This window comes from Phyllostomus hastatus, unplaced genomic scaffold (assembly GCF_019186645.2).
Source record: "Phyllostomus hastatus isolate PE091 unplaced genomic scaffold, TTU_PhHast_1.1 phas_contig_86, whole genome shotgun sequence".
NCBI classification, from domain to species: domain Eukaryota; kingdom Metazoa; phylum Chordata; class Mammalia; order Chiroptera; family Phyllostomidae; genus Phyllostomus; species Phyllostomus hastatus.
The window spans coordinates 21,913,279-21,985,367 of NW_025333977.1; the positions used below are offsets into that span (position 1 = coordinate 21,913,279).

Consider the following 72,089-nt stretch of genomic DNA (forward strand, 5'->3'; position numbering starts at 1 on the left):
GAGGATTTTCTTGTTTTTAACAGAAAAAAACAGAACACCAAATTGAACCTGGGTTTCAGTGTTCTATAAATAGAAATTTCCTATCATCCACACTTTGTCCCTAAGTATTTTCTTCTATCCAAGTCGCAAAGCACCTTCGCTTCCTGTAGCACTCCAGACTGTCAACTGGAGGGTGGTCTGCCAGCGGTAGGTTCACACCACACTTACAGAAGTAGGCAATAGTCACAGGGAGATCTGTCCCTAACAAATGATAGTGACTATCTGGACCAATCTGATTATTTTTCTTAGCAGTTTGAACCTGAGGCATGGGAAGGGGTGCAGAAGCAGGAAGTCATGTAGAATGAAAGCAGTAGCACAGGTCATGAGTTGATAGAAGATGTGCATAAGTAAAAGCCATAGAGGAAAGATATTAGAAGGCAGAAGCCATTAAAGAAGGAAGAGGAGGAGAAGGGGAAAGAGGAGCAAGGAGAAAGAACAACAACAAAAAAGCCTTGAGTAAACAGCAGCTAAAGGACATGTATTAGAGAGGAAGGTGGTCAGTTGGGATTGATTGAAGAGTAAAGGACAGAGTTAAAGAGCCGAGTCCCTATAACTGCAAAGCACCTCAGATGGGATTGACAAGTGCAGCTGCTAAGGGGACATCTGGGTGACTCAGCCTCTAGAACTTCAGTGGACCCCAAGACAACCTCCAAGTTCACATACCGGGCTCCCTCCTCTCCCTGTGAGGCCTGATTGAGCAACTACTCCTGGGTTCCCATGGGGTCTGGCCAATCTTACTTATTCCCAAAAGTATTCTCACAATAAATCTTCTATTGTTTGAAGTGAGTTGGGTAAGTGCCTATTTCTTCCTGCCAAAAAGACTAACTAACTAATGCAATGCTTGTAATGAAAAATCACAAGTATATTCTTTATAGACCAGATACAAGAAGAGGAAAACACAAATGCTCTTAAAAGTTTGGTTTATCTTTATAGGGCTCCATTGCATTGTGACAATACAGATTTAAGACAATATACATTTAAGAAGTAAATGTTAGACCTTCTCCTCATCTATCCTACTGATACTACTGATAATACAATATCCCAGATTAAGCCTCTATTCAACTCAGAGCTCAAGAGAGCATTCTGTATATAGGAAGTGTTCAATAAATATTAACTGTTGCAGATGATAGGAAATATTGAAGATACAATCTAACAGAAGTTATGAACCAGAGGCAGGACCACCCCCTCCAGAGGCCATCTCAAAACAAGTTGGGACATTTTTATTTGCCACTGAGGTCTGCTGATGGAATTTAATGGGGAAGGGTCGGGAAAGCTAAAATTTCTGCAGTGCTCATGAGAGTTCCACACAATGAAGAATTATTCTGACAAAAACACAAATGCAGCCATCTTTAAGGGCCACTAGACCTTCACACACGTGTGTGGTGACCAGACTAAAACTTCTGACTTGTGCCCTGATCCACAGTCAGACCACACCATAGCCCAACCCATGGTCAGACAAGAGAACAGTGTATTTTAAATCAGAATCAGCCCAGAAAAGTCATAGGGTGCTAATTTAGCTATAGGCCAGCCCCAGTGCTTGTGTTCTGGGCTCCACCTTGAAAGACAACAAACTCCTTCTCAGTAGCAATAAAGAAGACAATAGACAGCAAAGAAGAACATATATTTGTTAAGGTTAGGACATGTGTCATTTAACAGTTTGATAGCTTGACTTATTACCTGTAAATACTGAGACTCTTGGCCTGTGGGCCTGCATAAGTTAGGGGTAAACCTGCTCACACCCCACCTGGCCAATCTGGATGTACCTTAAAGAAAAAAGACAGGGCATATGGCTCAGAGATATAACCACTGCTCTTAATTTGTGTGATTTATCTACAATTTTAATTCTGTTCCCTTAGGAAAACTGTGGAGAGGATCCTTTTCCCAGACTACAAATGCCCTTACATTCACACTGGGGGAACTGTCATTTTTCGAAGGCATGTAGATTTCTGCAGGGGCTTCTTGGGAGTCAGCTATGCCTTTGCCCTTTAAGTCTCTGCCTCACATCACAATTGGAGAAAACTAGAGTCTTTTGTTCACGAGCAAACTACATGTTCCCTTATTTTTAATGAAACAGCTGCATGCCCATCACCCATACATTAAAGTACACGAGTTGAAAGTCTGATGACTGACTTGCCTTTTAATGGCATTAAGGAAAAATTCTCAGGTGAATAATCCAAAGCTTGCTAACATTTATATTAGAGGATGGGATGGGAAACAATTTTTTCCTTTCTCTTCAGAGCTTGCCTGGTGACCAGAAATGTCAATTTCAATTCAGTTTCAATCTTGGAGTGACTTTTTTTTATGTTTGGTTAAAGCTGCAGTTTCTATTTGCTTCTTCTGATCACCCTAAAGATTAATAAATAAATAAAACTGCATTTAAAATTTTTTCCTCTGAGCCTTAATGCACAAAGTATTTTTCCTACTTCAGCAAGCACCTAAAATAGCCTCTTTATCAACAGTCTAACCATAGCTTTGATGCAGGTAATTATCTTTTTCTTTTCACTATTTTTTTAAAACCATGTGTTGTTATGACAATTACCCACTTGATTTCAAACAGACTTTGCAGTGCAAAAGTGACTATTTCCTAAGCAACAATAAGACTGCAAAAAAGGCAACGTGCCTGTGGCCTACAGCTCATAGCCAGAGCAGTGGGTCAGGAGTCAGGAGACAGTCAGACTCCAGGTAGCTGTGGGATCCTCTGAACAGAAGGGAGCTAGACTTTTCAAGGTCACTTCTAAGCCCAAAAGTCTGTAATTGCACAGGTTATCTCTTCATTCTGAAGGAAATCTATGGAAAGTTCCAGAGAGGCTCAGTCCAGTGTTTATACCAGGGAAGTAGCTACTTTTTTCCCCCTTCTGCTGTTCAAAAGAGAAGTAAAGTTCAGAATGAGATGCATAAAGAACAAGGTCATGCCCTGGCCAGTCTGGCTCAGTTGGTTGGAGCATAGTCCCATAACTAAAAGGCTGCAGGTTCCATTCCCAGTCAGGCCCCATACTTGGGTTGCGGGTTGGATCCCCTGTCCAGGTGCATGTGGAAGGCAACCAGTCGATGCTCCTTTCTCGTATTGATGTTTTTCTCTCTCCCTTCCTCTCTCTGAAAAACAAACAAAAAACACAAAAAAGGAGGTCATTTTACCACAAGGGCTCTTAGGAGTAGAGATTTCTTAATAGTGTCAGATGCTCACATAATGTCCCACATGTGCCAGTAGCTGCTCCAAGAGTTTTACATACATTAACAGGGGTGGTGATGGGGCCCAGTGAGGAAACGATGACAGCAGCCACCCAGTGAAGACAGGACAAGTCCTGGGGCAGGTGTGGCCCCACACTTGATGCAGTCTGACACAACGGAGCTGGATGACACCTTCGCAATCATCTGAGCTATCCTCTCCATTTTCCCAGTGAAATAAGAGAAATGACTTGTCTGAGGTCTCAAATGGGCTGTGAAGGAAAATGTTACAGAACACCCCTCACCACTCAGCTTTAAAACAGGTGTGGTGTGTAATAAAAATGGACCAAGACAGAGTTGAAGGCAGCTCTGAAAGGTAGCTTTCAGGGACAGTCAGGAACTTGTGATTGTTCCCTAAATAGAAGAAGGTAATAGAAGGAAGGGGCCTGAAGAAAACTTTAACCCGCATGTTTGATCCAGGTTGGAGATAGGCGGTCCTGTACAAACTAGAACACTTGGCCTTGGAGTCAGACCACCTGCCTTCAAGTCTGTGGTCTGTTGCTGATCATCTGTGTGGCTTTAGGCAAGTTATTGAACTGCCCCAATCTTTATTTTATAAATAATACATTTGAAATTCTAATAACCTATCTCAATGGAGCTCTTGTGAAATTCTAAGAAAATCTGTGTTCAGAAGAGCCTTGTCATTCTCTGAAATATTGGAGAAACATCGACAGTGGTCCTTATTATTACCTATTAAAATAATGTCAATAAAATGTGTACTTCCAAAAGGGAATAATGTGATAACTTCAGAATAAAGAATGATAAAATAATCAAATGCCTTTGCCAAGTATTCTAAAGCACCCATATAAGTCAAGATCTCTTCTATAGGCAGTATCTCGTAGAGTGAAGAAGTTAGGTCAGTTGTTGCCAGAGTTTTCACATGAGCGATGGATATAGGAGAGAGTAAATTAACAGAAAGCTTTCAATATCTCCCTCCCAAGCAAACGCTCAGGGTGTTGACAGGATACATGGGAAGTCAGCAACAGCTTTCAAGTGTCACTCATTCCCAGTTCTATTTCTTTCTGGCTCTACAGGTGCTCCCGTGATTATGTCTTTTTACCAACACCCTCAGGAACAGCTCTGGGAGAGGCTCTATGTAGGAAGCCTATAGCATGAGCCTTAAGTCTTAAAACAGCTGAAACGCAGTTTGATGCTGGAGAAAAACTTTGTTGACTTGCTAAGAATCACTGGGGTAGCGTGCTCCTGGAGGCGGTACCATGAGTAATAAACTCTCATAGTCGTGAGATTAGCCTGTGCTTGTTTCTCTCCTGAGGAACAGAGGTAGATTGTGATTTAAATTCCTCAGGAATAAAAGCCTTTGTCTGCTCAGCAAGTCCTTCCTTTGGGGAAATTGAAGTCAATGGCCAGTGGCCAACTTGGCCCTGAGGTTGGATCTGGAGCACCTCTGAGATGCATAAATACTGAACAAAATATGCAGAAGCCATATTCCCTGACCACCGTGGCCCCAGACACACATCACATAAACACCTGTGTCTGCTCCCAGACTAGGGAGACAGGTTGGGGAGGAGAAGCAACCTAACTGGGATGCTGAGCTATTTTCCTGGTTCTGTAGGGAAAAGGAAGAGGAGAAGGCAGGTTACTGTGGCTGAAAAACCTTGGGCAAGGCAGGGCCTGGCAGAGTGAGGACCACCAGCAAATCTGTGCATGAGCTGCAAATTCGGGTAGGGGGCCAGGAGAGAATAGGGGATGGCTGGGGGCCTGGGACCTGGTTTTCCTGGTGATCTGTGTCCCCGGCTTTGTGACTCACATCCTCCTAACTTTTGGTGGGCTAGACTGAGGTATAACTAGTTGGTGAAATGTAAAAGCTTCCTGCAGTATAGGCAGCATTTTCTCCCCAGGTGTATTTTCAAAAGATGATGTGATTTGGACACAACATGTTTTCCAACCTGAAGCAATAGGTGCACAGTGTGTTAGTGTATTTCAGTCAGCAAGCGTGTTCGTTAGTGTGTGTGTGCGTGTGTGCATGGTTAGAGTGCCTTTCCACGTGATGGCCAACACGTTCACCTATGTAAGTCAGTTATCTTAAAGCAGACGGTGATTTGTTTGGGCTGTGACACCCAACAACTATTCACCAGCTAGTCTGTGGGGCCTGCTAGGTTTGCAGAGGTTAAGGTCAATACGCACTATATTACTGCTTAAATAACTAGGTCTTTGGCACAGCCCTTCCCCAAAACAAAACAAAAAACAAAATTATAACAGCTTCTAACCCCCACTCCCAATACCCCACTAAATGCTCCACTCTAAAGCCATTTGCCCAGGATGCTGGGCTTTGTGTTTCTTCTCTTCTGAGAGGGAAGCTGAGTGCGCCCCCTCGTGGCTCAAGGACCGTAGCAGCACTCCCAGGCCTTTTGTTCTTTGCCTGTTTACAAACAATTCTGCAAGCGAGGCAAATGTCCAGTTCAAGGACTTTGGGGCTGCAGTGCGGATGTTTAGTTGCAGCTACTGAAGCACTGAAAGGCCTGTGGGACTCTGGAGCATACAGCTTCCTGTGTTTGGTGTGCCTTCTTTGGCATTTCTTCCACACTGGTGATGTGTGAAGGGCTGGCAGCTTCCTCCTCTTGCCACAACCCCAACCCAAACTTTCTCACTCTGAAGACCTTGCTGCATCCTCCCTGCCAGGCTTCCTCTCTACTCTAACCTGTAGCTGTGGTCAAGAAAATGGTGTAGTGCAGTGACAAAGGTTATCAGCCCAGAAGCTCGGACCCTTGGGAACTCAGGAGAATTCTGTGTTTAAGTTTTGGTTTAATTGCCAAAGTTCATTCTTAGCTCTTTGAATTTCCCAGAAACTCATCTCATTGATATCTTTCAGGGCCTTAATGTACAACTTTGCCACACCAAAAATAGCTGCACCACCACTCATCTGGAATATTTGTGGTATTTGCTTGCTTAAGGCACAGCCATCGGAATTACTACCTAAGGTAAGATCTGTTTCCAGCGGCCCCCCACAGCTCACTGTCTGTCTTGCTACTCTAATGTCTATGGAGTCAATCCCTAGATGAAGAGCTCCGTGAGGCAGGACTGAAATTGTATTATTCCTGGCACCTAGCACAGGGCGCAATGCATGTTATGGACTGAATTGTGCCTCTCTCCATGTCCGTATGTTGAAGCCCTAACCCCCAAAGTGAGTGCATTTGGAGATAGGCCCTTTAAGAAGGTAATCAAGGCTAAATGAGATAAGTGTGGGGCTATAATCCAATAGAAGTGGTTTCTTACAGGAAGAGGAAGAGAACCAGAGGTCCCTCTCTGCTGAGGGACACAGGGGAGTGACCATGTGAGGACGCAGAGTGAAGGTGGCCATCCATGAGCCAGGAAGAGAGGCCTCCCTAGAACCAACCCTGCACACACCTTCATCTTGGACATGCAACCTCCAGAACTGTGAGAAAATGAACTTCTGTCCTTTAAGCCACACAGTCGGTGGTATTTTGTTACGGCAGCCTGAGTAAACTAGCACAGAAAGGAAAGTCCTTTCATGAAATTTCTACAACCAGACCATAACATTCCAAAGAAGGAGGAAGGACAGAAACCAGCCTGCATTGAGAGCTGATGATCGAGGCAGCTCTGTGCCAACTGCTCCTCAAAGACATCCATCCAGCAACTGTCTTCTTATCTAATACGCACTCCTGGGGAAACTTGTGCTCACCCATCCAAGCACCCAGGGCAACACAACTCCCCCTGGATTGTTTTCCACTAGCACTTACCCCAGCTTCTGGCTGCCAGTGATTTCACGGGTATGTGAGCTTAAAATCAACTTTCACGGGGTGGGATGAAACTCAGCAACACACAGCTCTCCTCCCCCAACCCCCACCAGGGGTTGCATCTTCTAAATGTCCCCATGAGCATCTGGGAGCGCCAAGGAGTGACTGCTGTGTCTCTCACACTGTGTTGGATTGTATGGCCTTTGTTTCATTTTCATCAACAAAATTTAGTGAGAAAACCCAGCTTCCTGTGAGGAATGAGCCAAAACCAGTGTCAGGTTTTCATCATGAACCTTGTCTTTTCCTTTAATAGCAGACATCAGACCACCTGCAAAAACATATCCACGATTACCAAGAACTTTTTAAAAAATAAATATGCACTACAGATTTCGTAAGGAAAGACAGGCTATTGCTTCTGGACTTCAAGTGGGACGATGAGAATCTTTTCATCTTTGATCATGGAAGCAAGGCACGTGGGTAAGAGCAGGGAGCAGGGAGGCCTCACGTCCCACGCAGGGCTCTTCCGGACCCGCCAGCAGCCTTGAATCCGGAGCTGCCGGCCTTGAACCCTGAGTGGGCTTCACCAGTCGCTGCTCGTGAGGCATAGTGCAAGTTTCTTAACCTCTTCATGTCTCGGTTTTCTCATCACAAAATTGGTGAGGGTAATATCGTAGCGAGGATTAAAAGAGTTAATAGATGCAAAGCACTTGCAATAGTAAATACCAAAGAATTAATGTTCAATAAATTATTGGGTTGGCCAAAAAAGTTTGTTTGTTTTTTTTCCCCATAAGATGGCTCTAGTAGCCCTTGGTTATCTTTAATTTCATTTGAAACAATTTTGTTACATTGTATTTTGATGGCTCTCCTATCAGCATGCATTTTTTTTAAATTGTCAAAATTGGTGCATTTTCATGTAGCCATTTTAATATTGGTGATGGGAGAAAAATATGCAACATTTTCAGTATATTATGCTTTATTATTTCAAGAAAGGTAAAATTGCAACTGAAACACAAAGATTTGTGCAGTGTATAGAGAAGGTGCTGCAACTGATTGAATGTGTCAAAAGTGGTTTGCGAAGTTTCATGCTAGAGATCCCTTGCTGGCCAATGCTCCATGGTTGGGTAGACCGGTTGAAGTTGACAGCGATCAAATCGAGACATTAATTGAGAACAATCAATGTTATATCATGCAGGAGATAGTCAACCTACTTAAATATCCAAATCAATAAAGTTATTGGTGAAAATGAAAAATGTGTTTTTTATTTTACAGAAAAAAACTAAATGGACTTTTTGGCCAACCCAACAGTAGCTATCTTTCCATCGGAAAGAGAATAAGAGGAGGGAAAGTGACTATTCAAAAACTCTAACCTTCTCTATGTAAAAAAATAATAATTCTTACAAGATTTTTTTCTACTGCTTTTTAATGTTGGTTTATGGTAAAAATAAGGAAAGAACATGTGCCAAGATAGTATTTTAAGATGCTAATCCACATTTTTCCCCTGTTTTCTTAAAAGAATTCCTCCCATTCTGTTGGAGGCTCTCCCTGAGCCAGGTAAGGGTGAAAGTGGAGAAAAGGAGAAGAAACCCTCTGGTGGGTGAAGTCAAAGTTTTGACTTGTAAATCTTAGATCAAGACAGGAAGTCCATGAATAAGCATTAGATTTGAGAGAATGCAAGGTGTTATAAGAGGCAGTTTGCCTGTCCCAGAGGAGCAAAAAATAAACATAAAAAACACTGGGGGATAGAAACTCCAAGAACAGCACAGAGAAGGGCTCTGCACTCTGCCCACTCGGGGCCCAGCCCCCCACCCCCACCAGTCCCAGGAAGCAGGAGACGACAGAACTCACAGGAGGCGGGGTCATTTGGGGGGAGCTCAGGGGGGCGGCAAGTGTTCTGCACCAACAGCAAATGCAATGGGGTACGGGGTAGCTGCAGGAATGTCCAGGCGGCTGGGGCTGAGGTGGCCTCACAGAATTCCGTTTCCCATGGAGCAACTGGATATTTCCCAGAAGAGCTTTTAAGTCCTCAGAGAGAACCTGGCCTGGAGAAGCTGTGAACCAGTTAGGAGGATCCAATACTGGTCTGATCAATCCACTGCCTTGGAGGTCAGATAGGAATCAGGGCACCTTAGCAAGGACAGTGACAGTGATGAAGGCTATGGGGACTCCATGCCTTCCTTGGCCCCCTGTTAATCCAGGGCCACAATGAAAGCTTCCTGGAATTTACATCAAACTTTGGATAAACAAATGGGGTCCTAAATTAGCTCAGCCCAGGACCACCAAACATAGAGCTGCTGGTTGTTCTTTGCACGCAGCCCAGAAAACAGGTGGAAAACACAATCTAGTCTGTGGTTTATCATCGCAGCACATGTGCTGGTGCGTGGCTGCATTGGCCTGGAGGGGCACCTCTCCCAGTTTGCACAATGATGCCCCCAACTCTTACACAAGCAGCTACTAGAGGAGAATGATGAATGGGAAGAAGCGCCCCAGTGTCACACAACTATCCCAGGCATGGAGTTCCCCTGCAGTGTGGCCAGTGTTTCGATGTGTCCTCAGGCAAGCTGAGCAATGTTTTCTCTGCCTTGGCTGTCTCTTTCAAAAAATTGGCTTTTTCTTTTCTCCCATCCTTAGCATAAAAGGAGTTCCTAACGTGACTTGCAACTCAGTACTTCCTTCTGTGGAGCCAGTGTTATGAAATATTTGTTACAGCTCAGGGACAATGACCGGCTGTGCCAACTGCAATCCCTGGGGTCGCCCTACCCCAAGGCCCACCGGGTACAGAATCACTGGTGTCGTCAGAACGAACAAACACTGGCATTTGGCCCACCCTCGGTTGTTTGAGTTTCAGTGCCAGGGGTAGGAGGTCTGAAACACATGAAAAGAAACAGCTGAATTCCAAGACACTCCTTCAGATAAAGTTTCCTTTCAAACATTTGTACCATTCTTCATCAATATTTATAAAGCAATGACTAGATACAGCTGCATTCCTCTTGGGCTATGTCTAGAACACGCCCGTGATGCCTGATCAAAACGTGGTTGTTTGTTTATAAGCAAGCTTCTTTGGAAATGAGGAACCAAGTCAACCCCACATAGCAGAAGAGATAAAATGTGAAAAATAAAAGAAAATCAGTTACATGAATGCGGTTTTCCAAGGGCATCGTGATGTGATAGAGAGACCGTGGGACTCAGAGTCCTGGCTCTGTCTGGGGCCCAGATTCTCGTGGCAGAGACTCCGAGTGAGGCAACCAACCAGGCTGAGCTCTAGTCTCTTCCTCACGAGGCACTGTGGAAGTTACGATAAATGCAGAGAAAAATAGAACTATTCTAGAAGTAGTTAGTTGATGTATCTGGCTTTTCAAGCAGGCTGAATGTCAGAAATCCCTGCCAACGTGTTGAAGATCGACACCTGTTAGGGTTTCATCTTGTGTTTTTGGTCTAATCTTTGAGAAACGCCAGAAATGCGTCCCTTGGTGCCACATGGTACATGGAATTCCCACACAACTCCTCTTTGGGGCCAGGACTCCCATCCCTTGCTTATGTAAGAACAGCTCGAGAAGGACTTTTTAATGCCAACGTCCAGGCCCCCCGCCTCGACTGATGAAGGCCACGCTCTGGAGTTGTTTACGAAGCTCTGACATGAGTCTATCGCCCAGTCTGCGCTCAGAGCCACTGAGTTAACAATCTTAAAAAACTATTGAAAATCCAGGGTGGGTAAAACTCAAAGTCATATTTCTTGCAACAATCCCAGTTTCAAGCAGTTTATCACATTAACTAGTCAGTCCCTCAGCAGTGCAGCGCAGGAGGGGGCATAAACAGGTGACTCTGAATGTCCAGATGACATACCATAGAGGCACCGGCACCTCTACAAAGTCAGGGGAGGAGGGAAGAGGCAACATGATAATGAATTTGTTCACCCCCAACACCATCAATTACCACTTCCTGAGTCACTACAATGTGCCAAGTACCATGCACCAGGCATTGCACACTTGACTCTTACAGGACTGGTAAGAAGGCTGGAGGCAGGGTCGGGGGAAAACATGTGGAGTAGTAATATTGTGTGGCTTTTCTGGAAAACAATTTGGCAATCTGTGCCCAGAGCCCTCGAGATGTTCACATTCTTTGGCCAAAGAATTACACTTGATGGTGGCTATCCCATAGAAAGGGTCACAAATGCCAAACGTGCTTTTGTTCCCAAAGGTGTTCATTGCAAAGGGGTTTATATTAGTAAGAAACCGGGAATCACCAACAAATAAATGATGGTGATTACATAAATGTTGCCTCATTATACACTGGAATATAACACAACCATTACAGATGTTTTCCTCTCTGAATAATTTTGTGATAAGGTATGTTTTCGGCTATAAAATATTTTTCTAAAGATTTTACTTATTTAGTGTTAGATATAGGGGAAGCGGGGAGAAAGGGAGGGAAACATTGATGGCTGGTCTCTCTCACCCACCCCCCACTGGGGTCTGGCCCACAGTCCAGGCATGTGCCCTGACTGGGAATCAAACCTTTCACTTTTCAGGACAATGCTCTACTATAAAATATTAATTAAAACCAAGGAAGATTTAAAATAGTAGCTACAGTCCAATGCGAAGTTCCATGAATAGCAAACAACCATAAAACTTGTTGCACTACAAAGTTGGTTGTGGTTGGCGGGCTCCTTTTGTCCCCACGGCCCCTTCGGAGAGCAAGCTTCGGTCAGGTCAGAAGTGTGTGACTGAGACGAAAGCCCTGTCCCAGCGAACCCTGCAGTCCATCGTGTTATGTGCCGTGCAACCTTCCTATTTCAGTCCATGTGCGTGTCCCCTCTGCGAGCACAGCCAGGCAGGGAGGCGGATGTTGATTGCCAGGAAATGGAAAACAAACGGCAACTGAGTTGTAATACAACCAAAATATTTGTTTCACAAGTTTTTCAGCACCTCTGGAATCGGGTTCTCTGTGGGTGTGAATAAAAGAGGAACTGAGAAAGAAAGGAAGATTTCAGAGGAGAAAACAAGAGGAAGTGGAGAGTAGGGAGGGGGAGCAGGGATTTGCTGAAGGAATTTCAAATCTCCCAGACTATTAGAGAATCTGGTTTTTCCTCCCACGGCCGGGTGCACTTTGAAGATGTTGCCATTTTCTGACATTTTGCATCCATTCTGGGGACAGCCTGAGCAAAACTGACCGCACTGCATTTTTCAGGGCCACGGTTCCCCTGCTGCGAGCTTCCTTCTCCCTCTCCAATCCCAAATCCCAGGTGGCTGCAGCCCTTGAGCTACCCACACCTTCCTGCCTCCCCAGCTCAGGACAAGACTCCAGTCCCAGATGGGGCAGGCCCAGCCTGTTCCAGTAAGAACTGCTGTTTAATTTTTATTTTTTTTAAAAGGACAGGTGTGAGGGGAAAGGAAGGCCCGCCCTTTATTAGAGTGGTTGTGCTTGTATCACACATTGATTGAGGACATCTAGAATGACCAAAGCTACCAGAAATTCAAAACCGATGAATAATGAAATTGCATTTTTAAGAATCATATAGCATGCACACCTTTTTTTGAAAAAAAAATGGATATGTGGGGCATTTGGTTTATGCAGTCCACAGACAGTGCTGGACATTTAAAAAGTTTCAAAGACAGGTGAACATTCTATTACTTGCTTAGTATTTTTGCCTCTGTCTGTCTTCTTCTCTCAAGGCCTGAAGAGGAGATGAACAGTTGTGCCCCTATCCTGCCCCTCTCCGGAGCTGGTTAGGAACCCTCCCAGGTAATTGCCCTTTTCACCAAAGGGAGGGGGACACTAACACGTATTCAGCCTGTGCTGACTTCCACACACTGTGTGAGATAGTTACTCTTATTAGCTCCATTTTACAGAGAGGAAAACTGAGGGTGGAGAGAGTAAGCTAGTAAACTATAAAACAGATTTTGTGACTCTGGAGCTCTTTCGCCCTGCAACCTACTTGAATTGTCTAATGCATTACCCTCTCGTACTGTGTACCAAAGGGGGATTTGGGCACCCAAGCAGAACTATTCTGCAAATCATACCACAGATGTGGGCCTCTGTCTTTGGGTCTGGTTGTTTTAGGCATCCTGGACTGCTGATTCAGGGTAGTTTTATGATGCATATGATATATCATCACAATAATACAGATGATAATTATATAATAAAGAATGTAATTATGCTATACCATAAAAAATAGAATAGCTCTTTCAGTTCTACAGCCTGGATTCAATGAGGGCAGCAACACTAGACTTGCAGAAAGCTGAGACTCGAAAAGAAAACACGGGAATCTGATCTTCCGCAGGGGTGCTGTGCCTTTGGATGTAAAACTGCTCTCCGAGTGTTGCAGGGCCAGGCAGATGATTTTTGACTCTACAACTAACTGGTTAAATTAAAGGAGGCTTTGAGAGCCTTTGAGAATAACAGTATTCTTTAAAGATTTCTTGTAATCCAGATGTTTAATTCCTTGTCCAAATTTCTTTGGTCAGGGTGAATCCACCCGGGGATGTATCAAAATGCTGCTTTCCTATGAGGTTGTTCTCTTTCTCCATCACCTCCTGGTTCCTATTAAGCGAGAGCCCTCCCAGTCAGCATAATGGTCCTCTTGTTTCAGGCAGGTCATATGTACATGCAAATTAGTTAGAAGGTTTTATGAAAATTGCACAAAGGGTTCAATTCTCTTCTCCAATGTAAAGAAGCAGGACTCTCTCCAGCTTTGAGGATTATCTTTGCTTTTAATGGCCAAATGAAAGAATTATAACTTTAGGAAATCCAGTGTTCTCCACAGTTTTCTGGAGAACTCACATCCCCCTGGGGCTCCCCCGTCGCCTCCCACTCCAAACTGCCACTCCTGGTCTTATTCTCGGCTCCTCTGCTTTCCTTGTCACTGCCCTTATCAGCTGCCGTCCTTTCCATTATCACTTTGTCCCCAGCGTGGACACACCACCCTTTTCCTCATTCTCCAAGGCAATGCTGTTTCAGGTAATAGACCCTACTAAATGTTTGGAGGCAACAAAAAGAATCACAGTGCAGATTGAGAACAACTCCAAGTGAGATAAGCAACGCCAGTGTTTTTGAACTTCCTTGGGCATTCTGATATTGCTTTCCCCGAGTGCTTTCTTGCCATCTGTTAGTAACAAGGATGGAACATGAGGTGTGGAAGAGTCAGAATAAAGCCATTATCACTTCTGCAAGACCAATTCTGTGTCCTAAGTAAACCCCAGGACCCACAGAACCCAGACTCACACATTACATTCAAAGAAACAGTTCAGGAGCAAAAAGATGCATCAATCTCTAGCTGCATCTGCTGAGGAAGATGAAAGACATTTGGTCACAGCCCACTGAGCCCTTCTCTCCTCTCCTCTCTTGCTCTCTCACCTCCTGCAGTCCTGCTGGAGCCTCTCCTTACTCCTGGTCCTCCTCTGTGACTCTTCCCATGCCTAGCCACAGAGGATTTTTATTCTATCTCCTCTTCTTTTAACACTTTACTGTGTACATCAATTTAGCCTCTCAGGCTTCCTTTAGTTTCTCTGTATGCCTGGTTCCAGAATTTGGTACTTTAGAAAAAGACCTGGGAGTTGACCATGAAGCAAGAATTTCCCTTCACTGAGAAGCTGGGAAGGGGAGGAGGAGCAGGGGTGGTAGAAGGGAGGAGAAATCTGAACAGTGCATACATTGATCATTCCTGTCTCTGTTATACTTCTGTGCTTCCTTTGCTGTAGTTCAGTAGACAAGCTTACCTTAAGGAGTTAGGAATGTGGCAATGACCTGTTAGGAAAGTCATGTCAGGACTGTCTGTCTAGTAGTGCTGCTCTGTTGGCTCCCCCATTGCTAGACAGTGGTCCCTGGACAAGCAGCATCCACGCTGCCTGGGCACTTGTTAGAAATGCAGTGCCTCAGGCTACTCCATACCTACAGAATCAGACACTCTGGGACCGATCCCAGAACTCTGCGCTTCAACAAGCCCGACAGATGATTCTGAAGCCTCTAAAGTTTCAGAAGCAAACTCTGTTTCCTAGCCTGGACTTTTCCAGGAAAAGGAACCCATTGAACTTGGTTCTGGTTTTGGTTCTGCCTCTGTCCAGCTCTATGACCTCCCAAATCACTGGGAGGAGACCACATGGGACTTTCTGCTATGGAGTCCCAGTGCTCCTTCTCATGTCAAAGTCTGGCCCTGAAAGGGTTATTTTTGCCTTCCACCCAAAGGGTCTTGATGTGCTTTCTTCCTCCCTCTCTCATTAGGGAACTTCCATCACCTGCTCTGTCCCTTGGGGCGGCTTTCTCCAAGTTTGGAGACCACTATAATAATAATAATAATAATAATAATAATAATAATAATAATAATAATAAATTCCCAACCCCTTTGTCATAGTGACGTTGAAACGGCAGCCCCAGAATCCACATGGTCAACTCGTTCTTGGCCAACAGTGGATCAATCTGCTTCCCCAAAGCAAGGATGTTCCCTGAAAAGCAGCACCCTTGGAACTGGGGCAAAACAGAGCACTTTGAACAAACACAGATATCCTGGAGGTCAATGGCTCACCTTTAAGTAGAACAGGATCCTGGCAAGGGGTTAAAGCAAGAAGTTGAAATGCTTCAACTTTAAAAACATATCTCTCTACCTATGACCTTCTAACCTCTCCTTTTCTCCAGCAAGTTCCTACTTATTGTGGGTTAGAGTCTTCAGTAGCCATTTCTTTCATTTTACGTCACTTGAAACTTGCTCCAGGAGTTCTGTCACTGGGGAGCGCAGTCTGAACACTGTCTTTCGGTGACCAACCAGGAGATTTCGGTGAAATGGAGGGTTGCTTCTGATTTCTGATTCTCTGGGTTTTTGCAGGAGAAAGTGGCGACCAACCCTGGTCAAATAGAAACCAATCCTCTGATGCACAGTGGGCCAGAAGCCACAAATGGAGAAGCAGATGCTGTTCCTGAGCGCCCAGAGGTACCCCTGGTACTGACTAGCCCGTGGGCTGGAAGGAAGCAAGGGAGGAAATAGGAAGTAATCTCCGCACCCTGGAAATGTGGTCACACTCTCCAGAAGAAAGTTTTTGGCTACCAAAACGAATCCTTCTCCAGTGTTACTGTGCCTATCAATCACCTGAGGATCTTATGAAAGTGTACATTTTGAATCAGCAGCTCCGAGGTGGGCCTGAGCATCTGCATTTCTAACAAGCTGATCCTGCTGGTGCACAGACCACATCGTGAGGAGCGAGAACCTAACTCCTCATTTGTGAGGTCCTTGGCTGAGAGAAGGAGCTGTAAAAACACAAGAGATTTGTTATCTGGGAGTAACAGTAAGCACTTCTGCTGAGTGTTACCTTTTTTCAGAAAAAAAATATTTTAAGTATCATGTATGTGCTGTCGTTTTGTGTGTGTGGGTATGTATTATATTTTCATTTTCTTAGCTAGGTTTTTGCTTAAAACTGATATCAGGGAGCATGATATAGGGGACCAGTGTTACTCCTCGCCAGGGCAGTGTCTCGTGAGTAAAGCACAAAGTGTAGAACCAGACGGGGTTCCCAGCCTCTGCCACACTATTTCCCAAAACACCACCGTGGCCAGTACTTCTCAGACTTGCCTGAGGTTGAGTGCTTGGAAATCATGGTGCTCCCTACCTGGTACAATAAATGAAATATTTCTATAGTTTATGTTATGATATGATACAATTTACTGGCAGAAAATATGGCTCTAATAAATAAGTGCAACATAAAATAACAACCTGCCCTAAGTTATTTTGGAAATCAGCTCAGTTTTATTAGCGGTAGAATGAAGGTAATAACCCTACCTCACAGAGGGAGAACTCTGGTCCTTCTGTTGGAATCCAAGACATGCCCAAGATCTTTGCTTTCGGAGATTACGTAGCAATCACCACGAGGTGCCGCACATGGCGACCACACCCCCCACTGCTATTGGCTACCATTAAATTAGCATCCACCATGTACTGGGTACTATGTTAAGGGCCTTGCAAAAGTCTCATTAAACTTGACAACATCCCAGCTAGGTAAATATTTTCATTTTCTCTGCATTATAGATGAGAGAGCTAAAGATGAGATAGTTTGAACCAGTGGGCCTCTGATAGAGTTCATTGGTAGAGTTCACTCCTCAGTCATCTTCCAAAGGGCCACTGACCTGCCCATGTTCCCAGCGCCTTCTCCCACACTGGGAATTTGCTTTCCTCCTCAAGAAATTAACATGTGGCTTTTGACCAAGTAAGTCTCCTTGGCAGTATTAATCCTTTCTGAGTCACAATCCCTTTGATTACCCAGTGAAGGCCATGGACCCTCTTCCCAGAAAAACGCACATAAGCAAACATACCGTCTTGCATTCGACCTCAGGGGTATGTGGGTCCCAGTGTAGAAATTCTATCCTAAGGAGCTTCGGAGCACAAAGAGGGCTTGTTACAGCTTCAAGCTGAACAGGACCCGCTATTCCAAGCACTGTTCTAAAATGTTTTCCTTAGCCATTTTCCTGACCATTTTATTTTTCAAATATTTATATTGATAAAAGATTAAACAAACCCTAAATGTCAAAAATATTCCCTGGCACCAGGGTGCCTGTAGAGTTTCCAATTCTTCTTCTTTTTTTTTTTTTTAGGTATCAGTCATCAAAAAGACTAGCTTTTTTTATTAGCAGGATAATATCAGTTCAGATTAGTGGACATCCAAAGAACGCTTGTTTCTCTTTCTCTTGGTATCTGAATGAAATAAGATACTTAAAGCAAAACAACATTATTGCTCCCTCCTCATTTTTTGATATAAGAAGAGACTTGAATTGTTGACAAAAAATACAGAGGTAAGAAATACAAAGTTTGGTGGTTTCTATAACATAAATATGTTAGCGGGGAGGGAGGGAAAGAGGGAAGGAGAAAAGACAATTAGATATACTTAGAATAATTAAAAATTAAACCTTTGTGTACCTTTTTATTAAAAAATATGTTTATTGATTTTAGAGAGAGGGAAGGGAGTGAGGTAGAAACATCAACTGGTTGCCTCCCATACACGCCCCCATTGGGGACCACAACCTAGGTATGTACCCTCACGGGGAATCGAACCCCCAACCTTTTGGTGTATGGGACAATGCTCCAACCAACTGAGCCACAGCAGCCAGGGCCCTTGGTGTATCTTGTGCTGTCTGGAAGCAGCAGCAGCAGCAGCACTGGGAACTTGTTAAAGATGAAAATTCTCAGACCCCACCACAGGCCCACTGAATCAGAAGCTTTGGAGCGGAGATCCAGCAAGCCCTCACAGTGACTGCGATGCACACTAAAATTTGAGAGGCACTGTTAAGGACAGATCTCAGACAGGAGCAGCCCTCCCTGCTGGTCCCAAAGCAAACCACTGACCCTGATGAAAGGGGAGTGCAAAGAAGAGCACAGTGGTGAGGAGGCGGGTGTTCACTAAGCAACAACTATGAGTCCACCACTGCATGTTTATGATCTCGTTTCAACTTCCATGCGCTCTAAGAAGGCTTACTCCTGCCTCCATTTTAAAGGTTGTTTTTTTTTTAAGAGAAAAATTCCAAGAAATAATGTAGCTATTCGAGCTTACAGACCTACTAAGTAGTGGGCTCCCAGTAGGAAATTGGAGAAGCACAAAGTTATAAAGAAGAATATGGGAATTACCCACAATCCCACTCAAAACAATCAGTATTAGCATTTAATATACCATAGTATTTTTTCCCGTGTATTATACCTCCTCTGGATTTAAAGGCTACTTTGCGCCCTCTAACAGAGTTTAGAGAACGTCCTAGAGAATTTGCCTTTCTCTGGGATCAGAAGACCCAGGAACTAATGCCTCAGCCCCCGCACCCCCACCCCCCTATTTCGTCCTGATCTCATTCTAAAAGCTGCTGTCTGGATCCTCAGGTTCTTCCTCCACTCCTGCATGTGATACTAAACAGAGATAAGAGCTTACTGAATTAAACAAGTGAGCAAAAGCGAATTCTGAAAGCTGCCCTAAAATGAAAAGGGAGCTCAGAGCCTACTCTCAGATTGAGCAGAAGTGGACTTTAAGCTAGACATAGAGCAAGTTACTTATGCTCTGTTTCCTAGAAAATGGATGGAGGCTTCTTCTGAGACGCTTGCATCTTGTGCTGGGGGCTGAAGAGACTGCTGTTTCTGGCACACATTGGAAGTATCTTTCCCGGGCCGGCCAACCCAGCCTCTGCACCAGGAGCCAGGCATTGCACACCAGAGTCAGGGAATGGAAACCATCAGCATTCTGGACGGTGTTTGTGATGTTTGGATGGTTCTCTCTTTAACCCCCTGTGGAGGCTGGTGTGTGTCTGTTTCATGCCAGACTCAGAGAAAATAGTAAAGATAAAAGACAGGAGGCTTTGGCTTATAGAGGTTGTTTTCATAAAGCATTTGTTTTCCTTGTTATTAAGACAACTTGTCCAAATGAATCATTTTAAGTTGCAGTTTATTAAAGCGTCTCCAAAATAAAAACAAAAAACAAAATGTTTTTAGAATATATAACTATTAGACCCTGAACATAATGAGCTTCCTCTTTTGAAAAAAAAAAATAAAGAAAAGAAAGAAAAATAGAAAAGAATGCTTAGTGCTTTCCCCCAGACTTGCCAGATTCTATAAACTCTGGAAGCCACTGCTGTCCCCTGAATCCCCAAACCCTTAGTTTTCACCTAACAAAAAATCAAAATGAAGATAACCTGTAAGGATTTTATATGACAGAGATGTGTCATATTTAGTCTGTGGATAATTGAAATGTACAATTAACAATTTTGTCAGAAGAATGCCTTTTAGTCTCAGGGGTTCTTTATTATGTGTGCTAATAGGACAATTTAAGATAAAGGCAGGAAATGGATTTGAAAAGGAAAAGCACCATTATGTAAGCTAGGAGTGATACAAGATACTCACTTATGAGACAAAAGTTTTAACATATTTAACTTACCTGACTTTCTAATCGACAGTGCATTCTGGAGTTCAGAAGTCAGACAAAAGGATGGAGAGTGAAATAAATTCTTCCCTTCACATCCTTGTTCTCCATGCCTGTGTTCCTCTCCAGGGTAACTAGAGCCGCCAGTCTTCTGTGCTCCTTCAGGTGTCTATTACACATAAACAAGCAATACACCTGCATGCTTAGACCTTGTTTTCTAATGCAAATAAGAACACACTGTTCAACACACCCTGTGCTATACCTTCTTTTACACTTAACAATGCCTTTTAAACATGTTTTCATTTCAGTAATACAAAGAGCATGGTCCCTACCTTAAAATTATGCTCCATAATAAAGGTTTCTTCCAATTGTCCTTGTTTGTGTCTATTTTGTCCCCTTATTTTATGTTTTTATTTGTCTCTGCTTTCACTGTAAGTCATCTTTTCTAATCCTCTTATATTTTATCTGGCTGAAATAAAGGTCAGTTTGTTGTGCTGCAGGGACCCTAAGCTTCTAACAACTCTGGTGAATGCAGGTTTGAAAAAATTTCTGAGGTTGGTAGCTTGTACTTTTCTGGAGAGACAGATATGCAACTGGATGTAAGGAGCAAAGAGTAGGGACAATGGGAAATGCAACTGACACTAGTAATCATGGGGAAAACACAAATTAAAACCACAATAAGATATTACTTTGCACCTGTCAGAATGACTATTTTCAAAAAGTTAACAAATAGCCTTGGCTGGTATGGCTTGATGGTTGGAGTGTCGTCACATAACCAAAGGTTTGTGGGTTTGATTCCCAGTCAGGGCACAAACCTAGGTTGTGTGTTCATCTCTGGTCTGGGCATGGTGCATCTGACCCCACCCAGAAGCATACAGTCCCTGCCATGGTGTGATCCTGGGTCTGGTGGGTCCAAAGGCAACTAATCGATGTTTCTAGTACATTGATGTTTCTCTCTCTCTCTTCCTCTCTCCTTTCTTCTCTTTCTCTCTAAAAAACCAAATAAAAATGTCCTCAGGTGAGGATTAAAACAAAAAAAAGAAAAAAGTCAACAAGTGACAAGTGTTGGTGAGGATGTGGTGAAAAGGGAACCTTGGTGGAATATTGGCCAAGGTACAAATTAGTTTGGATACAATAGAAAACTGTATGGATATTCCTCAAAAAGCTGAAAATAGAAAACTACCATATAGCCCAGTTAATAGCACTCTGCTATATTTATCAAAAAAGAAAGAAACATTAATTTGAAAAGATATGTACACCCCTATATTCATTGCAGCATTATTTATAATAACCAAGATATGGAAGTAACTTATGTATCCATCAGCAGATGAATGGATGAAGAAGATGTGGTACATATATGCAATGGAATATTACTCAGCAAGAAAAAGAATGAAATCTTGTCATTTGCATCAACATGGATGAACCTGGAGGGTATTGTGCTGAGAGAAATAAGTCAAAGGGAAAAAGACAAACACCATATGATCTCACTTATATATAAAATCTAAAAAAAACAAAACAAACAAATAAAATAAATTGAAAACAGACTCATAGGAACAGATTAAAGTGAGGGTTGCCAGAGGGGAGGGGGCTGGGAAAATTGGTAAACAAAGGTAAAGGAGAATATAGTCAATAATATTGTGATAACTTTGCACAGCAACAGGTGATGACTAGACCTAATGTGGTGATCACATTGTGAGGTATAAGAATGTCAAATCATAATGTACACTAAAACTGATATTGTATACCTACTATACTTACCAAAATAAAATGAAGGCAGTTTGAAAGAACCAAACATTTGAGATAGTATATCCCAAATATACCAATCATTGATAATGACTTTGGTGACCAAACTAGAAGAGCTGATTCTGTACATGAGGAGTCTGGTTAATGTGAAGAAGTGGCTGATATTTTAAAGTAGTAGACAAGGTTTTTTTGCTGGATGGACAGACTGAACTGTAAACGGTAAGCCATGGAAATCAATATAATTTCTGTAAAGTGATTGCAAATCAATAGTTCAATTTAGAAAAAAAATTTTCTAAATCAACTTAGAAAAAAATATATATTACAAGAACCAAAAATGCACATACCCTGTGGAATTGCTCAGAAACTCATTATTTTAAGGACACAAGAATGAACAAACTTATCACATTATTTAAAACAAGAAAAAATAGAAATCATCTAAATATCAAACGTAAGAGATTAATGTCATAAGTTTGGTACATCCATAAGCTGAAATACTATCAACTATAAAACAGGTATGAGAAAATATTCTCATAAATTATAAAAAATAAATTTCTAAATCATAAAAAAATTATTACAGCAAGAAGCCTCCCTATGTGTATTTGTTTTAATGTAATAATAGCAAATGTTTATTGTGACTCACCATGTACCAGATGCTCTTTGCAGCATTTTAAACATCTTAACTCATTTAAACCTTACACCAACACCATAAATTAAGAACTATGATTGTTTCCAATTTTCCCCTGAGAAAACTGAGGCACAGAACAGAGAAGCAACTTGGATGAGATTGTCGTTGGCAAGTGGGCGGCTGGGACTCGGATCCGGACGTTCTGACTATACCCGCACACTCAGCCATGTTATGTATCAAGAACCCTAGGAGGCTGTTTTAGTGGCGACCATAGCAGGGGAAAGGTGTCTCTGCACAGAGACAAGTCGTCCTGGGAAAGCAGCTCTGAGGGCGCTGAGGAAGGTGAGTCCAGGGCGGGTCAGCCTGTGTTGCAAGAGTTCAGATATGGCTGATGTGGACAACTGAGGTCAAAGGTAAACACATGAATCCAAGGAGACTCGGAAGGGACCAAAATCCATCACCTCAGTATCTTAAAGATAATTTACTTCACAAAATGTGTCACGAGAACATCAGGATTAAAAAGGCAAACAAACTATACAAGTAGCTACAAATCTGACTTCGCAAAGTGATCACTCTCACTCATTTATTTATTTGTTCACATAATAACTTATTTAGCCTATAATGACCACTTAGGATGTCCTTTGAAAGCGAGCTCTCATGGTGCACTTAAAATATTCAAAATAAAGGTAAAATGAAGCCCTGTGTTATAAGACAAAACAAAGTCCAAAAAATCCCAATATTTAGCTTACATATTTAAAAACTATGTGGGGGGAGATGGGTCATATTTTGTAACTTTTCCTTGGCAATGCTTTCAAGACCACTTATGTTTTTAGTGCATTATTCTACATTGTTTTTAACAAAAGAAAAGTCATTTCATCTACATCATTTACCACATTTGTCACCAGATGTCTGTGTTTCGAAACGTTCAAACCCACTGACAGACGATGGTAATCTGCCACCATGGAGGCTATTTTAGAAAATGGACTGCAGCGTTCCAAGACTCAAAGAGACATTGTCCCAACACATTTCGTAATGTCGACAGTGTTGGGATAAATGTATCTTCCTAAGAAGGCTCCTGAGAAATCCCAACCTTTTGTTTAAAAACAAAATTAGTCATATTATAATGCATGTAACTTTGAGTTTAAAAATCTATTGTATAAACTAAGTTATACTTGTTTACATGTCTCTACAATTGATTTCAAGGCACGTGAGCACTGTACCCCTTAAAGTACAATAAACAGTATTTTCCTCTCCAGTGCATAATGGCCTGGGGCCTTGAGCAAACTAAAATAAACTACACTAATTTCTCCGTTGTATGTTAAAGCCTTAAATCCGCCACATAAATATTCCAAAACCAACTCAGAGCGGTAAGCTGATGGCTGGGTGGAAAGCGCAGGGGATTGTGCTGAGGCTTTGAGGGAGACGGGTTTCTTGACCTTCTGTCCCGAAAGACTCCTTTTCATCTGGTTTCAATTCTCTTGTTTGTGCACCTTGCCATATTTATTATTGAATTCCTGATTTCTTCTTCTTGTTTCATGTTGCATGTTCCAGTGATTTATGAGAAATTGCTGATCTAGATGTTATCTTTGGCACCCGGCAGGCGCGCAGAGCCCCGTAAGAATGCTGAGGGGTAAATGCGGGGTGAGCTGCACCGTGCCCAGGCTGCGCGGATGTCCATCAACGCATGAAAAATGCCAGCTGAGGATGCTTTCAGAATACTTGCTTTTCTTCTTACATACAGCAGGAACAGGGATGTTTTCAAAATCATAGATTTTCTTCCCCCTTCTTTGGTGATGATTGTTGTTAGAAATGATAAAAGACTTGGTCCTAAAATGGCGATTTGAGGAGAAATCTGGTCAAAGACAGATTTTGTTTTTTTATAGTTTAGCACAAGATACAGTGGCATGTTTTCTATAGCAGAGATCTGTTGTTTGGTTTGAATAGGAGATGAAATAGGCTAATGACATTTCACTTCAATCTGAACATCTCCATAAAGATGCTCCAGTTTATAAGTGTTTAGGAATGATATTTTTTTTTTAATGGTGACCAGCTTTTTCTCATCCAAGTGAAAAACCAATGAACAAGCCTAATATGCTCAGTGAGAATCACCTAATTAGATAACTTTGTAGTCTAATCAAAATATTTGGGGAATTTTCTCTACACTGTCCACTGGAGGGGGATAAACACAGCCCTAGAAAACATTGCTGTCACTGAACTTTATCTTTCTAGGAAAGGGATCTGCATTATCAAATTGTTCAATCAAACACCCCAAAGTCGACATATATACAGATTCCTTGTAGGCTTAGTGCTTTGTGAGTTTGCCCATAGAATTCAATCATTCCTAAGTGTCTGCAGTGTGAGATGGCTCCATGTATCAAGTCCGAATCACTAAAAGTCAGTTCTTTATTCATTTCCATTCTATTTCTCAGAGCAAAATAAGAAAAGCAATGCATAGAATGAGAAAACATGTAAAGAGATTAAGGAGCACTCTCATAAACTGCGCACTTGCCTTAAAAGGTATATAATAGTAAACAGAGAGAAGAAGTCCCCCTTTGCATGAAAATAAGGGAGAGAAGGGATAGTTTTCCCCACTTCTTCACACATCAGCAGTGACAGTTAATCAAATTAAGCAAGAAAGTAATTAGCTAAAGATTATTTTAATAAATCAAATGTTCTTTCCTGAAGTTCCAAATTCTTTAATTCCAGGGTGTTTATGGAATAATTGACCAAATCTAAAGACTTGCATAAGTTTGAAGAATTTGTAAAGGACATACAGTGTACATCAGTCTTGGCTAAGGGCAAATCTCTGATTTCCAGGGTTGTTCATTACAGAGCTCATCAACTTAATATCCAACCCTCAAAGTTAAACACTGTTGGCAACAAAATGTCTATTTCTGGGTGGTGGGATTAAGTATGATTCTCATTTTCTTATTTACACTTCCTTATGTTATATTGTTTTTCTAGTGATTATTTTTGTGATGTTTATCACTTTCACAAATTGGGGAAAGGATACTGGGAAAACTCCTGGGGTGCTGAGCACACACACCGAGTGCAGTTCACAAGCCCATGGCCCAGGGATGAAGAAGCGAGGCCCACCGAGGCCGTTTCACAAGGACGGCTGCTCCCCCACTCTACGTCTTGAGATCCGGAAACACAGCCATAAATACAGACTTGTATTCATCTAGGTTAGGTTCCCAAGTGTCTTCTCTAGGAGTTTTTTATTACAAATTTAATTAAGAAGAACCAATCCCACAATAAGAAATGATTTATGATAACGTTAATATACATTTAAACAAAGCCCCAAAGCAAAACAAAAATGATAGCATATAAATAGTATACAAATACTATTAAATGTATACTAATAAAACCGTATTATCCACAAATCATTCTCTTTAGAGTACAGAAGAAACTATGACTGGTTGCATCTAGATTTTTGTATCGTCAGCCTCGTTCGCTACCATCCACCGCTACCTCTGTGCCTCTTGCTGAACCATATCACCTGCTGGTCTGAATCCTCAAACATTTCGGTTCTTTACACTGTGCTTGAATTCTTAGTCTTTCTGTCCCCAGTTGTTCACATCTCAGACTTTAAGAAACAGTGTCTTCTTTAATTATATTGCTAATTGCCAGCTACTTCAGTCTCTAATTGCTAGATCACAGACCTCTGCAGGTAAAACTCTGTTCAAATGCCATAAATGCCCACTGTTGTTCTCTTTCACAGACCACCGTCTCTCTCAGACAATGAGTGCAGAGAAGTTTTGAGACCCTTGGACCTGCCAGCCAGTGCACTGCTTTCCTCTATAATGAAGTTACAGATTGTCACTCGTCCTTACAAGCCGACTCTGTCCTCACCCAACACCAGTAATTAGGCCCGTGCCCTGTTTTACACAATAAATATAGTCAGTCATTCCCAGCATTCTGAGACTTTTCTAAAATTGACTTGCCTACAGGTTTCACAGGGGAAAGAGGAAAGAAGTCTTGCATTACATGTCTTCATCAAACTGTCACAAACATCCAACTCAGAGCTGACTGTTCCCCTACTCTCCAGCTTTGTCACCCACCACCCCCCAGAGAGGCCCCCGGCTCCCTGTCCCTCCTCCAGCTTCTCATCCACAACCTGCACACTTACATACCCAGCTATCAGCACATTTAAAACCTTCTTTACAAGCTGAACAGGGGGTTGTGAATAACAATTCTAGTTTGTCCTATTATACCCACACTGTGTGCTCACAACAGGCCTTCATGGTTTCATCATCCCCAGTTCACATCAAAGGAAGTCCAGCGTCCAAACCCAGGGTCTCTCTCTTTCTCTCTGCAGAGTTTCATTCTAAACTACTATGCCATGTCTATTTCCTTGTCTGATCATGAGACATCCGCATAACCCTCACATAAATGAGTGTGACATACCCAAACATCAAAATCCAGGCAACTACAGACACAGGGGGTATCTTTTACCATGTAAGACAGGAAATAGCCACAGGATTAAGTTTTAGTTTGTTTGTCTCTTTGTTTTAACAAGGAAGGAGAACCTCTCAAGGTCAAGTCCAACTTTGAAGTTGCCTCCCTTCAAAAAACTGCTGGGACAGCCTATATACCATACCTGTCAGTCACACAAAAAGGAAAAAAAATTATTTTAAGGCATGAGATATGTACAGAATAACATTAAGCTATACATTCTTAACCTCCAGCATTATAAAGATTCATGTTAAGTAAATTATGTGGTGGGGCCCTAGAAGTAGAAATATAATCAGCAAAGATCCTACACTTTAATATCTAGACCTGAGAACTGTAGAGAGACTAAGAGAAATCTGCACCTTTACTTTCAGTTCTTGTGAAGTGAGGGAACCATGACTTGCCTGAGACATGAGCAACCATAAGATCTAGGAGGATAACAATGAATGAATGAACCTGGATGAAGGCAAAAAAGAGGATCAGGCCTAGTTATGGGGAAACACTAATAAAAACTAGTCCTGATGCAAACTCTGTTGTCTTCCCCCGCATCACACCCCCTGCTGTGCTCCTTTTCCTTGCACAGAACCAAAAAGAGTGTCCATTTTCTTGCCTTTGAACACAGGAAACACAGTTGATACAGCAAAGCTAGCTTCGATGTGGGAAGGGAACAGATGGCTTAAGCAGTTAGGAGGAGATAGGGCTGCACTGGAATGAGGCTCACCGCAGACGGGAAAGAGAGCACGCGCCCCCAGGCGGCCGGGCTGTAAGGGCTGCACCGGCCAGAATGGGCGAGAGTTTGCTGCAGAAATGGACTTCAAATGCCTCTGGGGCTTAACACAACAATGTCTACTTCTCGCTCACATTTATGTATCCATAACTGTTGGGAACCGCCCTGACTGGTATTAGAGGCTGAAACCCCCGCCTAGCTAAGGCTAAGGGAACGCCCTTGGAACCGTGAGCCGGCAAGGAGACAAAAGCTTATCTTCCTGGCAGGAATGCTGCTTCTGCTGCTTTATTCATAACTGAACCCCCAAAAGCTTGGTCGGTTAGCCAAAGACGGGTAAGATTCCCCACGGGGGGAACAACCCAAGCCAGGCACGATCACTTTTGGGAGGCCCCCCAAAAGAAGGACTTGGGGGGGCTGCAGCAAAAGGGGGTGATGGACCCTCACTCCTCGGCTTTGACAAAGTCTGAGTTCTCAGCGTCCGGAAGAAAATCTCCTTATCTCTCGGTGGCCTTAGTTCCCGCGCTCCACCTAAGCCTGAAACAATGACGGGGTAGTACAGCTCGGTACTGGGAAGTGCGGATTTCCCGGGGTGATCAGGCCTAAGAAAGAACATGTAAATTACTGTGAAACCTTCTTTGTTCAAGAATGCTCTCAGTTGAATGAGGAGGGTCTTAGGAGGAAGCTAGTTTGTTCCTCAGCCTTACAGCTCTTTGACCCCCCAACTCAATAGACCGGCAGAGTTCTTTGTTTTCTATATGAGTACTGTACTTTACCTGAATTATTATGCAAAATGAGCCTAATAAAAGCAGGTATGGACGGTAAATCAGCGCGCTCCCCACTAGGGGGGGTGGCCATTTCGTCCCTACTTCCCCACAGAAACTAGTCTGTCTCTGTGCATGTGTTGTTATTTCTCGCGTGTTTATTGTCGAGCCATCCACAGTGTTCCGTGGTCACTGCTGGCCGGTGACCCACGCGCAACACATAACAGGTCAGCTCACTGGATGTTCTGCTTGCTGAGCGATCAGGGACCCAGGGCTTATGGAGATACCATCTCCACACATGCTCCCCCAGTCACAAAGGCACGGAAAGGGGAAGTGGCAAAACACACCCCAACTCCTAAGGCTTCCACCCAGACAGACATCTGTCACTTTTCTCCCACATTTCATTGACCTGAGCAAGTCATGCAATAAGATTTTAGGTTGATGTTTGAAAGTTGGAAGATAGAGGCAAACATATATTTATTTATTTTATATATTATATACAGGGCCTGGCACACATAATACCCCCTTTTTAATTACAAAATCATAAGCATGTAATTCTGTAACATAAGAGTATCATAGTGAAGCACACCATATGACATTTTAGGTGACGTGTTCAAATTAAAACTATAAATTATTACACCCATATTATTACCCTACCAACCACATTTAAGCAGGCCTTACTTTTCCGCTGGACCTTGTATATGAAGAGGGAACACTAGCTGATTTTCGAAATTATTAAGACATTGATTCAATATAAAAAGAGTTAGCAGGAAAAGACCTTATAGACATATTGTAAACACTAACAGTGTTTGGGGCAAAACTCTTGTAAGTGCATACATATTAAAAATGCCTGTAAAAAAGTAATCCTTCTATATATTATGCCTTTACTACACCAGTGCATACAAGATTAAGGCTGGCTGTGTTATAATAATAATAAAGCTTGATAAATGGTTACAATGGAAAACTTTTGAAGGGCATTGAGACTGCTTAAGCTGGAAAGAGAAACCTGAAAAGAGCAATCAATAGATATTTAACAAGGTAAAGGCATATTTGTGAAAGGGTAGACAAGAAGTTTTTTTCAGAGTCTTTAACATTGACTCTCTTAAATCTCTGTTGAAACCAGACAGATAAGACAAATAGAGAGCATTTTCCCAAGTAGCAAAGTAAGGACATTGTGGAATACGATGCCAAGGAGCCAGGCAGTCCTCGTCCACGATGCCTGTTTTGTTTGAAGGACAGTGCGGATGCTGCCTCCGTTTCCTAGGCAGGGGTGGTTTGGTTTGGTTTGGCTGCGGGTGACTGAATGATTCGCCCATTGTTTCTTCAGTGTGAATTCTAGGTGCCCTGTGCTGCACATTATCTTTCTGACCTTTTTGAAAACAGCAGAAAGTCAAGACACTCTTTGCAAAATGAGATTAGGGCCCTCACCGGTGCAGCCCCCCTGGTTCAGCATTGTCCTGCAAACATTCGCCAGTCTGGTTCCCACGTGTGCGAGAGGTAATTGTTCCGTGCTTCTCCCTCATATCGATGTTTCTCTCCCTCTCTTTCTCCCTCCTTTCCCCTCTTTCTAAAAGTAAATAAATAAAAATCTTTTTTAAAAAGAAGACATTAGGTTTCTTTTCAGGCCTATTACCTGTAATGAACTAATTCTGGATCTTAAAAAATTTCTGACAGTACCTTCAGATTAACGTTTGTATACTTATTTTTCTCGCTTACTAAAGAAACTTATCACAGGTTCATACGTTCTTCTCTAAAAGTCTTGGAGACAACTAACTGTATTTTGGAATTTAGATTTTTTTTATTTTAAAAAGATGATATGGTACAAGTATCAGGCACTGTGTAACAGCCCCAGTGGAGTCAGGGCAGCACCTGTGATCAGATACACTGATAGGTTGGCAGTGATACACACAAATATTCGCCCTCAGTGGGGTACAGACTGTAAATAACCTCACATCAATTTACATTACATTTTTCCTATCAAATAAGTTGCAAAAATCTCTGGTTTTCATAATGGGTTTCTAGATAAAATACAGAATGCCCAGTTAAATTTGAATTTCAGATAAACAAATAATTTTTGGTATATGTCCCAAATATTGCATGGAACACACTTATACTAGTAAAGTTATTCAGTGTTTATCTAGGATTTATCTAGGATTCATCTAGGATTCAATTTTAACTGACTTACCTGGTTTTTTACTGGCAAAATCTGGCTTTTTGGATTTCAGAATTGCAAACAAGTGATTGAGAACATGTACCTAGAAATATACTAGTTGAAATACTATTACTAGATATTCTTCTAGGAGTACAGTATGGTTTGGGTCTTTTTAAAAAGAGCCACAACCCCTGCCCACACACACAAAGTTTTATTAAACATGCTTCATGTCAACAATATACAAGTTCTGTGAAAAGCCACCCATATTAACAGTTCACAATATTTCAAAAGCTGGACATAACATAGCTATCCTAAAAACAATTTTAATTTGCAGTTCTTCCCTGTTCCACCTTAAAATTCATCATGTATAAAACATTTTTATAAAATTCATAATAATCTCCTATAACAAAGATATAGCTCCATCTAATGGAAGGAGTATGTAATTACAGTTCCTCATGGAGCTAGGAATATGTCAACGATTATTAGAACTGTAAAACGTGAGTAGAACCGCCCCCCCCACACACACACACATACAACCACAAACACTGGATACTTTTCTCCATGCCTTTCCTTTAGTTGAAGGCAGATAGGACCTAAAGGTACTTAGCCATAATTTTTGTAAGATCTACTCTTTTCCTTAGATTTGGACTATGAAATATAAATATATTCATATATTTCACCAGCATCCTAAGCTCATTCCTCCCCTAACCCCTACTTACCTATAACATGTAACTTTTAAAGTGTTTCATTTTCTGCTCTTGAGAATCATGGCCTCCTCAGAGGTGGAAAGGGCATTAGAGATGATCTAAACCAGTGGTTTCCTACCCCTGGCTGAGACTTAGAATCATCTGGGCAAGTTAAAAAACACACCTGTCTGGGCCCACCTACAGAAATTCTTACTTAAACAGTCCTGGGTGAGGCCCAGGCTTGGGTGCTGTGTAGAAGCTCCCCACAGGGATTGTATCGGGCAGCCAGGGGTAGGCCCAGTGAATCGCTGGCCAGCCCACACAGTTAACATTTGAGGAAACAAGCCCCATTGAAGGGAAGTGATGCTCCAGCCTGTTATGTTAGAGACACCGACATACAAGAAATCACAATTCTTCTCTTTGCAGCACACTGTTCTAACCCACCCTTTCTTTTATGTTAAATTTTCATTTACAAAGATGTAGCAGGAAAAAATCCCAAACTCAAAGACATGAAATCAGAAGTAAGAATTGTCCTCACTTCCGAGCAGCTGACCTCCGGGTTCAAATTGTTTCCCTTCATCCCTTTCCCCATTCCATCGTCAAGTCCACTGGTGCTTCTCTAAGCTCTGCGCAGGCCGGGCCTGGGTCTGCCGTGTACCGCGGCAGCCCCAGCCCTGAGGACCATGTCTGGCTCATGGGAGCCCCTCAATAAGTATTGGCTAAACAAAGTAAACAAAATCAGGGTGCCTGGAATCCACTCACTCCTTCCTCTCAGACCAAACCCTCAATTCCACCTGCCTGGGAAGTTCTTAATCTCTTTGCTAATTTTTTTTTCTAATTTCTCAGCCTTCATTCTCTCCCAAATACTACATTCTGCATTTTATTCTCAGACTAAATTTCCTAAACCATGGCCTTCATCATTTCACTTCCTTGCCTCCAACTACACATGTTCCTTTTGGTTTCGTCCTTACTCTCACCCCACCCCCACCACCCAACCCTTCTCACCAACCCCTATTCGCTTCCATTCATGCCCTGTCTCCAGCTCCATTTCCCTCTGCCCACTCAGGCCACGGTGCCGTGGTCGTGCAGTCAGACCATGAGGTCATGCAGTCACACCGGTAGCAGTGGTCCAGAGTCCACCTCGGCTACCTTACCACCCTGAACCTCAGTTATCTCCTCCATAAAAGTACAATACATACAATACAAAGAGAGTGGAGCCCTGGATTTACCTTTTGCTTAAGTCAGTTTGGTTTGGGTTTTCTGTAATGAGCAACCTTGTGAGTCTTACCTCTTGAAAAAGAAAAGAAGCCAGGAGCTGGCTTGGCATTCCAAGGTATTCTGTTAACTATAACATATAAATTCACAAAACCCTGATGTCAGTCTAGGTTGCTCTGCAACCATGAGAGAGCAAGACAAAAACAAGGCAATTACCTCAAGGTAATTATGTCTGAGCACAGACTAAACCAAGAACACTGTTCAAATCACAAAAGTAATCAAATATCTCCCTTTTCTGGCTAACGTAAGGGACTGTTGTTGCCTTAGCATTACAACTTTAGCCCTAACTTGTTCTTCCCACATTCTAGGTAAGATTCATAAAGAAACCCAATCGCAGAATCACTCCTGCTCCCTGGTAGCACCCAACCTTGTGCAAATTCCTGCTCTATCAAACAGGAAACCCAATTCACCTAACAGCAGCCAGGAGTCCCTTTCAACAACACCCTTCCAGTGAGATGTCCCCGCGGCCCCTCGTGCTACGCTGTCTCATTGCAATGCACGTGCCAGCAAATCCACATTGGTTGGACTACAAAGTGTTTCTAGAAGTCTTTGCACTGATGGGCATCAACATTCTATAAAGTGTTTATTGAAGTGATTATTAATTCAGGCTCTGGAGTCAAACTGCCTGATTTTGTATTCTGGCTTCTCCACGTCCTGATAAGTTACTTTAAATTTCTGTGGTCCTGTTTGTCTCCTCATCAATGAGATAATGAAAGTCCCCAAAAAATGTTATTATAGGTAAAGCTTCAGTAAATATAAGCTATTCTTTATCTGAGCTCTGGCCAGAGACTCTTGCATATCCCAGGCCGAGGTCTTTAGGGGCGTTTAAAGCATCATGAATTTGGAGGGGCGCGGAATATGCCACCCCCAAATACACCACTTTGGCAGATTAATTATTTAGAATTAAAGTTACTTGAGGAACAGCCTGTTCAAGGACACTCTGATAGTCTTTGTTCCCCTGAGGGCAGGAAATAAATCTCCACTGTGAAAGGTGCCCTCCCTGTACCAGGAGTGGGGAAGGCATCTCATGACCAGGGATAGGGAACTGAGGGCTGAGACAGCTGTGTAAGCAAACCTTGCTACTTTTTCACTAGTGCCCGACCCTCAGCCCACACCCCTTTGCCTTGTCGATTCTTCACAAATTTATTGTTTCATTTTCTAAAAAATAAAAAAGCTTTCTGCCTTGGTGACTTCTTTGAATCTCATATTTTTATAGGGCCCCCATACATGCAAAATTAACTTTGTTTTTACTCCTGTTAATCTGTCTTATGTCAATTTAATTATTAGACCAGCCAAAGAATCTAGAAGGGAAGAAGGGAAATTTTTTCCTCTACTATAAATTGTATGAAAAATACCACGTGCACTCTTCTGGGGAGGAATCTAGAGTCCTTGTTAAAGGACTCCATGACCAACTACAGGTTATAAAGCTTTCACTGTTCTGCCACCTGTTTCCCCCATAAGGGCTAAGTCACCTTTGCTCTAATGCCTCCCCAGAATGACCCAAACTAACCCTGTATTGGAAGTGCCCTCTCAGCTGCTGGCTCTGTTCAGTAATGAAATACTGAGCGTGAGCCAAACACAGGTTTCACTGTCAAAAAAAAAAAAAAAAAAAAGCCTACCAATGTGGTTTACATGCATTTTGTTTAAACAAACAGCAAGATCTAACAGGAGAAACCAGGGGCTGAGAATAGGGTCACAGAGAAAAGGACATCAAAATAAAAAAAACATTCCTTCAAAATTTTGAGTTTATCTCATTAGCCTTCTGGTTAAATAAGGATAATTCAGTTTTCTTACTGATTTTATTTTTCCAAAATTTGTGTATTTATCACATTATTTAGAAAGAAAAACCTTTCACTCTGGAAGTACTTCTGGATGGCACTGCTCAGTACTAACATTATATACAAATAAGCATGTCTTCTTTATGTACTTGTACAAGAACTGTTATAATCAAAGGTCAATTTATTTTGAAAATATCTCCCTCTTGAGGGCATTACTATTTATGCATCAGTATATTGTAAACTTGAGCACTCAGATACATACTGGTGGGTGGACACAGAGGTAAATGAGTACAAACATCTTGGAGGACAATTTGGCAACATTTATTAACACTTCAAAACCCATGAATACTAAGACTTAGAGGCAAAAAGTCACAGAAGTGCGATGTGAAGTCACAAGTACTGTGTCCCACCTAAATGTCCAGCGCTTGATGACTAGTAAAATAAAGTGTGATAATGCAGATAGTTAAATAACATGCAACTATTAAAAGTTAGAAAGTATAGATTAACATGGAATTATCTCCCAGACATTCGTGCACACACAGATTTGTACATGTATAAAAATAGCTACAGATGAACGTGAGTAATTGTTTTTGCCTTTGAGGGAAGAAATGGGTCAAGAGGGGTCAGGGAGAGGAGGCATACTTTTCACTGCATAGCCTTATACATGTAAGCTGAATTTTTAAACCATCTATACCTATTATCTGTAAACCAAAAGTCCAATAAATTGTTTTGTAAAATTCAGAACGTATATACAAAAGTGCAAAAATCTTAATAGTAAAGGACAACAAGTTTTTTCAAAGTTAACATACCCATGTAACAAAAACTCATATCAAGGAAAAAGCACTCCTAGTATATATTTAAAAGATAATCCCAGACGCTACTACATGACTAATGGGTGGGAAGCATACATGGTGTGGGTAGAATAGACAGAGGGATGGTTCAGGTCCCCAGCCTGATGGAGCAAGATGGTGAGAGACTTCACCATACTACTAAGACTGTGCAATTTAAAACTTACCTGTTTTACCTGTACATATAGTAGTTCACCCCCCTTATCAGCAGGAGATATTTTCTAAGACCCCCAGTAGATGCCTGAAACCACAGACAGTACCGAACTCTAGATACAATGTTTTTTTAATACATATATACCCTATAATAAAGTTTAATTTAGAAATTAGGCACAGCAAGAGAGTAACAAAAATAATAAAGTAGAACAATTATAATAATAATATACTGTACTAAAAGTTATGTGAACGTGGTCTCAAAATACTGTACTGCACTCACCTCTCTTCTTGTGGTGATGTCAGATCACAAGGTGCCTGTGTAATGAGATGAAGTGAGGTGGATGCATGGGGATCGTGACAGAATGTCAGATTCCCAGTGACCTTCTGTGGATACCTGACAAGCACTTGTGGCTTCTCTTTGGCATATTCAAATTGCCAGCTGCACTACCCTTGAGCTTTGGGGCCACCATTAAGTAAAATAAGACTTACTTGAATAGCAGCACTACAATACCCTGGCAGCCGATTGATAACCTAGTTGAAAGGCTGCTACATGACTAATGGGTGGGAAGCATACGTGGTGTGGGTAGAATAGACAGAGGGATGGTTTAGGTCCCCAGCCCGATAGAGCAAGATGGTGAGAGACTTCACCATACTACTAAGACTGTGCAATTTAAAACTTACAAATTGTTTATTTCTGGAACTTATCAGTGATCCATGGGTAGCTGAAACCATGGCGAATGAAACTGTGGATAAGAGGGGGGACAGCTGTATTTTATTATGTATCTCTTGTAAAAGAAATTTGATCTAAAATGGAACTAGATGATATAAAATGGAGAATCTCCCACATGCACCCTCAAGAAAATAAAACTTAGGAACGGAGAAACTGATTTCCCATAAATGCCTAATTTACAGGAGAAAGAAATCTATCTCTTGTCCAGTGAACATCCACCAAGACTCTGTCCCCATCCTTAAGCCAATGAACCTACTGTCGATTCTGCCTGGATTACCCCCTTTGCCCTCCTTGCCTATAAATGCAGCCAGCTCGCCCCACACCCTCAGTGGACGTAGCCTGCTAAAGCATGGGTTTTTCATACTATAATTCCTCTGCTATTTCTGAATAAACTACAATTTCTGGTCATTTGAACTTACCTCAGTTTACCTCTTTATTTAGGTTGACACTCTTGACAGATAAAAACAAGCAAAATACCATTATCATACCCAATAAAATTAACAATAATTGCATTTTAAAATATTAAATGCTTAAATTTTTTAATAACCAGCTCATGTTCAACTTTCTTTATCTTAAAAATGCCTATTTACATTTGATTTGTTTTCATCATGATCCAAAAAGGTCCACAAATTATATTAGGTTGATTTTTCTCTTAAATATCTTCTGTAACAGTCTCATCCCCTTTGGTTAATGCTACATCTTTGTTATTAAAGAAACTGATCATTTATCTTGTAGAATTTCTCATATTCTGAGTATGGCTAATTGATTGAAATCTCCTGGTGCCATTTAACATGTTTTTTTTCTGCTGCATTTTTTTTTTTGGTAAGCCAGTAGATAAACCTAGACTCAATATGCTTTCTTGACTTGGTAAATAAAAGTGCTCTATGATGAATTATGTTTGGGAAATGCTGCCTATTTTTTGTAAATCAACACATCGAGATTCATAAGTAAAAATCTGAAAAGTCCCAAAGTAGAAAAATGTTTAATTTGCTTAAATGTGTGTTTCCTATGTATTTTGTTGTTGTTGTTGTTTTGTTGTTATTGTTGTACACCTATTGTATTCACATGAACTAGAGTCCTGTTTTACATACTCTGATAAATTCTGGAATAGATGTGAATGGTCTTCTCAGAATTCTATATTTATGTGGTGCAAGACACACTGCAGCTGCTCATAAAAGTTTGCTGATAGGGGACTTCTGGACAAGATGGAGGTGTAGTTAGACACACTGTGCCTCCTCATACTACCAGGACTAAGGACAACAAAAATTTAGAAACAGAAAAACAACCAGAACAGAGAGAAATGAACTGAACGGAAGTCTGACAACTATTCATCCAGACTGGTAAGAGGGGCGGAGTCGGAGGCCTACAGAGAGGGGTCAAGGGGTCCCTGCAGGAAAAAGCGGTGGCTGGCAGACTCAGGCGCGCAAGGTGCAGGTGGCAGTTGGAGGACCCCAGACTCGCAGGCGCAGCTGACAGACCGGTGGCAGACCCTGGGTGTGAGAGGCAATGAGCAGACCCAGTGAGGCACGCAAGGCAGCTGGCTGTCCGCAGTCACACATTCACTCACAGACAAACTAAGCGAAAACGGGCAGCAACACAGACCACGCAACCCAGGGCCCCAACGCCAGAAAACAAAGCCTCAAGGCACCAACTGAAAACACCTGTGGGGGTTGAGGCTGGGAGCATCTCCCAGCCTCACAGGAGGCTCCTTGAGGAGACCCACAGAGTCTGAGAAAGTACACAAGACCACCTATCCGGGAGCCAGCACCATAAGGGCCCAATCTGCTTATGGGAAGCGGTAGAGGGGACTGAAGTCCTAGAAAGAGCGGAGCAGGCACTATTGTTCCCTCTCAGACCCCAGCCCCACATACAATGTCACAACCCAGTGACTGAGGTGCCCTGTCCTAGTGAACACCTAAGGCTCTGCCCCTCGTACGTAACAGGCACGATTAGACCAAAGGGGAGGGGGGAAATGATGGCTCAAACAGAAGTGAAAGCTCTGTGGCCAGCACTTTTAAATGACCGAAAGATAGCCAACCTATCAGATGCACAGTTCAAAGCACTGGTGATCAGGATGCTCACAGAATTGGTTGATTTTGGTCGCAAATTAGATGAACAAATGAAGGCTACAATAAGTGAAATAAAGAAAAAATGCACACAGAACCAATAGTGATGGAAAGAAAACTGAGTTTCAAATCAATGGAATGGAACAGAAGGAAGAAAGAAACAACAAACAGAAAAGAATGAAGAAACAAGAATTTAAAAAAATGAGGAGAGACTTAGGAACCTCCAGGACATCTTTAAACATTCCAACATTTGAATTATAGGGGTACCAGAAGGGGAAGAAGAAAAACAAGAAGAAAAGTTATTTGAACAAATAACAAAGGAGAACTTCCCCAATCTGGCAAAGGAAATAGACTTCCAGGAAATCCAGGAATCTCAGAGAGTCCCAAAGAGATTGGACCCAAGGAGGAACATGCAAGGCACATCATAATTACATTAACCAAGGTAAAAATGAAGGGGAGAATCCTAGAAGCAGCAAGAGATGAGGGGACAGTTACCTACAAAGGAGTTCCCATCAGAATGTCAGCTTATTTCTTAAAAGAGATCTTGCAGACAAGAAGGGGCTGGAAAGAAGTATTCCAAGTCACAAAAGGCAAGGACCTATATCCAAGATTGCTCTATCCAGCTAAGCTGTCATTTAGAATGGAAGGGCAGATAAAGTGCTTCTCAGATAAGGCCAAGTTAAAGGAGTTCATCATCACCAAGCCCTTATTTTATGAAATGTTAAAGGGACTTATCTAAGAAAAAGAAGATAAAAAATATGAACAGTAAAAAAAAGGCATCGAACTCACAGTTAGTAACAACCACATCTAAAACAAAAGCAAATTAGGCAAACAAATAGAATAGGAACAGAACCACAGAAATGGAGATCACATGGAGGGTTAGCAACAGGGGAGTGAGAGGAGGAGAGAGGGGGACAAGTTATAGAGAATAAGTAGCATAGACAGTAGGTAGAAAATAGATGGGGGCGGGGGCAAGAATAGTATGGGAAATGTAGAAGCTAAAGAACTTATGACACATGGACATGAACTAAAGGGGGGGAATGTGGGTGGGAGAGGGTGTGCAGGGTGGAGGGGCGTGAAGGGGGAAAATGGGACAACTGTAATAGCATAATCAATAAAACATATTTTTAAAAAGTTTGCTGATAGATTGATCCAGCAGATATTTATTGTGTATTTTCTATTTGCAGAGTACTATACTTGGAAATACTATTCCTGTCCTCAAGAAGTAAGATTGAATGAATGAATCAGCATGTATCCAGGAAGTGGGTGCACATGCTCACATAAAGCATAAAGCATCAGCTGGGTATGCAGCACTGCCATGGAGTGAAGAGGCCTAGTGGGGTTCATCAGGTTAGTTCCAAGGACGAGGTCAGCTTTTGAGATTAGCAACATGAACTAGCAGGAGGTCAGAGCTGAGAAGACACCCGAGATCCTCCAGTCTGGTCTCATTTACAGAGGACATGAAACCCAGGAATAGGACAGGACTCCATGGCTGGTAAGTGACACAGGTTAGGACTAAACCCCAGATGTTCCTGCTGCTAAATTTATGAGACCCCTGGGTAGGTCTTGTTGAGCTAAAAAAAAAAGCTCAAACCTGACCCTGGCTAGTGTGGCTCAGTGCATTGAGTGCCAGCCTGTGAACCAAAGAGTTGCTGGTTCAATTCCCAGTCAGGGTACATGTCTGGGTTGTGGGCCAGGTCCCCAGTAGGAGGTTCTTGAGAGGCAACCACACATTGATGCTTCTTTCCCTTTCTTTCTTTCTCCCTCCCTTCCCCTCTGCCTAAAAATAAATAAATAAAATATTTTTTTAAAGTTTAAATTTTTTTTGCATTTGAGATTATAGAGGGAATGTAAGATTACATTATGGTGGGAGGAAGCGGTTTGGGAATGGGATTATAGGATAGTTAAAATTATGTGCTCTCTTGGGGGTTCTATAAGGGAGCATTTTAAAGGTATGTTAACTAAGATGCACAGAAACAATGCACAGGACTTCCTTAAGGCAAAGATAAGCTCGTTAGTAAAGAAGTTATATGCCTGGGGCATGACTACTCACCATGACCTACTCAGTTAGGAATCTATCATCAGATCGCCCTAAGAGATTACTTTTCATAGAATCCCCCCTTTTTTTGGTCTAGTCTCATTCAAGTTTATTTCTTTTGTAGGTAAACTACTTCTGGAAGCTCTTTGGATTTTCTCTTTATGCTTTGGAGTGCTGAAATTTCTTTAGGATGTGTCTGAACATGAGCTTTTCTCACCATCTTGCCTAATGTATGGTCCCCTTTTTTAATAGGAGGACTAAGTTTCCTTAGGCTGAGGGAAACTTTCTTCTGTTCCTTGCATTTCTGCTTCTGGGTCCATTGTTTGAATTTGTTCATCTCAACCATTTTTCTTTGATGTCGTTTGTTTTATTCATTTTGGGTACTCCTTGGCTGACCCTTCCACATTTACAAATGAAAAGCAACACTATTACCAGATTTGAGATTCTTTTGTAGTTGTAAGGGTTTATTTGCCCAGAAATGCACACAGAGATAAATGTGACCTTGAGGTATTATTCACAGTCTAATAGGGAGAAAAATGTATAAACTGAAAAATCAGTCGATGTGTCAGAATGCCTGGGGTGCAGCTTAAGCAAAAAGAAGAGGTGGTGGTATCAGCTAGTGTGCCAGGGAATTTCAAGTGTGCCCTCCCCAGCCCCAACTTCAGTGGCTGCCTTTGGCTCCTCTGAGGTTGGGCTGGGAAAAGGAAGGGGCAGAATGGTTCCTACTTAAGAGCTGCAATTTGTCACACCTGTCAGAATGGCTGTCATAAAAAATCAAATAACTAGTGCAGGACAGGATGCAGAAAAAAGGAAACCATCATGCATCATTGGTGGGACTATAAATTGATGCAGCCTCTACAAAAAACAGAATGAAGCCTCCTAAAACAATTAAAAATAGAACTACTATAGGATCCAGCAATTCCATTTCTGGATATCTATCCAAAGAAAACAAAATACTAATTTTAAAAGATATATACACTCCTGCATTTATGACAGCATTAGTTACAATAGCTAAGACATATAGAAGCAACCTAGGTCCATCAATAGATGCATGGATAAAGATGCATTATATATACTGTTACATTATATGTATATATACATGTAATATGTATTATCTCAGCCACCGACTGGCAGTGACCACGGAACGTGGCAGATGGCTTGTCGAAACACGAGAGAAACATACACAGAGACAACCAAGTCCTGTGGAGAAATAGGGATGAAATGGCCACTCTCTCTAGTGGCGAGCACCTCAGCCACTCTCCCTAGGGGAGAGCGCCTCCTTCTCCGGCCCTAGCAGGCTTTTATTGGGTTTGTTTGCCTAAGAATTCAGGTAAAGCTCATTAATCATTGCCAGGAAGTAAGAATCAAACAATAGGTAACAAGGAAGTCTGAGAGCCTCTTTTGAGTCAGGGTCAAAGAGCTGTAAAAAACTTTAAGGAACAAACTTACTTCTTCCTTGGACCCTTATCATTTAATTGAGAGCATTCTAAACAAAGCAGGTTTCACAGGATTTTACATATTCTTTCTTAGGCCTGATCACCCAGGGAACCCACCCTTTCCAGCACAAGGCTGCACCACCCTCTGTCATTGTTTCAGGCTTAGGTGCAGCAAGGGAAGTAAGGCAGCCATGAGATAAGGAGATTTTCTCTCAGACAATGAGGATTCAGGCTATGTCAAAGCCAAGGGGCTAGGGTCCATCACCCCCTTTTGCTGTAGCCCCCAAAGTCCTTCCTTGGGGACCTCCCACGTGATTGTGCCTGTCTGAAGTCGTTCCCCCCTTGGGGAATCTTACCCGTCATTGGCTACCCGACCAAGCATTGGGGCCAGGCAGGGTGAAGTAAAAGGAGCAGAAGTGGTGCTCCTGCCAGGGAGATAAGCTGTTGTCTCCTTGGTGGCTTACAGTCCAAGGTTGTTCCCTCAGCCTTAGCCTAGGTGGGGGTTACAGCTTCTGATACAAAGCAGGGCGGTTCCCAACATGTATGATGTGTGTGCGTGCGTGTGTATATATATATATATATATATATATATATATAATGGAATATCACTTGGCCATAAAAAATGAGATTTTGCCATCTGTGACATCATGGATGGACCTAGAATGTATTATGTTAGGTGAAATAAGCCAGAGAAAGTCAAATGCAGTATGATTTCACTTATATGTCGAATCTAAAAAACGAGCAAACCAATAAAACAGAAAAAGACTCATAGACACTGAGAACAAACTTGCCAGAGGGGAAGGAACAGAAGGAGGGGCAAAAAACGTGAAGGGGATGAAGAGTTGACCTGCAGTTATAAAATGAGTGTCCCGGGGATGTAATGTACCGCAGGGGGCATAGGGTTCAGTCAATACTGTAGCAAATGCATGGTGACAGATACAAAACTTATTGCAGTAACTACTTTGAAAGGTATAAAAATGTTGAAACAGTATGTTGTACAGCTCAGTCTAATATAATAATATTCTATGTCAACTAAATTAAAAAAAAAGAGCTACAGTTTCATGGCGTGGCTCTTGGGACAAGAAAAAAGTTTTAAGTCTTTTTCTTTCTCCCCAAATCATACATTTCTGAATTTCCTGAAGATTATCACTGAGAACTTTAACTGTAACATCTGTGACACAGCCAATGCCTTTTCTTAGACTACACAACTACCTACAGCCCCTGGGTATTTGGTAGTCTATCCTACACAGATACTTTGTTTGGGGTCCCATCTCTCTTCCAAGTTGTCCTCTTAGATGAAAAGAAACTTGACCTAGGCCGGGTCCTTCCCCATAGACCACATCTGGTCCAGAGGAAACACAAGCAGAAGTGTCCAACCCATGGCTTGTGGCCCACATGCAGCCCAGGATGGCTATGAATGCAGCCAAACACAAAATTGTAAATTTACTTAAAACATTATGAGATTTTTGTGTGTGTGTGTGATTACATGTCACAATGTATTTAATGTGTGGCCCAAGACAAACTTCTTCTTCTACTGTGGCCCAGAGATGCAAATGGTTGAACACCCCTGCTGACTAGGGCATCCTTGCATCAGCGGAAATACACCTCATTGCTTTGCTGTAGGTAAAATGCTCCAGCCACTGCGTTTGGCCTTAGTTTCTCAAAGATGAGCCAGACACTCAGGAGTCTTCAATTCCTCTGTCCTACAAGTAGGTGCCAACTAAAGCCTACAAACTGGAGCCTGAGCACCCCCCTCGCAAACTCTGCAGATTGTAAACACCTCACTTTGGAAAGTGGAGCTATTTGGCACCTTTAGTTTTGTTGTTTTTAGGACCTCAATTGAAAAGGGAGAGAAAAAGTCCTACTGTAAAAGCTTGTTTCACACATAAAAATATAGGAGTGATGAAATAAGGACCCTCCCATGCTGTTTCCAGAAAGCAGGGCGTCAGCTCCCAATATTGACCTAATCACAACAAAGATGTGTGCCAAACCCTGTTAAGTGTTTGTGGGTCCCTGGCAGAGGGAAAAAGGCTTAAAGCCAGTTGAATGTGCATCATTCTAAGAAAGGATTGCCTGGCAGGGAGGTTTGGAAACATTTACACTAAGGCACTTACAAAGGATGAGCACTGAAGTCAGACAGACCTGGGTTTGAATCCTAACTTGGAACTCAAGAGCTGTGTGACCCTTGGCAGACTGTTAGCACTCTTAAACCCTTGGTTTTCTGATGTGGAAAAGGAAGACAATAACTACCTTGAAGAATGGCAGCAGAGCTAAAGTGAGATGTAAGATTCTAAAACAGAAGGCCCTCACTGAGTAGTGACCACTGTTGCCATTCCTCCTTCTTTGGCCCACTAATTCCCACTCTGCCTTAAAGACAGCTTGCGGTCAGCCGCCTCTTCCAGGAGGCTTCCCTGGGTGCTCTTTCCCACTCATTATGGTAGAAGAGCTTCCCAAGCATCTTGTGGTCTATCGTGGCCTATCAGGGCATTAACCACAAACTCAAGTTGTTTGTCCTTATGTTTGCTTCCCCCATTAAAACTGTGGACTACTTGGGTGCAAGAGACCACATCTAAGTCATTGGTAAGTTTTTAGGACAGAGCCTGGGCAGAACAGAAATCAATGACCATACCTTTGTAACATCTGGAATTTGTGTAATTTACACCCTCTGGACTCAGAGGGACAAGGAAAGAGCAGTTGTATGTTAATAGTCCCCTCACCCCCCTTTGGAGAAAACATATTCAATAGATCATGATTAAGATCCCTGATCCCTACTCCGGTTCTTTGAACCAGACTTAGGGCAGGAAAACATTTTAGATAATGCCTCCTTGTGGGGAGGGGCAGGCTTGTATCAATAACATTCAACATTATAAATGTATTTATTTATTAAGACTTTATTTATTTTTAGAGAGGGAAGGGAGAAATATCAATGTGTGGTTGCTGGGGGTCATGGCCTGCAACCCAGGCATGTTCCCTGACTGGGAATCGAACCTGCGACACTTTGGTTCGCAGCCCACATTCAATCCACTGAGCTACGCCAGCCAGGCCAACATTATAAATTTATATTCAGAAAACTGAAATCTTAATTTGTGGTTTTAGAATAAAGACTCCCAAACCTTGGCTGCTGAGGGATATATGTGCATCAGTCATATCATGGAGATGAAAATCAGGGCGGGGACAGGAAAACATAAGGTATCTGTGTTTATCGAAAGGAGGAAAGGGAGTTACTCAAGTCTGACCAACACCAATCTATTTCCACTCTTCTTTACATACAGATGAGGAAAGTGAGGCCCAGAAAGGGGATGAGGTGCGTCTAACGTCACATAGCTAGTAGGTAGCAGCGGCAGGACTCAGGATGCCCACTGGGCTCCTCCACTGCATCGTGGCCTCAACACGGCCTTGTGTGGTGAGGAAGTGGCACAGCCCTAGGGTGGAGGAGCACTGGATGCGGACTGAGAGTTGATGGTATTGTGTGATCCTGGGGAAGCAATTTGTTTGAGACCCAGTTTCTGCTTGTTCAAAACAGGGAAGATAATATTCTGCCACATTGATCAAAAGAAAAGAGAAAGCCCTTATAAACAGTAACATATTATTTAACAGTGGCTCTTCTGAATTTTAAGTCATCCAGTTTGTAAAGAGCGGCACACTAAAGTTATAAAAGTAGACTCTCCAACTGCTTCAGCATAACCACAAACAAGGGTTTCCAGATAAGTAGGAAAAGCAGAGTTAATCAAAGTATTATACTTTCTCAGTATTTTAGAATCAGAGTTAATGGTATATAAGTGGGTATATACATGGGAAAATGTCACGGCCACTGACCAGCAGTGACTGCAGAACGCTGCAGATGGCTCGTTGAAACATGAGAAAAACATGCAGAGACAACCAAGTCCTTTGGGGAAATAGGGATGAAATGGCCACTCTCTCTAGTGGGGAGTGCCATGGCCACCCTCCCTAGGGGAGAGCACCCTCCTACGCGAGCGCCTAGCAGGCTTTTATTAGGTTCGTTTGCATAAGAATTCAGGTAAAGCTCATTACTCATTGCTAGGAAGTAAGAATCAAACAATAGATAACAAGGAAGTCTGAGGGCCTATTCTGAGTCAGGGTCAAAGAGCTGTAAAAACTTTGAGGAACAAACTTACTTCTTCCTTGGACCCTTATCATTCAGTTGAGAGCATTCTAAACAAAGCAGGTTTCACAGGATTTTACATATTCTTTCTTAGGCCTGATCACCCAGGGAACCCGCCCTTTCCAGCACAGGGTGACACCACCCTCTGTCCTTGTTTCAGGCTTAGGTGGAGCAAGGGAAGTAAGGCAGCCAAGAGATTAGATTTTCTCACACACAATGAGGACTCAGGCTTTTGTCAAAGCCAAGGGGCAAGGGTCCATCACCCCCTTTTGCCGTACCCCTCAATGTCCTTCCTTGGGGACCTGCCACGTGATTGTGCCTGTCTTAGATCGTTCTCCCCTTGGTGAATCTTACCCGTCATTGGCTACCCGACCAAGCATTGGGGGCCAGGCAGGGTGAAGTAAAAGGAGCAGAAGTGGTGCTCCTGCCAGGGAGATAAGCTTTTGTCTCCTTGGTGGCTTACAGTCCAAGGTTGTTCCCTCAGCCTTAGCCTAGTTGGGGGTTACAGCTTCTGATACCAGGCAGGGCGGTTCCCAACAGGAAAAAGAAAGGTAAAATTAGACCTACTTCTTAAATTGTGAACCACAGTAAATTCCAAATAGAACAGAGACCTAAATTTAAAAACTGAAATCATATAAGTATTAGAAGAAAACATGAATTCTTCAATAACCTGGAAATAAGGAAAATTTTTCTAACGGCTCAAAATCCTAAAGCAATAAGAAAATGTAATAGATTTCAATTGCATAAAAGTAAAAAAAAATCTGCTAGAGCAAGACTAAACAAAAAACACCATAAATATGAAGAAAATACAAATGACAAACTGAAAAGAAAATCTGCATCTTAATCATAAGCAAGGGTTTGACAGCTTTAATATAGAAGCTTTAAAAGATGAATAAAAACAGGAAGCCTATATACATCCTAGAGATATGAACAGGTAACCCACCAAAAAAGAAATATGGATGGCTCTTAAGTGACACTCAGCCTCACTCACAACAGAAATTCAAATTAAAATTATCCTGAAAACCATGTCTTACCTATCAGACCGAAAAACTGAAACTGGACAATATAACGTTGGCAAGTCTGTGGGAAAACGGGCATTTTCAGTTGCTGCTGGTGGGAAGGTAAACTGGTATTACCCCTCCCCCACCACAGAGGGAAATGGCCAGGTATATTTACATTGCACATTCCCGCCCTGGCCGGTGGGGCTCAGTTGATTGGGGTGTTGTCTCATAAAACCACAAGGTTGAGGGTTTGGTCCCAGGTTGTCATCTCTCTCCCTCTTCCCCTCTCAATGAGCATGTCCTTGGATGAAGATTTAAAAACAATTACAAATTCCTTTCTTGGCAGTTTCTGTAGTGTAGTGGTTATCACGTTCGCCTCACAAATTCCTTTCTCTTCTGATCTAGAAGTCTCATTTCTAGGAATCCACTCCAAAAATTTACTGGCAGATATAAGAGAAGATATGTGCCCAAGGCTTTTAATTCAGCACTATTTATAGCAGCTTGGAAACAACTCAAATGCCCATTGGTTGAATAAACGATGAACTGGTTGAATAAACTATGGTACATGCACACAGCAGTGAGCCATTGACTGCAGGATATGAAGTGAAAAAAGTAATGTGGAGAAGCAAGCACAGTAAGCTAGCCCTTAACTAATGGTGTATATAAAGGCACAGATTAAGCCATAATTTTCTTTCTAAATGGCTGAGGGGGGAGGAAGGAAGCAGAATGCAGGGGACTAATAGAGAAATTAGACTCTTCAAACATGTATTTTTTAATAAATGGATTTACCTGTCTCAACTAACCTGCTAACTCCTTAAAGGCATGGTATCTTATTTGGCACAATATACCCAGCCACTATTACACAATAAGAGATGTTAATTCTGAAGAACTTTAAACATGTGAATAACACAACCAGATGTTTCTGAAAGATCATCCTAGAGAAGTAATAAAGGAAACAGTTGGCGTTTGCAATACGTGATCCTCACTCCACATGCTCCATAGGCAATTTTACCCATGCCCACTGTTACTACCTACATACGTAAGGCTAGCAGACATCACCTAAACCCTTCCTCTTACCTGCAGACCAATGTATTCAACTTCACACCTGTTGTCTTCTAGACCTCAAACTCAGCATGGCCTAAACTGAACCTTTCCCTTATTGCTGCCTTCTTCCATTGTGACCGAACTCAGCAAATGCCACCTAGATATCTAGCAAGTGTACCACCCTCGACACTTCTCCCTTACCACCACCATTCATCATCAAGGCCCATAGATTTTATCCTATAAAATCTTTAGATCTATCCACCTCTCCAAAACTCCTCCACAGGACACTACCATTAACAGCCTCTCTCCTCACATTCAATAAGATGAACTATTCCAAGAACAGGACAGATATAATTTCTAAAGTTATTACAATCATTTGGGAAAGAACCAAGGAGATGCCACACTAGGACGTTGAATACATTCATATTGAGGAGCTCATAAAATAATCAAGAAAATTAAAACATATTTCAAACACTTCCAAAACTGATTGAACCTTCCTATTGTTTTTCTCTCGTGCAGTCTGGACTTTGCCAAACCATTCTGCTTAAAAGAATTCTCAAAGGCCTCTTAATTTACAGGGAAAGGTCCATCCACTTAGAAGTTCTAAATAATTAATAGATAACCTACATTTTTAGAATGATTGTGGTGGCGGGGGTGCAGAAAGGAGTTAAGGAGACAAAATGCAGCAGGCTGAGTCAATTATAATTTTTCAGACAAGAAACAGATTTAATGGCTAAGACCGTATGAGTTAAGATCTGGTTTTCTATTTCTAATGCCTATAGGCTTCTGGTTGGCAATTAAATATTGGTTTAGAGCAATACCATCACACCCAGACTTTACGCTAATTAGAAAGCCAACATCCTCTGAAGCAGAGGGCAGGAATGAGTCAGTACTGAGCACGTACATAACAAGAACTGCTCTAGGCACTCGGGATTGCATTTACACACTGTACACTAAAGTTACACCCTAACTGTACTTCATTATTTCCCACACGACACTACATATTTTAACCTGAGGACATTTGCAAAAGCAGTAAAAATTTCAGAAATCCTAGGATAAATTCCGCTAGCTATAAGCTATGTAAATACCACTAATAAAACTATCAGAGGACAGCCAGTATCATATAAATAACACACACTTAAATAAGAGACAAAAGCTTAACATACAGAGTGCTGTGCTTTTTATTCACAGTAAACTATTAAGTCCAGTGCTAGATGTTTCTCTGGAATACATCATTTGTTTCGCTGCTAAGCAGAGCCCTCTAAAAGGAGGCCCCGCCTAGTCCTCAGACTCAGATCCATCCTCATCTTGACTAATCTGGAAGTATCGAAGTTCGTAAGTCTCCTTGTCAGATGCAACCACACGAAGCCAATCGCGAAGACTGTTCTTCTTAAGGTATTTCTTGGTAAGATATTTCAAATATCTTTAATACAAAAACATGAATTTCATTAAGAAATAATAACTACTATGTAGAGGCCCATTACATACAAGATATGCACTGTAATACTCATCTTCTGGATTCCCAATTCCCTCCAAAATATGTTGTATTAACTACTGTGCGACATTGCTAAGGATACAAATAAGGTAGCCCCTCAACCCCAGTTAGAATCAGTTTATATTCTACAAAACCCTTCTCTCATCTCATTAAACCTAATATTCTTATGTTAGAAGACAGTATGAAGGAGAGCAGTCTAGTAGCTTTTTCTTCCACCTTACTGCCACAGTAAGATTTTTAAACTAAATATACAATTTCATTCTTCAAATGCATCATGTACTTAACTCCAGCACCATCAACCTTCCAAACCTCAATCCCATGTTGGATCAATGAGGGGCAACCTGTCAACAAGTTCCACTTACAAGTTTAAGATCATCCACAGCCTTGCAACTAACACATGGCTGCCCTTATTAAAAGCTGTCAGTATGGTTTAATTTCATCACACCAGCCACTCCCTTCCATTTACACTTTACAAGCATTCCTAACTAGCAAATCGTCTCCAGCCTCCCTGCCCTTTGCTAATGCTGTTCCCTTGACACTTCACTGGCAACAGTTTTCAGGTTTTCTCCTAATTCTTGGGCCCTTCCTATCTCATTTTATAATATTTATCTGCATGTCCATAAGACCCTCGAGGACAGACACTTCCTTTCATCTCCAAATCCCCAGTGGTTAGTTTATATACAACCTGGATTACAGGGCCTATAATTCACTGGACAAGAGGCCTGGACGTAACTTATCTGCCTATATTTTCACACTAACTTACACTTACTGACAATCAGCCTAAATTAACTAGAACTGTTAACCAGATAGATTTTCCATTCATATAGGCCTCATTAAAGTTCAAAGCACTTTTGATGTATCTCACAGACATCAACATATCTATTCTCACATATGAATAGAATATTAGGATTACATATTCTATAAATATTCCAGCTACCAAAATTTCAGTAAAATATGAGAAACAAATACTAACCTTTTAGAGAACTGTTTCTCCGAAATAACTGTGATTTTATTCTTGAAGCGTTCAATGTGAACCACATTCCCAAGATTTCCAGTTTTTCCATTGACTTTAACCTTTTCCCGCAGAAACTGTTCCTATTTTAAAACAGAAAAAATGTAGAACTAGGGAAGGAAACCCTAGATTTTCACTAGGGAAGGTACCCTAGGAATAGAGTTTAGGTTAAAATCAAATATTACATACTTAATCCTTATTAAGAACTCTACAAATCTACAAAGATAAAAATAAACTGAGTAGAGTGATACTTACAAAATTTGCAGAATCAAAAATTCCGTCTTCTACTGGGTGAGTAAGGTCCAAACCAAACTTCCAGATTGTCTTCTTAGGCTTCTTGACTTTCTGCTACAGAAAGTTATTATAATTATGACTTTCTAAAAAAATCCATTCATTTTATATACAAATTTCAAAAATCAGTGCAATGACGTACACTACTATGAGACTGTTATATGAAATAGTATAATACTCTAAAAATTTACCATCAGCCACTCAACTTCATGTAAACCAAGTTTTTTGTAAAATCCAACAGACTCTCCATTTGTCATCTGAGTGTCTCACAAATACAAAACTCAAAGCACAAAATATATGGTGAGCTTCCTCCATCAAAAGATTCTTTAAAAAATCATTTTTTACAACTGGAAAAGATTAAGGGGATCAATCCACCTACTGCCAAGTTAAAACCAGAAACACGCACTCAGATGTTTGAGCCTTTAATCACACTCCCTTTGTTATGTTATTGAGAAAAGTTTTATGACCTTTATTATTCTCCACGTCCAGTTTTAAATTACCAGGTGCTTTTTTTCTACAGGACAGGCACTGCTTTACTACTGCCATCCCAATGCAGCTGGGAACAGCACGCCACATAGTGCAAGCTCCATTACAACCACTTAAATCCAGAGAATTCAATCCTTACGCTGTTACAGGTGAGAAAAGGGGAGGAGGACCTTTAGTCTGGTAAAGATTTTTTTTTTTTTTTAGTTTAAAAGCTATAGGTAACTTAAGTTTTCCAGACCCATAACTTTTAGATCAATTACCATGTAGTAAAGCTACACAAATGAAATGGCGCTGTGGCTAACTATACACACGTTCAGACAATGTAGTCAAACAGACATATCAGTACTTTTCAGAGGTTGCCACCTCCAAATTAGATCCACCCAGACGGATACCAAGCACTAAGGCCAGTTTGCTTTCGTAGGTAGTTGAGGAACTTATGTCAAAAAATATTACCCAAAACTTGACAGTGGTAAAAAAGATTACTAGGAGCTGGGCTTGACTGTGTAATTTATAGCTCTGCTGGGGCACTATTTAATTTAGGAGATGCTGTCCCGTGGAACAGATAACCCAGGGAGCCTACGCCCCCTTGGACATCACCCAGTTTTGTATATAACCCAGCAATATTACCCTCCCCAACGTTTTTTAAAAAAATTTCCGACAAACCCCCAATTTTTCAAATGCTCTCTGGACCCATTTTAACGTCTTGCTGGTCCCCTTATTAATCAGTAACATAAGTAAAATATTTAAAGCACATCACTTCTATATTTGTCTAAGATCCGTAACTTGTACCTTTAAAATAAGTCCTTCCTGAGGTAACAAACTTCTCCCCCAACTTACTTCTGTAGTTCTCTCTAGCAACAGGGGGCATGGGGCCGCCCGATACCAATGTTTCCTTCCTGGTGCAAGTAAATACGAGCAGCACCGGCATCACCCAGGGCGAGAGAGTAAAGAAATGACACAAATGCTGTCTGGGCCACCAGGCCCGCTCACTGTCGTGCCTCCTTCCATGCGCTCGCACGGCCACTCATCCTAAGCCAAGGCCGGGCCCAGCCCGAACGCCACAGGACCGCGTGGAAAAACCACCTTGAGGTTTCACGTGCTGGCTGCTTTCCTGACACAGTCTCCATTTCTACCCTCCCTCTATCTCTAATGAGACAACCTCGACCCTCCAGACGCACACCGCGCATCTGGGGGTAAGACTAGCTGAGCTAGACCACGCTCACTCACCGACGCCATCTTGCACGTCGTCCGAGAGATCAGAGGGAAGTCGGCAGCCGCCGGCACGTATTTATAGTTAAGCGTGCTGCGTCACGCGCCGGGAACGTAAGACCTTCGTTCGCCGGAAGAGAATTTGGGGAGGAGCACGGCAGCTTGTAAACCAGAAAACGAGGGCGTGGCCCCGGGGTGTGGGATCCCTTGGCGGTCAAGTTTCTCCGGAGCGTCCTCCAGCGGCGGCATTTGAAATGACTCACGGTTTTTCGCGGGTCAGGACACACGCTTGTAGGAATCGTCTTTCACTAATCTCCTGGATCTTCTTTCATTCAGGGCAAGGCATTGTCTGAGGTTGCTTTGAGATCTTCTGTCGTATACTGCAATTATAATCCTCCAGCGAAAAAGTTATTTCTATGTCTATGATTTGTTTTCTAAATGACTGTTGAGGAAAATCAGTGTTTCTGTAGTCTGAATAAACTAGGTTTCCGGGCGTGGGGGGTGGGGGCGTTGTGAGGGTTGGTGGATGGAAGGCCTGTAACAGAAGGTTACTAGTGGTCACTTGTTCACTCGTTGGGTATAATTTATTCTATGTTATCATGGGTTTTACAGTTAACCCTAAAAATCCTCACTTCCATCCAAAATGCCTCCCAGTTGAAATTCACTGAATATTTCCCAAGACCTAACTACTAAAATGTATAATGCTCAAGAGAGTGGGTGGTGGGGGTGGTGACCGTCTACATGATAAAAGGACAAAATAGCTTTTGAACTTTGAAGAATTGTGAAAGTGGGTTGCCTCTCAGAGTTTTGCATCGGACAGTGACCCTAGAAAGTAACAGCAATGTGTATATCTTTTTTGACAGCAATTAGTAATAGTGGAAACTATGCTTTAATGAAATGTGCAACGTGTAGGGGCCTGAATAGAGGTACTGAATTCCCAGATATCCATTTTAAGAAGAATTTTTCGTTCTTTGCTTTGAGAGCCACAATAATTTCATTTCTTTCCCAAAAATTAAGGGGGTGAGGAGAGGGGAAGAGCAATTAGTATTTCCTTTTCAAGGGTTGCTCAGGCTGCAAAGAAAAGTAATCTTTGTAGTATTGCATATTTTGGGGGGAAAGGCATTAATTGAGGCATTTATTATTTTATTTTGCTTGTTTTTGGCAGTCTTCCATGTTCAGACAAAAAGAAAAACACTTGACTATTAAAGCCATTTGTACAAATGGTGTTAAAAACAACACATTTCAAAATAACTAGTAATCCCAAAGTGACTATTTAGAAACTATCATGGAAAACATTTTTCACTGACGTAGGAAAAAAACTTAAAACTATTAACCAGAAGTGTGTAGATGGTAAGATTAAATATTATAAATAACCCAATTCTTCCCAAACTTTACACACAGAAACAGTATATATTAATATAATGCGTATCAGGGCCCCACAGATAATACATTTTGACAACAAATTCTAAAACATATGAATTAATAAGCACCTGAAAAGAGTGAAGGCAATTTAGAATGATGAACAGAAGCTGTCTTTCCAGCTATTCAAATATAAGATATTATAATATATGACAGGCATATTTCTAATATATTATAAACTTCAGTCATTGGATCTGCCTGATGCTGCAGTCTGAAGAAATCAGGAAAATAAAATATAGAACAGTATGGCAGATTAAATTCACAGAGAAATCCCCTCCACATATAGCCACCTCTTAAAAGCTGGTTAAAATCTGGTTTTATAGATAATCACTATGGTTAAACTGGTGGAAAACTAAAACAATTTTCTTTTTGAGCCAAGAATGACAAGCCCCCATGCTCATAGGTGTTTGGGGCTAGAATGAGTTCTGCTCAAATAGCATGAAAACCTGCAAGCTAAAAATGTAGTTTCATGTGTGCTTGGATTGGTAGTGCCAGGCAGAAGAAGCAAATGCAAATGACCTCTGGAGAAATGAAGCTTAAATACTAGCACAAAGGATTCCCTGAGATAAACTTGGAGAAATAGAGCTGACAAAAAAATTTTTAAGTGCTAAATAACATGGGGACTAAAACCATGAATTTAATCCATGAATGAAAATAATCTTAAAAAATACCTATACAATCAAACTCAAATATGAGATTGTATATATGGGATAGAGCAAATGGGGGAAAGGCAACATTTAGAGAAAAAATGGCTGAATTCTTAGATTCAGAAATCTCAATAAATGCCAGCCGGGCATGGTAATTTCAAAGAAACACACACCTAAACACATTGTCGTGAAACTGCAAAACACAAACATAGAATTATTTCAAAAGCACTCATAGAGAAAAGACAACATATTTACCAACAGGAGTTATATTAACAGCTGACTGCACATTAGCAACAATACAAGCCTGAGGATTATTATCTTCAAAGGGCTGAGAGAATAACTGTCTACCTAGAGCTACAAAGTATAATATAAAACTATCTTTCAAGAGATTAGATGGATTTAAGATATTTTTAGATAACAAAACTGGAAGTTTGCTACCAACAAGGCTCCCAGCAAAGGAATTCTGAAAGATATACCTCCGGAGGAAGACAATGATCCTAGAAAGATCCTATATGGCAAAAGAAATAGTGAGCAAAGAAAATGTCTAACTTTTGTGAGTAAATCTAAACAAACACTAATTGAATAAAAAAGTAACCATCATATGCCAAAATACCACAAATTAGATGAAATGAATGCCTAGAAAAATACAATTTAAAATTTACACAAAGAGAAACAGAACATCTGAATACTTGCATCTTTTAAATAAATTGAATTTTTAAATAAAACCTTTCCACAAGAAAGGACACAGACAGCTGCACCAGTGAATTCTACCACACATTTGAGAAAGAAATAATACCAACTGTAGCAAGTACCTTTAATGCTCAAACTCACTTCTGTCAACTTACCTTTAATCCAGAAGAGGGAAGCCTGTATCCACAGTCTCCTATCCCCATTGGTCAATGGTTGTCTGTGGGATGTCACTTGCTCCTACTTCCAGGTTGCCCACGGGTGAGTGTTGGTGGAAGTTCCCACAAGTCTCCCATGTGTCCTGTCAGAAGCCACAGGGAAAACCATACCTGCCCCATCCTGGTTGCTGTTACCTTCTTTCTCTTGAGTGGGCAGCTCAAAAGCACATTCTTCATCAGTGCCTGGAAGATCCCAGCAGATGTAAGCCTCATGTGTTCCCAGCACATTCATTTTTGTGTCCACTCCTTCCCAGTTTCACCCTTTCCAGGTCCTTCCATCTGTTACCTGGGATCATTTCCTGAAACAAACCAAATGCATGTGGCCAATAGGCTAAGACACCAATTTTACATACTTTTAGTCATCAACTTTCTTTAAAAATGAGGCCAGCAGAATTTTGATACTAAAACCAGTGTGTTAAGGACATTGTGAGGGGAAAAAAAGATCTCTTTCATGAAAAAAAATAGTATATATTAAATGTACAGGATAGATATATATATTTTATATTCACAGATACATTATTAGCAAACATATCCAGAAATAGGCCATGCAGCATGTTGGGTGATAATGTCATTATTTGTAGTTTATATGTAATTGTACATGTACAATTTAAAAGCATCTATAGATAAGTGATCAGAATTAATATGTGAATTTATCACGATTGCTGGATACAAAGTTCATGTACAGAGATCAAGTGTATATTTAAAAACTAGTAATAAATTAGAAGATAAAATTAAAGATATTTTATTAATATAAATATATCAAATGTCTAAGAAAAAATAATAGGTGTACAAGACCTTTATGCAGAATTATAGATGATAATTGAGAGAACTTAAAGAATACCAAATAAATAAGGGGACATTGGATTGGATAAACCAATATAATAAAGATGCCAATTCTCCCCAAACTGGCTTATAGATTTAATGTGATCACAAACAGTAGCTTGTTTTCCTCCCTCTCACCCTTCCTCCCATCTGCCCTCCCTTCCTTTTCTTTTTTTGAACCAGTTTGAAAATTTGTATGATAACAGAGATACCAGAATAGACAAGACCACAAGGAAAAATGAAGTAGGATTTATTCTACAGATTAAGATTTATCTTAAAGATACCATAATTGGACATTGTTTCAAAGTTAAACATAGAGACCAATAGAATGGAACAGAGAACCTGGGAAGAGACACACACAAATGGGTTTTGTCACTCGGGGCGGAAAGACACTTCAGAGCAGTGGAGAAAAGGCAGTTCTCACGGCTCTTATTATTTTTCTGATTGAATACATGTAAGTTAGTGTACACTTGCAAAAACATAAACCTTATGGTTAACATTAAATGTTAAAATTTATCTACACTTGCATTTTGTACTGGAAAGATTATAGATATTTTAATGAATGTTTGTAACATCCTAATAAACATTTACCCATGTAAGTAGCAATATGTATTTTGAACCTTGAAAGACTGAGATGACATATAGCCAAACTCTGACCAGTATTCTTGGTCACGCTGCCTTTGTATTTCCTACACCCTCCCCCCCCCCCACGCTCCCGCCCCCCCCGCAGTTGTCTCGGGTACGCACATCACCAAGTTTCTTACGGGCGATCGTATAGCGTACTTTATTCCAGTATTCTCTTTCAGAAGACCTCAGCTCTGTTAACAACACAAATAATCACACTGTAGCACAGAAAGTAGAAATTGTCTGCACCCCTGATATTTACATATGATTGAAACCCATCTTATTTGCCAGTAGCTAATTTATAAAACAGGAATCTGTAAGTATTCCTTTACTCAAACGTTCCAGTCATCAACGCTATCGCTTCATAAGGGCTGTTAAAAAAAAGAGAGATTTTGTTACGTGTGGTAAAAATACCATCTCAGAGTATTTTTTTGTGGTATTTTCTCTTTCTCTGGCACGTGCTATAAAGTGGAGCATGTTGAGTGTCATGAGGCATCGCGCCTCCCATCTGCAGAAAAATAAACCTGAATGACAACGCAACACACACAGTCCTGCGAAGGCAAACTTAACAACTTCGACCGTGGGTGTGCTACAGCCTTCTGTGCAAACAATGTCGAGGCTCTGAAGAGACTTATTACTACTGAAGAAACTTGCTTTTCACACTTCCGACCTATGAATATTTTGTTAGGTACTCCTAGGTGAAAGCCAAGGGCACCAGGCAGGAATAACAAGACCTGAAGTCACTGCTGCTTGCCTTTTCTTTACTAATTTGATTAGAGAACATTAAAAACTATTATTACAAAGTTTACGTTTGCTTCAATGCATCGTCTCTCTCAGTGTGTATTTAGGAAAGCCTGACTTACTGTTTTTATTATTTTAAACAAATGCAGTTTCAGAAGTAAGATTTTCTTGTTATACAAAGCCACAGGAATTTTGAATAATTGATCAGTCTTTAAAATGAGAACCAGTATCCCTGTCCATTGCTTACTTGTATTACTTGTCATTTATAGCTTAGTTGTTGTTCCCTTATTAGTGGCCATTTAGATTATTTCCAGTTTTTCTGTTATAAACATTGCTTTGAGGATCTTTTAAGTTAACAAAATTAGCTTCTTACGCCAAAAGCAATGCTCATGAAAGGAAATGAGAAGAAAAAAAGAAATTGCATAAAGATATCTAAAATCCCACTTAATTAGAAATTGCCATTTAGCATTTTGGGGGCATGTATGTTTGTACATATATCCTTTATCTTATGCAAGCTATTACATACATTTACAGAATTGAATGGCTCTAAACCTACTTCTTTGAATCTGAAAAAAATTTTATTTAGAAATTATTTCAAACTTTTTGAAAATTATAAAAAATTTAAGGAACACACATACCTACATATGAATATATAAAAATCTGAATAAAGGATACATACATATATTTATATATTCTTTATCTAGATTTTTACCTCTTAACCAACACTTTGCTCCATTTATTTACATTTGTTCTCTCTGTCTCTCTTTTTCTCCATATATATCCTATTAGTCATCTAGTCATTTGCAAGTACCATACTCTTTTGCTTGTGGGGGCTTTGTAGTATGTTTGAATTTCTGGTAGTGCTAGCCCCCCCCTCACAGCTCTTCTTGTCAGTGTTTTCCTAGCTACTCTCATGTTTATATTTTCATATAAACTTTTTAGCAACTTGTTTAACTCCATACAAAAGCTTGTTTTTTTTTTTTTAAATTAGGACTGTCTTAAATTTATAAAATAAATTAGGTAGAACTATTGTCTTAATGTTGCACTCTCAGCCAAGAATAAATAATGCCTTTCTATTGTTTAAGTCACCTTTGTGTCTTTCAGTAGTAGCCTTTTAAACTTTTCTTCACATAGGTTTTGGACATTTCTTTGTATTTTTATTATTACATTTTTATCTTTTTGTTGCTATTGTAAATGAGGCTTTCTTCCATTATATTTTCTAGTTAGTGATTATTTTTATATAAAAGCTGTTTATTTTTGCTAACTGTATATCCTGCTACCTTAGTGAATAATTTTTGCATTAGCGTTATCATTGATTATCTGGGATTTTCCAGGTATACTATCAGGTCACCTGAAAATAGGAAAGTTCTATTTTTTCTTTTACTTTTACAGTTCCAATATGTTTGTTTTCTATTGTCCAATAGCACTTATTAATACTTCCAGAACAATGTATAGTGGTCTTGCCTAGTTCTTGATCTTAGAGAGAATGACTTTAGTGTTTTTCCATTAAGTAAAAGACTAGCTTTAGGGATTTTACACACACACACACATGCATACAAGAGGGGACCCCCCAAAACCCAGAATTTATTTATAAAAAATTGCATATTTATTCTTTTTTTTAAAATTTTTTTTAAAGATTTTATTTATTTATTTTTTAAGGAGGGAAGGGGGGGTGGGGTGAGAGAGAGAGAGAGAGAGAGAGAGAGAGAGACATCAATGTGCGGTTGCTGGGGGTTATGGCCTGCAACCCAGGAATGTACCCTGTCTGGGAATCGAACCTGGGACACTTTGGTTCCCAGCCTGAGCTCAATCCACTGAGCTACACCAGCCAGGGCGCATATTTATTCTTATATGTTTAAACTTCAGTCACCTTCAAAGCACTCTCTATTTGATACACCTATTGAGACATTTTTTCCATTGCTCAAAACAGTTTTTGAATTCATCGATTTTGGTACCTTTTAGTGCTTCTGCTGTTTTTGTTTCACCTCTTCCACATTGGCAAAACGTTTCTCTTTGAGGACTGTTTTCATCCAGGGAAACCAAAAAAAAAGTCACTTGGGGTGAGATCAGGTGAACAGGGAGGGTAGGACATGACCATTATTCCGTTTCTGATCAAAAACTGCTGAACGCCCAGCATGGTGTTCAATGCATCTGCCCAGATGCATTGAAAGAGTCTTCAAAAAAAACAAAAAAAAAACCCCCCAAAACCCAAACCCTCACTGAAGCCAAACACAGCCTCTCACAACAATGCTAGGTAGTACACTGATACAGATGGGTCCCTAGAACACTCACCTAGTGCGGGAAACCTGTACTACAAGGGGCCTGCCCTCCACAAGATAATTCTGGTTTTTACTGGGTTCCTACTCATCTACACACACACATGCATACATATGAACACACACATATTTATGTATACCATGTTAACATAGAGACAGATATATTTATGTTTTCACTCACCTCAATATTCTCAAGAGATTTTTTTGAGAATGGACATTGTTTTATTAAAAAATTTTTCAGTATCTATGGAGGAAATAATATATTTCCCTTTAAACTTATCAATATAGTAACTACTATTAAGATTTCCAGAGATATTAATCTATTTTCCATGGGAGTGAATTATATTAATAGACTTCCTAATGTCAAACTGTTCCTGCATCTCTGATATAAACTCCACATAGGCATGTGTATTCTTTTCTTCATGTAGTATTTGAGTTTAATTGCTAATACTATATTAGGGTATTTGCATCAATGTTTGTATTTTTTTAAATCAACTTTAGCATAAAAATGTTATACTTTTGTCATTAAAAGAATTTACAAGTTCTCATTTTCTATGCTTTGAACCAACCTGTTTAACTTTGGGAAACCATCTGGTCCTAAGGGTTTGGTAAAATTCCCCCTTTGAAAATATCTGGGCCTGGTCTGTTTTTGGCAGGTTTGTTTGGATTTTTTTTTGTGGAAGTTTTTTGATAACTTTCTCTACTTATCTTGTTAAAGTTGTTCTATTTAAGCTTTATATTTCCTCTTCTAGAGGTTGATTCTAATAATATTTCCCTAAGAAATTATAGCATCTAGGTTTTCAGATTTGAATTTTTTATTTCCTCTGCATTAGCCATTCTTCCTTGTCATTTTCTTATTTTTTATATGTTTTCTTCCTGTATTTACCTTAACTGAATTAGCTAGTGGTTTATTTTGTTAATTTTTCAAAGAACCAGAATTTTTTTGAATTGGCTATTTTTCTGTTTACCTCACTTTCTTTTATCTTCCCTTCCCTTTTATTCTTTTGGTTTATTTTGCTGTTATTTTTCTAGTTGGTTTAGGAATTTAATTCACTTATGTTCTGTCATTTTTATCGATGGAGACGTTAGGCTTTGAAATTTCCATGTTGCTTTACATAGATTTTGATGTATAGTGTTTTCACTATTTTTCATGAATTCTTTATGACTGTAGTTCCCTTTTCATTCTAGAATTATGTAATAGGTTTTAAAATTTTCAGGTAGAAGAGTCTTTTTATTTTTACTTTTGTTTTCAGTATCACTTAGGATAGTTATTACAGCATTAATAGTTCTAATTTATAGAAACTACTGCTTTCTTTGTGCCCAAATATCTTTTTTTTCCTGAAATTTCTATTTGCCTTTGAAGGTATATATTTTAATGAGGGTGATTGTTTATATATACATACATATTTTCTAAATACTTCATTATATACATATTCCAAAAATACTTCTCTCATTGATTGTACAATTAAAATGAACTAAAGTGAAATTTAATTGAAACACACTTAATTGTGAACAAACAAGGCAGACACACTGCCAATGTTGGGTAGATGAACCCCCCTTCTCCCAGTCAGGATCTATGTTGGGGATCTGGTGGCAACTGAGGTTGCCAAGCCTTTTTGGCCCTTAAACACTGGGACATAATCACTGTGATGCTAGAAGTGCCCACTGTGTGGCCCAAAATTATTTGACTGGCTTTAGAAACAACTCTCAAATTGGACAATGGATTGATAATAACTTTGTAGGTGGGTCCTTTGAACCTACACACATCCAGCAGTTTTAACTGATACTTCTGAATGTACTGTGGGGAAGATGTTTTCAGTTTCCATTGGAACACAAGCAGAATACACGTTAGACAGGCAGCATGGATTCAATGTGGCAATTCTACAGGACACCCTCTATTTGGACAGAATGTTTAATTATGAGGTTGGGGCCAGGGAAGCATAGACTCTGACAGGTTGATACTTAGGACACAATTAACCCCTTTTCACTGTCTCCCCAACCCCCACCCCTTCCCATTCCTACCTCTGGGAAATAGAGCTACTGGTGTTGGCAAGTGGCAATAAAGAGTGGGTTTGAGGGGTGTAAGACTCTGGTGCTTCTTTCACTGCCTAATATTCTTGCTGGACCTGAAAGGTTAAAAACCAGTACTACCGATCATGGATATAAAGTGACGACTGCCATAACAGTCTTGGCACGGCTCACATGTCAGGGAGTGAGAGAGATGTCCTAGAATAGTATAGTGTAGAAAAGGAAGAAACTACTGAGCCATGTAGGGATGAATCTGTCTAGATGGTGTTGATGATGAGGACATGGTGAGAACTGGGGAAAGGGGAAGAGTCTGCTTCAGAGACTCATCATACCATCCATATCACTGTACAGAGAGAAGAGCAACCCTGGCAGGGCAGGAACTCCTGGGACCCTAGGAGGTCAGGGGTAGTACAGGACCATTAACCTTTCTTGTATTAATGTGTCTGGAAGGATACACAGGAAGCGGGTGGAGATGCGATGTTTTCACTCCTGTACCTATAGAATCTTGAACCATGTGACTATTTACATATTTAAAAAGCTATTAAAATTTTAAAATAAAAACAACATTGTATCTACACCTGGAATGAAAATTTATAAGTTAATATTCCAGGCCATAAAGCTGGCACTCTGTAGAAAGAACCTAGAACATAAAGACGCATTAAATACAAAAGTTAGACTTCGTTTTAACAATGGTATACATATTAATTTATACAATTTTCTAGTATGAAATGTTTTAGAAATGCATATATACAATAGTGCAAGCTGTTAAATTTATTTTTATTTAATATAACCGATGAAGTTAACAAATATTTTTTAATGTAACAAAAAGTTATATAATTGGTAAGTTTACCATCTACATTTCAAAGAATTTCAACAATTATTTTAGTATAGCCAAAGACTTAACATTTGAATTTTACCCATTTTTGAAATGTAAAATGCACAATTATAACACCCATACTATATTTCTTATAATTTTAAAGTTTCAGCTAAAACATGAGTCTCTGCAGGTAAAAGCAAGAGTTCCCCTACACCTAACACAAATGAAATGTACTACTAATAAAGTGCCATTGGATTAGATAATACTAATTCAACTATTTTATTTTGGAGAGGATGACAAAAGCACATAATAGCACAAAACTAGTCATTTTCCTTTTACTAGTGTAGAACTAGTCATTCGTATTACACTTTGTAACAAGCATGAGTGCTTATAGTAGATATTAACCAGGACAGAGAATTCTTCTCAAGAAAGATCATAACTATGACTTATGAGAAACTGTATCATCATCGCTGAACATAGTTTAGTGTCCAGAGTTTTTAAAAAGTGCAATCTTGAACTAAGATCAACCTAAGTCTACCAATACAAAGAAATAGTTTTAGGGACTTCATGTAAATAAAAGAACCTCTCTTTCAGTTGTAAAATAGGTTTCAACCTGTTCTCAGGAAAGAGGAATAGTGGTGGATGGTCAAGTCTGGCAATAAGTATGCTTCTGGCGGGTGAAAGCCTGATATGCATTGCTATTAGATGTGTCTTTCTCATAAGGAAAATGTGCTAACTAGACGTGACGTGTACAGCACTTTTCAGGCACTTGACTTCCTTGGTAGTTAAATTGATGTTCAGATATTTATTAATGGAAAAACATTAAATTATATAGTGACTCCAAGCCATGCTCCTTCCCACAGAACATCTGTGTTCCGTAAGCTGAACCCAAATGTTCCCTGCTAAAATCAAATAATGATGCCATATACCCAGGTCAGAGAAAAAAATTTAATAAAGTTAACAAATTGAATTTTCTCAATTTTAAGATTTTCCACAATTTTTCCTTAAGCTTTTCTTTTCTACTGCTTGTCTGACTGGTAGGAGAAAAAAAGGCTTGAAAACCCATGAACAAGTATACCTAAACGATATTAGAAAACTTTAAACCATTGATCAGTTTAATATACTATTTAAACTGAAATAGAAACAGAAATAGTATATTATACTATTTACGGAAATATGCCTATAGTTTGCCCTTACCCTTTGTAAGGGCCATATTTACTCGTAGTAAATCTGTTCCTAGTTCATACTATAGAACTCAATATGTAAACATTTTAATGTACCTAAAAGAGCTTTATGAATCTCAATCTGTTGTCCCTAAATATGTTTGAGAACCAGTACATCAATGTCTGGCTCTGAAACTATCTTTGGGGTCCAGGCTAAAGAAATGCTTTCAGATACATCATTAAGAATAGGGTTCTAAGAAAAGACTACCAAATTCTATTCTACAATGAAAAAAATATGGCAAGTTTCCAGTATAGATGTCACTAATGTTCCCATTTTTTTGAATACTTAGTATATAGTTTAAGCATGTTGATATTAAGGATTTTTTATTTGTATGTATTATGATTTGGGAAACTTCTGCAATATACTTTTAGGCAGTCAGCTTTAAAATAATAAAACTTCAACTCTTAGCACAAACAGCCCTGAGAACAATGCATTCAAATTACACCTCAACTAGAAATAATCTAATTGAGAAACTTTAAAGTACAAAAACAAATTCTGGAAAAGTTATAAATTAAAAAAAATTTACCAACATTTGAGGCACTACCAGACTACAGTACTTTTAAGAGTTGGAAGGACTGTGTAAAAAGAACAAACATACAAAGCTGTGTGTGCACGTGCACACACATTGTGCTATAATGAAGAACTGTGTCCCAAAATTTTATAGACTAAACATTTTCTTGTAGCAACTCCTTTTAAAGATATCATGTTCTGGCTGCAGGAGAGTTTTGGTAATTGCTATAAAGCATTGGTACAGAATTTTATATCATCAATGGAAGTGGATTCAAGAGCTTGGTTCACATCAATTTCAAGTGACAGCCCTTGGAAGGGAGCATAAAACAAACATCATAATTATGCTTATGATGCAAATACCAAATCAAAGTAACAACGGTGTGATCTATTTCTGAGGGTATAAAACTTTGTAGCAAATAAGGTGTAACAAAAGTCTTCACAGTAGAAATAAAATGTTCTGGGTAGAAACATATATTCCACATGTTATATAATGTTGTGTATCAGTGATTTTTCAACTGGTGTGCCGCAAGAATTTTTAAAACGTGCAATACTTGACTATTTAGTCAGGGGAACTGACCTCTTTTCCCTTAGATTATCAAATAAAAAGAATGACAATAGCCAACACAATAGCTGTCTGGTACGAATGAATCAAAATTATACCTATTTTTTTTGTCGATTAGCAAAAAAAAATTTTATCAGCATGCCACAGAATTTTAGTAATCAGCTTATGTGTGCCACGAGATGATAAAAGGTTGAAAATCACTGTCGTATATAAATTGGTGAAATGCCTGCAGACAAAAATGGTGTACCACTGTGTAATCTATCAACATGACAGTCTCTACATTCTATACTTGGCAAGTTGTGATATTTACCATTTGCTACAAAAATGTTTAACAAATGCTAGGAATCAGCTTTTAACATTTCTGATGTCAAAAAAGAATGAAGTCACTTCTGTTTTATGTTAAAAAATGTTTCCCTGCTTCTTTTTAATACAGTTTATAAAGCTTTACTAAGTGAAATATTTTGTTCTAGAGAAGTGTATTTACTTATGCAAAAATACACATACAGTCCCATATCTTTAAAATCTATACTTATATGTCAGAAGAGTATTTATACTTTTTATAGTACTTAAAATGAAATATTTATGCATAAATAGCTTTTGGCATTCAAGGTATGAAGATAGGGATGCATTATAATTTACATATGCTTAATTCACAATTGAAAATATATTTATGTGAAGTTTGAGGAGTTAGGAATAACAAGGGCATGCTGATCCAGATTTAATAATAAAATCAAAACACTAGTATGGTTAACTGGGATCATACACATGACCAGCAAGCAGCACAGATTGATAACTTTCTAGAATTCCTGTGGATAATATGCCAACCAGTAGCAAGTGAGATGTACATTATAAACTATTAAAAAACTAGAACATTAATGGAATACTGGTAAGAATGTAGCCTAATTCCTAATTGTGCTTTAGATGGGCAGAAGCTAAATGTTACATTAAAATGATTGAACTACAACCTCAATATTCCTTGTGCTTTAGAATTCTCTTTATATTTTCTTAAAGTATCTTGCTTCTTCTCCAAATAGGTTTGCTGAGGCTAACACAAGATTTAAAAGTATGAGCAATAAGTAACCTAAAACTTTGGGATCGTCTGTTTCTAATGCTGTTTCTAGTCACTGATTAGATTAGCTGCAACATCACATATAGGAATAAAGGTCTTGTGCAAGTCAAGGCATGATGGGAGAGGCCTCACAATCAGTCTTAGAGAATGAAGGTACTGCTCAAATAGTAACTTTTTCCTAAGTTTCACTCCAGTATAATCATTGTTATTGAGTCAAAGGTCCTCACAAACCCTATGACAATATTTAGAATTCTGGAAATAAGGTATATATGACTCAAACAACTAAAGAGAAATGTAGTAAAGTCATCTAAAACACTTTTTAAAATAATTCAGATTTATAGAAATCTTTCCTAGTTATATTTCATATGACAACTGAATTACACATGACAATCAGAAAAAATACATATATGTATTTCTTAAATTAATGATTATCACATAAAGTACCTTTTCTTCCATAATTCACTTTCATTTCACTTTAGAAAAAATGTACATACATTTAACAAATGTTCCAAATCAATTTGAAGTAAGAATTCCAGTTTTTGTCTGACAAATAAATATTTTGATGTTGAAAAGTCTACTTACAAATGGTTGGAAAGAAATGACTACTATAAATAACATTTATCAACCTAATTGATAAAAAGCAGTGCATAGTATCCTATAAAGCAGGTCACTCCTTTAAATACACAGAGGGACAAAGAGGAGGGGGAGAGGAAGGGAGAGAGGGAGAAAAAGTATGAAAGTTATAAGCAAAAGTACATCTCAAAACTTTTCTATTTTATGCTGATTACAAAGGCCTCAAATAAAAACCTGTAGCTTTAACCAACTCATTTTACCACTGTCCCTTGTCCCTTCTTCACAATATGACTTGCTAACAGTTACCCAACCATTTCATGCCTGTCAACCACAAGCAGGTATGAAAATCACCATATCTAAGGTTATATTATGTTGGCCAACAATTTGGCAAAAGACAGTAAGACTGAGGTAATACAGGGTGCTGCACATGGCTACTAAGATAACCAACACTTTTTGATAACATGATTTTTGTTTAAGAATTTGTGCTTGCCACACACAGGCTAAAACGGTGACAGTTCCAATCCATAATCTACTTACTCTGTGATATTACATCTGAAACTAATGCAGAGCAATCCAACTTAAGTGTGGTACTTTAATACCACTAGATGCTACATTATTTGATTGAAAACCCTGGTTTATTTATCATTTAACTAAAATTCAGGAATGATTGCTTGGACAAATCACATCTATTGAAACTACCTTGTCTGTTTCTTGGACTCACATACTGAAAAACCACAGGAATGTTACAGGAAAAATACCTACAAACTAATTTAAAAAATTATACACCTTCGTTATTCTTTTAAATTACCAACTGTCAGCAAAACTAACTCGGCACAATTTCAAAACAATGAAAAGGTAAATGAGGTTGTTTATGAAGGCCATGGCTTTGGTGACGACTTAGAACCACACTTGAGATCTGCAGGTGACCCAGACCTAAGCAGTTTGCTCACGCCCGACGTTCCCGTCTATTTGCATGGCTTTATGGCTACGGCATATTCTTCACTCATGGCACACATGACAGACACCTACCGGGGGAAAATGCAGGCACAAGTTATTCAGAAGGCAATACACCCATAAGATACATTTAATTCATGCTATACTGTATATTCGTGGATATTTTATACATATTAACTATAGAAAGAAGTATTCCAAGACCAAATAATTTACTTCCTTAATAGTTTCCTAAAGCAAAATGTATCACATTGTGGTTTTTAAGACAACTTCCAGGGAAGGGAAGAATAAGAGCTGTGCATGTTTCAGTGCTTATTAAGATGCTATGTATTTCCACAGCATTCTTTCTCACAGTTAAAAAACTGCTCAGCTGCTTATCTTCAGGACAAATTTGAGGCTGACAGTATCCATGTAATAAAAAACTTAACTTTGATACATTGATAATGGGTCAACATTTCAGTAGTATTTAAAAGTTACCTTTCATGTAAATATTTCACACAAACCAGTTGAGACCAAATTTTTATAAAATGATTTTTAAAAAGTCTCCTCATAGGTATTTACCTGTACGTCTTCTCCTGCATTGTATTTTCCTTCTATTTCTTTGCCTAGTTCACCTTCTGGCAGCTTAAGATCCTCACGGACTTCACCAGTTTCTGTCAGCAGGGAAAGGTAACCATCCTGAATGCATATCAGCTATTTAAAGGAATTATATCATTTGTACTGATTAGATTATATTCACTCCTTTGTAATATTTACACAGTTAAGTTGCAATCCACATTAATTAGTTTAAGTATGCAGTAGTACATTTATATATATTTTGGTGCTTTAAAAATGGTAGACATACAAAACTATACAATATGTATAGACTGACAAGTTCATTTCTCCCTGCTCTCCCTCTGCCCCCAAGTCTCTACATTATTAAACCGTTTAGGGTTTTATGTCATGTATCCTGAGCACTTACATTTATGCACACAATATAAATATAAATTTTGTAAAAAAAACCATAAGTATTTTTCAGCAAGTTGTTTTCACATAACATGTCCTAGAACTCTTTCCAAACTGGAAAATATGGACCTATCTCAGTCTCCTTAGTCATCTCACAACTGCATACATATACTGTAACTGATTTAACCATTTTCCTATTAATGGGCATAAAAGTTATTTTTAGTTTTTCATGATTACAAACAATGTGGCTTTTTTAGTTTAATTCTGAACAAAGTGAAGTAGAAAAATTTTAGTCTACAACTCACTGCTACAACCACCAGATTTTTTTTTTAAAAAGTCAAACGTGAGGGAGTTGATGACAAAATGGAACATACCCAGTCATCAACCTAACTTGCAAGAAGACAAAGTTTTAATATGACTGAATTTCTTATCACAGGCATGAGGGAACAGCGAGGCTGTGCTCATTATTCTAAAAGCATGTACACTGTCAGCGTCCTAGAACTCTAACAGGTTTTATAGAAGGCAATCACCGTGCACACCAGATGTTAGCACTGACGTACACAAAAGGAGTGAGTCAAAGATGCGGCCCTGCACCCTGTCGCTGCTGTAACAGAACCTGGGCACACTGAAGGGGTAGAGCTTCAAGCTTCGCCTTTTTGGCACTACCAAATCTGGCTGTGGCTTTCCACGCTAACTCCAACTGCCACAGGAGATTTCAATTTTGCACATGTCTAAAATTTCAAACACAAACCAACATAAAACACCTTACAAAGCAACCACAAACACTCTCTCTTAATCTTTATGTCCTCAACACATTTGTGAGGTGGTTGATAGAGAAGTGTGGAGTAATAAGGTTAAGTTAGAAATATAATTTTTAAACAATTAACTACAGGCTTACATTACAAGGCAGATCTTTTTGATTTCAGCTCTTTCAGTAACTCCCTGAAGTGGAACTTGACTATTTCAAGAGTTAAAGGTTCTCACTGCCACTAGTGGCTGAAACATAGAAGCCTAATAATAATAATATTGGTATTTTGATATTTATTTATATAATGGTGGTACTTTATTTTTAAGTCAAGAATTCATAAAATAAACTGGGATAAAATAAAAAGCATTTCAAGTATAAAAATATATAAACATTGTAAAATGTCTTATAAATTGTATATATAATTAAATATCTTATTAAAATAAATGAAATGCAATTAAAATTTTTAAAAATAAAACTAAGCTATAGAAAAATAAAGTTAAATAATGAAAAAGTATTTGATTTTCTTAAAGAAATTATTAAAAAATTTTAGATATACAGAAAAGTTACAAAAATAATGCAAGAAAACCACATGTCTTTTACCTAGATTCATCCATTGTTCATTTTTCTCTCTTATGGAATATATATATGGAATATATAAAACAAATACCATACATTCTCTAGTGACTCTCTAGCAATAAATACTTCACTGTATTTTTCCTAAGAACAAGGACATACTTTTATATAACCAGCTTAGTTTTCAAAATCAGGAAATTCAACATTGCTAAAATATTATCCAATATCGAGTCCATATTCAAATTTTCCAGTTGCCCCAATACTGTTTTTGGTAGCAACCTCGTCCTCCCAACTCCAGGTCCTACCTGGTATTTATTTGGCTGTCATATTGGTTGTCTCTTTTATATTGAACAGTTCCTCACCCTTGTCTTTTCTGACACTTGACATTTTTGAAGAGCACAGGTTTACCGTATTACAGAATGTTCCTCATTTTGGGTTTGACTAATTGTTTCCTCATGATTCAGGTAATAAATTTTTGGTAGTAATACTACATAAGTGATGTACAGAGTATCATATTCAAAAGACAAATGATGTCAATTTGTCCTATTATTAACAAAATTAACTTTGATCACTTGGCTAAAGGAGTATCTGACAGATTTTTCCACTCTAAAGGTACAATTTCCCTTTTTTAATTTGTAATCTAAAAAAGTTATTGCTGGCATTATTGAGTTTTAAGCATTTTTGTGCATTTTTTTTTCTATCTTCTCTCAAAGCCTTCTCTGACTCTATAGAGTTTGAAGGAAGGATGGTGAGAAGACAGTTATAAGTCAATTCTAAATATTTCCTTCTGATCTTTCACCTTTACTGAAATCTACTCATTTGATAAATTTAAGATGTTCTGAACAATTTTGGGGGGGGGTAAAGAGAGTATGTAATCATTAGTTATTAGCAAGCAGAGACATGGGAGAGGGCAGGGTCAGAAAACTTGTAATAGAGGTGTTTGGCTGTAATAGAGTATATCAAGCTGCTGACTAAGAAATGAAATGATAGCATGTTGGGAACTGCCCTGCCTGGTATCAGAAGCTGTAACCCCCGCCAAGGCTAAGGCTGAGGGAACACCCTTGGAACCATAAGCCAGCAAGGAGACAAAAGCTTATCTCCCTGGAAGGAGTGCTGCTTCTGCTGCTCCATTCATAACTGAACCCCAAAGCTTGGTTGGTTAGCCAATGACGGGTAAGATTCCCCAAGGGGGAACGACCTAAGACAGGCACAATCACATGGGAAGACCCCAAGGAAGGACTTTGGGGGCTACAGCAAAAGGGGGTGATGGACCCTCACCCCTTGACTGTGATATAGCCTGAGTCCTCATCGTCTGGGAGAAAATCTCCTAATCTCTTGGTTGCCTTACTTCCCTTGCTCCACCTAAGCCTGAAACAATGACAGAGGGTGGTGCCACCATGTGCTGAAAAGGGCGGGTTCCCCAGGTGATCAGGCCTAAGAAAGAATATGTAAGATCCTGTGAAACCTGCTTTGTTTAGAATGCCCTCAATTGAATGATAAGGGTCCAGGGAAGAAGTAAGTTTGTTCCTCAGAGTTTTACAGCTCTTTGACCCTGACTCAAAATAGGCCCTCAGACTTCCTTGTTACCTATTGTTTGATCCTTACTTCCTAGCAATGAGTAATGAGCTTTTACCCAAATTCTTATTCAAAGGAAACCAATAAAAAGCCTCTCCAGAGGGGGACCTGGGCGCTCTCCCCACCAGGGAGGGTGGCCAAGCGGCACGCTCCCCACGTGAGGAGTGGCCCTGCTGTTCCTATTTCCCCACAGGACCTGGTTGTCTCTGCGTATGTGACGAACATCCACAGCCAAGATGGATACTGCTGGCCGGTATCCTCCACAATAGCATATCCCCAAAATATTGGTACCAAAATATTAGTATTATTACTTCCTACTAAAAGAAGCCAATGTATGGTGCTATTTTTTCCACAGGTACTATTTTTCTCCACACAGTTTCTGAAAAATGAATAATTTTAAGTCCAGAGGAGGAAGTATACAAGATGAACCTCGACCCAGCTGCTGTTACACTACAAAGCATGGTGCTATTAAAGACCACTAGGCCCATATATTAAAGGGCCTCATCCTGGCCAAAGACAGGCTAATTTGAGTACTGATAGAGATAACAAGTACAATGAATTGAAATATAAATATGTTTAAAGTTTATAGTGAAAAAAAATTTGAAGAGTCATTGTCAGTAAATCCCAGGGAACCAACTCCTTTTGAAAACTGGTAATTAAAGAAAAAGAAGCATTTATACTCCCTTTCCTATTGTATACTGTACCATAGGGTAAACAAAAAATTTGATGAAGGGAAGTTTTTCTTTGTAGAAATGTTATGGTTAAAAAAAAATGAAGAAATGATCATTTTTTCTCCTCTAATAAATTAATGGGTTGAGACAATTATCATCTATCTAATAACATCACAACAAGAGAAACAGTCAGACTTATTTACCTGATGGTTGCATACAACGTCACCTAAGGAGTAGTTTGTATTAAGGAAAGAAGAGGTAGAAAGCAAAAATCTAAGCTGAATCTGATTAAGCCTCTACATCTAATTATCAATTTTCAGGAAATACATAGAGCACAGGAATATGCTAAACAAGGAAATACAATTAGCAAGATAGAGTGTGGGAAAATCTACAGAACAAATTATATAGTTTCTTTATCAAAAAATGAAG

The 72,089-nt window shown here is 40.0% G+C and overlaps 2 protein-coding genes across 3 annotated transcripts in view; both read right to left on the reverse strand.

Moving 5' to 3' along the window:
* Window positions 1–48,650: 48,650 nt before the first annotated feature.
* Window positions 48,651–52,126, reverse strand: RPL22L1 (ribosomal protein L22 like 1). 2 transcript variants are annotated; one of them, XM_045850753.1, is made up of 4 exons: window positions 51,999–52,126; window positions 50,250–50,342; window positions 49,956–50,077; window positions 48,651–48,910 (listed from the first exon to the last, which is right to left on the reverse strand). In XM_045850753.1, the coding sequence occupies exons 1-4, from the start codon at window positions 52,005–52,007 to the stop codon at window positions 48,766–48,768; spliced, it is 369 nt and encodes a 122-aa protein (XP_045706709.1). In that variant the 5' UTR covers window positions 52,008–52,126; the 3' UTR covers window positions 48,651–48,765. The 2 variants fall into 2 exon arrangements, with proteins under 2 accessions (XP_045706709.1, XP_045706710.1); XM_045850754.1 differs by having other exon boundaries at window positions 50,250–50,339; window positions 51,999–52,106.
* Window positions 52,127–64,636: 12,510 nt separating this feature from the next.
* Window positions 64,637–72,089, reverse strand: part of EIF5A2 (eukaryotic translation initiation factor 5A2) — a 16,724-nt gene continuing 9,271 nt past the window's right edge. Inside the window, exons 4-5 of the mRNA XM_045851874.1 lie at window positions 67,710–67,841; window positions 64,637–67,222 (exon numbers count right to left, since the gene is read on the reverse strand). Coding sequence (XP_045707830.1) covers window positions 67,163–67,222; window positions 67,710–67,841 — 192 coding nt within the window. The 3' untranslated portion in view covers window positions 64,637–67,162. The remainder of the gene's footprint in view (window positions 67,223–67,709; window positions 67,842–72,089) is intronic.

Coding starts and splice junctions, on each gene's coding strand:
- RPL22L1 (XM_045850753.1), bottom strand. Junction 50,078..50,249: donor TTTTTGATTCTGCAAATTTT/GTAAGTATCACT, acceptor GTTTTAAAATAG/GAACAGTTTCTGCGGGAAAA. Junction 48,911..49,955: donor GAGAAACAGTTCTCTAAAAG/GTTAGTATTTGT, acceptor TTTGTATTAAAG/ATATTTGAAATATCTTACCA.